Below are 57,487 nucleotides of genomic sequence, written 5' to 3' on the forward strand. Positions count from 1 at the left end.
TGTGGACAACAATGTGCTCATTAGTGAAACAAACACACTTTGGTCATTTGTCACGCGTTCAATTGGGTGGCCAGAGGGCACTTTAAAGCCTCGCAAGTTACTTTATGCCCAATCGTGTATCTAATTGAGACCGATTTGGAGAAAAATACACCGTCGTCAGCATGTGGCCTGCTATTCGCAATAACTCTGTAACAACTGTTTCTTAAGTGTCTATTTCTTGACATCACTATCCATACGTTAGGTTTGTTAGGATTTTTTTTTTTTGTAAAGGGGACACAGCAGATGGCATCTTTCACCGATGTGCGGTGAAACCGAAATGCTGACAAGCACTTGCGACGGAACTGCAGTGAGTAACACGAAAATATGACTTGAGCAAGCGCAGGTAAAGAAAGAAGGCTGGCCTGCCGAAGCCGGGAACGCTCCGTCGATGATAAATTGCGGCCAGAGCCGTGGCTACAAGAGCAAAGGGAGCGGCTACGGACACATGAAATGAAAGCCAAAGAGCTGAAGCTGCTAGCCATGGTCATGGTAGATGTGAAATAATAATAACGGTAGTAAAAATGTATTGTTCATACCATAAACTTTGCGGCAATTAAAGTCAGAGCACACTAGAAATGAAGTCCTCAGGTTACAAACCGGTTCCGTTCCTACGCTGGCGACGTGGCCCCAATTTCCGCGCGAGTCGGATTTCATTGTTAAAGTGGAAACTTCTGTCAAAATATTTTACAATACCTTCTAAATAATGGTAAAAAAATAAGATGCTGTACGTACCATGACTGCTGAAGTAGATGAAGAATGGTCTGAGTATTGATTGTTTCACACTCAAATAATGTACAAATATACAACATTTCAGTAGCAGTACTTTTGACAACTGTATATTTTACACACACGTGCACAAATGTGTACAGAGGCACGAATGTAAATGGTGATTAAAGATACAATATCACACAGTAGAAGCTAGTCTGTAAATACAGCTCTCGTACGAGGCAGTTCTCACCTACAATTCCAGGTCCCAGGTGATAAATGACCAATGACAGAGGGCATTACACGCACAAACGGACCGCTGCTGCTGCAAGTTAGGAGCAATTCATTAGCTAGGTGACACTCATTTATCACTGTAGCAATAAGATGAAAAGACAAGAGTTTATTAAAGCTCTACTTCCTTTTCATGTGCTATGAAACGTGAACAAATGTGTAGGAAATATCATTTGGAATCAAATGTACAACAATAAAATACTATGGTCAGCATAGATTCAATCCAATTGTATAAAATTTGAATCGTCGTGTTCAGTTACGACAAATGCATGTAGATTAGATGTGGATCGACGTAGCCATTTATGGAAAATGATGATGCGTTTAGACGGCTTAACGACATTCAGATAAACTTCATTTGCAAAGACCAACAGTAAACTTCATTCGCACCGACGGTCCCAGAAGCATGGAGAGGAGTGTGTATTTTCAACAAAGTGACATTTAAGGGCACAACGGACGGGACACTTGTCAAGTGTCCTGACAGAGAAAATTCCTGACAAAGGACCACGAGGGATGCGGAGACCGAGCTTCGGCTTTCATGTCAAGACGTGCCAGTCAACTGTCAACAATTGAATAAGACTAAATCAACGGTCGACCGACCCCTGAATGTGACTCGTGAGATTTTTTCATTCCTTTGAATGCAATTACTATTCACTCTCCTATCTGTGTATGCGTGTACAGCAAAACCTTTGGCGATGCGCAAGAAGTCAATTCACCGCACGGTAAATGAAAATAAGGTCGCTCGTTTTACCGGCTTACACTCGACACACGTGCGTGTTAAACATTCACCCGTTGATTGCAAACGAGACTCCGGTTCCTTTTACAGATGTTTATTGGTCATCAACACACCGTAGAACTAAAACTTAAGACATACAACATAAGAAAACACATCTATATTACACGGCGGCGTTACAAATGGGAACAAGGTGCAGGTGCGATGGGCAGTAATGGGCCTTATCCACCGAGGGGAGGTCGAGGTGCCTGTCGTTTGTGACCCGCGGCCCCTCCGGACGACCGTTCGTGGTTGCTGTTGATTGTTCGTACTCGTGGGCTTGTATACTGTATTAGAGTTAAGTGCATCATCTTACCTTTCTGTTTGACCCTCCCCTCGCCCTTTTACACTCGCAAACCCTGGCCCGCCCGGCCGTAGCCCCCTAGCAGTCTTCTCCAAAACGCAAGCTTTCGGTGACACTTTGACACATTAAAACTCGCTGGTTTACATCATTTGTGAACAATGCCAAAAAAATGTACAACTGACACCACATGCGTAAGGACTTTTTTTTTTTTTTTTTTTTTTTTAAATATAACCACATGTACACTTTTTTCTTTTACCAAGTGTACGGTTAGCGGCTTAAGGCGCGCACTTTGGCTGAACATTACCAAATAAAAGCAACATCAATGCAGATATCTGCATTGTGTGTAAGTCTCACATATTTCAGATTCCGATAGTTTTCAGATGACAGCCAAAATCTGATGAAATAGTTGACTTCAAATAATTTGCAGGCCAAGATTTTGGATGAAATCAATGCTTTTGATGGGCTTTTGGTAGAGAAGAATTTCTCACCCATTTCACATTCTACATACACGAAGCTACCTTTCAAATGAGACGTTATAAATTGAGATTTTTAAAAAATAAACCCATTTATGATTATTATTGCAATATAGGTTGTTTCATTTAGGAATAAAAATGTATTACATTTGAGCGGGTGGTTTATTAGGATATGTTGTCATTACTTTAGTGGTCAAATTGGTTCCATTTTTCGACAGTAATATCACATATTAGCAATAATTTATGAGACAATATATCGCCCATTAACATTTGTCATTGCAAGAAGCCTATGTATAACGATGTATCTAGCACGGCATCTGTAATGCATCATTATGCCACATCAGAAAAGAGTGCTTTACGACACAGTGCATGGCAAACATCTGACCAGTGGAAAAAAAAAAAAAAAAAAAAAAGATGACATTTTTAGAATTGAATTCTACTTGAATCATAATGCAACACATATTGACAGTTACTGTATGATATGCCCCTTTTATGGTATCTACAATTTATCTATTGAAGTAGCTTTCCAAGTACGCCACTCCGATACCATATGGTTGAAACGAACCACCGCTTCCTGCTGGCTCAAGTCGAGCGTCTTTATTGTTGAGTCACAGCAAGAAATGCTGAAAATAAACTATCTAGTTGTTGTATTGTATTCCTTACTGTTGTTTTACTGACAAGGCAAAGGAGATTTTGGAAGCATTGCTCACCAAGCTGCCATCCCAACAAAAAGGGACTTGACTGGCATTTGAAACAAAACAAGAAGCCTCCTTCCTGAGCATGCAGTTCATCCCAAAACTGCCATTCAATACAGCTCCTAGCACATTTTCCATCCAAGAGCCGTGTACCTGTTGCCACTAGTAACACAGTCAAATTCCCTCATCCACTGAAGGAGAGTGTGTTCGCGCATGACTAGGCACATTCAGGTAAACAGCATTGTTGGTGCCAGGATTGGCATTCAGTAGAATGTCTTGTCTCATTAACAACATTCACAGATGATTTGTCCTCATACTGGTTGCTTGCGCATTCCCCTTGCCCTATCCGATCCATCTTCCCTCCTCTTTGGTTGCTAGCCTCTCCTCACGTGGAAAATACAGTGCAATATCACCGCAATAAGTGTATTTTATGATGTGTTTTCCTTTTTGATTTGCCTGTCCCGTCCACAGCTTTCTCCAAATAAACAAAGCAACCACGAGGGCAGTACACCAGACTTCCAAATGGCACATTAAAACTTTTCAGCCTACAAAGACACTCAGACTCCCATTGTCTGTGTCTAAGCAGCTGAAAAGGACAGGTTTAAAAAAAAAAAAAAGGAACGTCTCCTTTTCTGACATATTTTGTTCTGCTCCATCTACGCTGTCACTTACTCTTGTTTTGCCACGGAGTCTCACGACCACAAAAACAAAGAGTTGCTGAATGTAATTATCGCAAGACGGAAAAACAGGACAGATGAGCGGTTTAATGTCAGGATGCCATTCTCAGAGCAATTCTGTAGACAGCTGTTCATCAAAGGACATCGTCTTGCTCTTGGAGCAACAATTTTTCCTTTGTTCGTCGGTCCCACGTTTTATTGCCGGTTGAGGTGGCTCTCACAACCTGTGCAATGCAAAGATATGGTCAGGGCAGCTAGTCACCTAAAACCCTGATGGAATAACCCTCAAAAGTTGTATCCTAACTAAAATAATAAAAACCACAACAAATACATCCCTTACATGTACAGTGGTACAAATAGAATAGTGACCAAGGTGGAGTACACATTCTTGTCGATAAATGTACTTGTACTGTAGTACAAGTGGACGTTGTGTAGTACATACATATTTATCCATGTCTTATTTTTGCAAACTTCTTACAGTATCTTACAAAGCCTTTATGCTTGCCTGATTGGCAAGACATCCGTTGTAAACACAGAAACGAAAACTAAAAAGGGCAGAGTATCCACTTTTAAAATCTGGCCGTAACCGACTGAGAACCTCGTTGGAAGTATTTCCCACAAACAAGTTTTCTTGAACGTCGCTTGAAATATTAGGCCAATTTCCTGAATTGCACCACTTACATATTGCTCCTTTAAAGAAACTGTGCAAATGAAGGGAAGTCTTCTATTTCTGTTGAGTCCTAATGAAGATTGTTTCACTCACCTGACCTGAAGATTTTCACCGTCACTGGTTGCACACTCATTCCTCACGTCGTCCGCTTTGTTTTTTTTTAGCACAGCCGACTGCCGTTGTCTGCGCTCCCTTGGCAGCAAATCCTATGGTAACGCAGATAAGAATAAAGTGCTGCCTATTATTTATTGGAATACCGTATTAAAAATAAAGGCCTATTCAAATTTAGTGAAAGCAATGGAATAGGCTGTGCTGTAAAGAAAAAACAAGGTGTGGATTTTCGTACATCGGACATTGCGATCAGCATTTAAAGTAGTAGGACCGAATTTGATCCTTTTTCTTCCTCAATATTTGCTTGTATAGGCCAGCAATTTCAGTTGAAATAAAATAGCAGAAAAATGCATATCATTGTCATCTCTCATTTTTTGGGGGTATTCACATTTACTTGTCTTAAATGATGTTATTAAATCATTACTTTAGAAGCGATGTAAGAACAACAAAACCTACAAAGCAGGGTGGCAGAGGGCAGGAACACTGGTTGGTTGATTGATTCTCTGGCCAGCGTTGAAGAAGACAACTTGTCGTTTTGAATTGAAAAATACATCTTTTGTAATATCAGTCCTGAACCTTATTGTAATACGTACTCCTTACTGTAAGGCAGGCTAAATTTAGGTGTTAATTTAGGTCTTAATGAGCAAAGTCAACCAAGACAACAAACAGCTCAGGCATTCTTTGAAATGAACGACAAACCTCGATCTTCTCCTCCGTGTCTTCGCAGATAGGGATATTCTTTCTTTTCTGTCCTCTGGTTCTCTGTGGGAATAGAAATAAATATATGTTCATGTTCTGGTAGCAAAGAAAAAAAAAAGTTCAGTAATTTCATTCAAAATGTGAAACTTGTGTATTATATGCACTCTGACGTGATGAACAAAGACGGGAGCTTCGCCCTTGGCGTTTGGATTATGTGGAGGAAAGGCTTTTCTTTATTCAAACATAGACTTCATAATATACTGACGGGACACGGGGCCGATTAATAGGGGGCCTATCTCCGTCAAAGCTGACCGAGTGGAAACGCAGCCTTTTCCGTTGAAAATTGTTGTGAATAAATGCTTAAATCCCTGAATTCTTTATAAATATGGACGTAAAAAGTCTCGATTCTTGGTTAAAAGCAAAAAAACCCGAGCAGTTAGCATTTATTTTACGTAAACATTGCGAATTATGACGCCAATGTCGTAGCAGTTCATTTCTTCCGCAACGTTTCAAAATGCACGCACGGTACGAACAAATCACTCCTAAGACAAGCCTTCCTGTTTGTACGCGGTACAGCTTTTGTACTTTTTCAACCTAAATCCGGCGTTGGATCGCCGCATGTGTTTGAGAATAACTGCCACCGAGTGAAGCGGCCTCCTACTTGAAGGCGTGGCGCAGTGTCTGGGAACGTGTCCCGTCAATATCATGATTTAAACTTTGAACAATAGCATACAGACATAATGAGAATGAGCTTTAAAAAAAAATCGGATCTTTTCCCTTTGTGTTTGGCCAGGCGATGTGTCAATACGCACCGTGCCTCTAACTTGAGATCTTTTGGGCTCGGGCGACATCTCTTGCGGGATGAATTTGACCGGCCCTTTGATCTGCCTCCTGGACCTCTTTGTACCGTCGGGTAGCGTCTCCATAGCAATGTCAGTTTCATCGCTGCTTGCCTGGTCACACTCTGAGCATTGCCTGAGAACAGGATTTCAGAGAAAACAAAACGACTTTTTAAAAAATCCGTTTTAGGGAGACAAGTTTTTTAAGTGCTTTCACATACCAAACTTTTTTATCACACTGCAGCATTGTCGTTTTGGTCAACGATGACCGTCACCAAAATAATCCGTCGAGCAACAATTTTTTTTCGTGATGACGACGAGCTAAAAAGGTGTCCCGGGAGACCGAAACGTAACGCGACGACTGCCGGTTTTCGTCTGACGAGATGTGAAATGCGCGATAGTTTCCGTCATATGTTCGCGATGTGGAACATTTTCTTATTGTACGCCTGCATCATAACAGTGTGACTCACGTGATGTGCTGCGCCCCTCGCTCACCTGTGTCCTCTTCAGGCTCCATTGTTTTGAAACAGATGGTAAGATTTGTTTTCTTATCTTAGCAAGAGTAAACATGCGATGTTGTTTAGCCTTTGAAGGTGTGTGCGGAGTGATCTTCCCACTATTAGCGTTAGCATAGCATTCACGATGGCATGATTAGCATTTAGTGTGGCGAGCGTCGTCTTAAATTCTCAGACAATTTAACATAGTTCGCAGCAATCAGGTTGGTATAATTCATTGAAAATAACGTACTGTTTTGCTGCTGAGTGTGTATTATCATCACCAAGTTGAAGTTGTCCTTGTCGACACTACAATATGTGCCTGTTTTGTCAATGTTCATTCGAAACTGGATCGAATTCTGGACGAAAACCTGAGAACTTTACAGATGAAAACATTTTTTTAGTCATCGTCGACTAAAACTAGACCAAATTAGTCCTGAGTTTTTGTCGACGAAAACTAGACAAAGACAAATTCATTTTGAAATGACCAAAATATGTATTTTCGTCCAGAGGACTAAGATTAAAACGAAACGGGCTGCTACAAACACGCTGCATGCTTCCTGAGCAATAGCTCTTACAGCTAGGATCCAATAGTCTATAGTTGACCCTTATTACTTGCTTTAGTGTCTTACCAGTAGCTGTTTTTGGTCTTCTTGGGCATCCGTGTCAGCGGTGGTTCCAGACAGCCCAAATGATAGTACAGTTTGCAGGTGTCACACAGCACTAGCAGATGTTGATCTTGGTTCTTTTTACAGATGCCGCAGCTGCCAAAAGAGAATGGTAATGGAGACTACATACCATCCACATGTAGAGGGAAAATGATAGAAAAACAACATTTTTCTTCTTCCACATGGCATATGTTTGGTCCCGTGTCGAAGTCCCCCGATATTGAGGTCTTGACAACGATACCGATCGGATACCTCGGCAATTCATTTATTACAAAACATACATTTTCTTGTTTCTTTCGACAATATCCTTGTCCGTTTTGATTATTTTGGTGCTATGTAGCCACAAACAGGGTGGTGAAAAAGCTCATCGGAAAACAGCTCAACCACCAAAAGTCAAACCAAACCTGTTAAATAAATGTATAAAATACACTTCACATACCGTAATATAAGTCACATTTGCATGCAAACTTGCTAGCTAGTGATTGATATTTATAAAGAATATTAAGATGTTGATGTGAGCAATTTCCCACCTGTAGAGAATTGCCGGCAGGCTAGATGGCTTCCCTGGTGATCCCCCCTCTTTTTTGCAAGACTTCCTTTCTTTGGGGGCTTTCAGAACAGCTGGAGTGTTTAGTTTCTGCGGGAACAAAGAATGCGCTTGAAATATTAGAGATGAGATAGTGGCGAAACTGCCATTTTCCCACCCACGAATAATTCCTGCAATTAAAGGGACTATACACACTTTTTTACTCGCGACCACCACCTTCGGCCTAAAGCGTCACTGTGGGCCGCGCACCCTTGTATGAGCACGGAGATAAAGGAAGGGGCCTTCGGCGTATCAATTCAGCACCAGAAACGAATGAAACGCAGGGGTGAAAGTGGGCCAGAATGATCAGGAACGCAGTTCCGGTATAAGATTCAGGGCCAGAACGCAGTTCAGGTACAAGATTGAGGGCCGGAATGCTGGTCTGGTATAAGATTGAGGGCTGGAATGCTGTTCCGGTAGACAGTGCTTTGATTCCGAAAATATGACAGCAAATGTCAAAACGCTATGTAAAAATTTTTATTAAATATATTTATTATTTATTTTATTCCACGGACGGTTTCCGCAGCTGCTGCAGTTATCCGAGTCTAATGATGATGAGTCACATCAATATGCGAATGCACGCAGCAAAGCAAAGCAAAACGCCTGGACTCATTTATCCGTTCAATTGGCTGACATACCGCCATGTGATCAGCAGAGATAGTTAGCTCTGATTGGTTCAAATGTGCATGTTTTCTGGAACAGCCAGAAAAAAAAAAAAAAAAAGGTTGTTAAATTGATGTGACAAAAAAGGGCAATGCAACATAAAATGGATCAAATCTTTAAGAGCAACGAAAGAGTTAAGGAGGCTTATTTATCATATTTAGTTTTATTTGCTCTGACAGGGAGGTTCAACACATCTTAGCTGTCAAGGTGCACTTCGGACTTATATTTTTTCATTTCTATTAGGCTACTTATTCATTTCCTTATGAGCTAAAAAAGTCAATGTTTGCACCGTCTTCAAAATATATTCCATTTCACTCTGCATTTGTACTTATTTTTCTTAATGTATGTTACTTATATCTTTGTTATATATAAAAAAGTAAATGTTTACATTGTTCAATTTTAATATACATCCTATGTTCTTAAGTAGCTAAAATTGAGATTTGGCATTTAGTATGTGAGGAAATGAGGGGGAAATTAAAATTAGGAGATGGAGGTTGGGGTTATTGCTGTTTTTGTTCACTTTTATTTTGCAAATCATTGAAAAAATACAATTTTGAATGAAAATCAGTTTTTGTGCTATAGAAATAACTGCGCTAAAAGAGTTTTCTTTGCATTTCAGTAGTTTAAGAGGTTTGACCCCCCCCGCCCCCAATGAAAGGGAATAAATAAATAAAATTTCTTGCTCTGTGGCAACGTTCGCGTTGGGGAGTTCCAGCAAGAAATTCTAGCCCCTTTCACCCCTGATAAACAGAAGCAAGTCTGAAGTGGGTGAGAAAAGTGTTTTTGCCAAGTGGAGGCCAGGTAAAACAGAGCCGAGTACTCGACCTGAATACTCTATTGAAGGTAAGAAAAAGGGATTTTGGGGGCAGTTCAAACGTCAGGGCTCTTTGTACGCATCAGGGCATTGGTAGCGCATTCAAGCATGCAGAGTTGAAAAGTATTTAAAATTTGAAATGAACTTGGAAAAATCCCGTGTAGTCCCTTTAATGTCTGTGTAGTGTTTATCAAATGTATCAGTCCCTGAATGTTCGTATTTATTTATTTTTAAAGAGAGTCTTCTATATATTATTTGGAGAAATAATTACTAATCAATCCACAGCCATGGAGCTGTGAAAGGAGGAAGACATGCTACGAGTGGTGGTACCTGGCCTAGGATGTCCCCGAGCAGAGTCCATATTTCCTGGCCTTCGCTTCGCAGATCTCCGTTGACGTTAAGCAGCTCCTCTAGAGTTTCACACAGCTTCACGCATTCCAAAGGATAAAACATGAGATCCACGTCATTTATTATTGTCACGAGTTTCATTGTTATTTCTCAACGGGAGAGCGAGAATGTCACGGATTTTTGCTGAACTCGCTCCACCACTTGTTCTTATACTTACATATCCAGATAAAAAAGTAGTGGAAAATATTTGCCGGGAGAAAGGTGACAGTGAAAGAGCATTTTGTAGCTGGGCCGCTAACCTTGTTGTAGTCCACGTGCAGTTTGTCTTGTTCATTTTCAAGCTTGTCTTTTAAGCCTTTCTGCTCAGAGATGTTGTCCTGGATCTGGATCATTCGCATGTTACGCTCTGAACATGAACGGGACAAAAAAAAAATAAAAGCAAAATGTCAAGAAAATCCCATACCGATATAACAATGGCTGATATGAGTTCTACGGTACCGCTAGCTGCAGATTGTGCAATTACCGCCACTAATCGAAGGGGGTTAAAGCTTAATGTGGGGGAAGAATTTGGTCATCGAACCAAAACAAGCTATAATTAAGTAAGCTCACAAAAAAAAAACGAATGGCGCTGGGGACATATAAATGGCGGACGTGGCACGGGCCTCGTAGGTCGAGCGCATCGTAACCAGAGGACTCCCCGCAACTTTACAAGTGGCGATGCATTGGCAAAGGTCAAGGAGCAACAAAGGACAAAATAAATGATCACTTGTTCTTACCTAAGTAATAATTGACAAAGTCGGCAGTGAGGGCAGGCTGCTTGTGTTTCCGACGTCCGTCCATGCAAGCGTTGGTGTCGGACGTGTCTACCGGGAAAATGTCCGTGCTGATCCCCATCAGCTCCGCCTTTCTCATTAATTTCCGGATGGCCGAGGCGCTGGAGGTCAAAGGTCGCGGCAGCTTCTCCCTCGGCACCCACGCTTGAGGTCGAGTGTTCCTGGACAACTCTGCTTTTGCTCGGTATTGTTGCAAGCGTGTTGTGATTCGTGCCTAGTTGTGCGGACGCAAGAAGGTGAATTTAGCAGGAAATTTATTTCCAACCACAGTAAGCTGTACATCTTACCTGAGCTTCAGGAGTGAGCTGTTTCTCCCTTTCCAGCAGAGACACTTTACAGTAAGACTGCAAAGCCAAGTAGTTTTTTCTTTTCCACTTCCTATCAAAGCGATCTGCGTGCTGCTTACAATAGGCAAAAAATGGATCTGCAATATCCTAAAGGATGGAGGAAGCCGAGGCCAAGAAAGGAAGACTAATTAGGTTCCTAATTTCACCATTAAGCCTTTTTTAGGATAGACCTGTGTCTAAAATGTGGTCTGATCTAATTGATCACCAAATGCTGGCTCTACTGCGTACTGCCTGGTCGGGCGCTCGCAGTTTGTTCAAACCAATTTTTTTCTAATAAAAACACTTCTTTCATTGGTAGTACTATTCCGCTCCAAATATGACCAGGAATGGAGAGTTGATGAAGGTTTTATGATTTGACCCTGAAATTCTGAATTCCTTTCTTTTAAATCATTTCTATTTTTAGTGTGCTTATTTCCTTCCACCGTACATTTGGTCTTTTTGTTTTTCACATTACGAAATGTTTACTTTTTTCCCCCACCTCTTCAGCAGCGGCTTCTGATAGGAGTCCTTCTCTCTGCGCACAAGTGACATGGAAGTAAGATCGACACATTCCCGCATCGCAGCTGATGCACACGCCGGTTCTTGCAAAGCGATTATCTTCGCAGAAACTGCATTCCTAAAAGCAAAACACATGTGCATGAACCTAACCATTCGAAATTAGATTTTTTTTTTTTCTTTTTCCCCAAATTCAAAACAGATATATCTAATGGGGTAAATAGAACGATAGTGGAAATATTGCGATATTAAAACGTTTCACCAGATGACTTAAATAGCTCTGTCTGTCGTTGACTCACCATGACCATATATATCCAATACATTTGAATCCAGGCTAAGGGGGTTCATCTGTGAATGATGAAGATTGCTGTATATAAAGGGATCCAGGAGGCCATGTTTCTGGCGACATGCTGCTTTTACGAAGCAAAATTAAAGTTGATTGGGGGGGACAATCACGCCTCCTGCGACAGTACTATGCGATATAATGTGCAGGCCCGGTAAATATTATTTTTGCAAATGAAAAAGCCCTCTCGCAAAACAAAAACACAAATGGGGCAAATACTACTTCACAAATGGAACAACTTACCTTGGCCCCATATTTGGAGTAATTCATCTCAGTGAGGGTGACCGGTCGTAGTTTATCTATATCTCCGAACGCAACACCGGGAACATAGAGCGCACATACCACATGCACCCATCTGAAAAAGAATGAAGAACAATATCAAAATGGCTGAAAATTCTCTGGCCATGAAATCTATCACGACTGGACTTTTCTGGTTGTCGATCGGCTGATTCTCACGAAGCTAATCTACCCCATGTCTTTTCGGGATATACAGTAGTCATGAAAACCTTAAGTAGTTGAAAGATGGTTATGTCTATTACGTATGCGGCCCGGTCGACCATTTCTTACCAAAATAGTATTTTGTACGTTTTATAACTGATTTGAAGAGTCATGACTGTACTGTAATGCGTCCATGAAAAGCTTCACCTCAATGAAGCATCATAAATATTCAATCCATTTCATCGAAAAATATATCCATTATTATCCATCATTTTGAAGATTACAATAAGCTATAATACCTAGTATAAAACAAATATTGAAAGAAAATCTCGTTTCGAAGCATGCCGCTTTCTGCACGGTCATAATCACCGTGTTTTTTGAGATGAAGTTATTCTGACCCGTAATGCACCGCAAGAAGGCAAGAGAAAAGATTGTTTGGCCTATTTTTGATTTTGTTAAGAGTTTATATGGCTACTTCCCTACCGTGGATGATCTTGACCATAACGTGTAATATTACATGACATGAATTAATCACTAATTCTATTAGGGATCTCAAAGTGCCCGTGACAGCATTAAAAAAATCTTACATAGCATTATTATGTGAATTAGAATCATATTTTCAGACGATTCGACTGTATACAATAATTTGGTAAAGCGCAGATGACGAGAAATGACTCTTTTAATCTGCCGTTTACCCCCGCCTGCCGTTATAGCGCTCTAGCGTCCCCAAACGGGGGATGACGTCGGCAGGGTCACGGTTTCATCTCATTTAGAATTCGGCCCATTGAGGGGGAATTATTCAGAACGAGGAAAATGCGACAAAGAGAGCCGCAAAATGTTTCAATCTCTCGACGCCAATATTTTTACAGGATATTCTTTTAATGCAAGTATTTTTCCCCAATTGCTAAATAAATGGTATGGTCATGACAAATAACAGTCTTGTGCTAAATGGCGTATGAAATATTAGAAATGCATTTGTTCAGTACAACAGGGCAAGATTACTGCATAATGATCAAAACTGCCGACTTCTTCCTCTACCGAACGGTATTTCATGCCACCGGAGTTAGTCCGGCTTTGATCATTTCCCTGCCCCGCCTTCGTAGGAAAGAGCGTCAACAAAACAGGAGGCGTGACAGCTAGCTGACACGCTAACCCAAACCGAGCAGCTTTTCCAAGTCTTATTTTTTACTTTCGAAAACGAAAAATCACACGAAACTATCCCATCTCATGTCACACACGGCGGCGGGGCCGATCGTCTTCACTGATCTGCCGGCCCTCGGCCGTGAGCGAGTTACAGCTCGTCGTTCTGCCGCGGTTCCGGCGGGCAGGCAGAGAAAGGAGAAAGGGGAACGAACGCCAGAAATAGCACATTTTCTTCAAACAAAACAGCTGATGTCGGAGCGGGGGGGCTGCCCGAGCCCAAGCCGAGGATAGTGGTCTATTGGCGGCCACACAAAGAAGACAGAGGGGGTGGAAGTGACCGTAGCGTGTGACAAGCTGCCGGTCGTCGGCCGAGTGGCCTTCTAGTTGGACAGGCAGCATGGTCACCCAAAAAATGCAAGCTACCTCCTTATTAAAACGTGCGCCGTGATCCTAATATTTGACATAATATAAAACACATATCTTACTCACTTCCTCGTCGGTTCAATGGTCCCACAGTTGTCAGACTTGTTTTGGCCATTATCCGTGGTGAACGGGAACTTTTTGAAACCCAAAAAGGTTTACGCGCCTCTCCCTGGTGCAGCAACAAAAGTCTGCAGCACATTGGCCTGGCTTGATTCAAGAAATAAATGAAATAATCCGCAAAATCAGCTGAATCCGCAGTCGTTCTGCATACTGTATTATTGGCTGTATACTAAAGATGATTAGCCCGCTTACGTCACATTTGCATTCTTTGTGAATCCAGGAAGTCACTCATTTTCATGGCGCGGGATTCAAAAAATTGAATATATAAATCGATCGCTTCCACACACATCCAAGCGGTCCATTTCATTCAGGAGCATAAAATACTAGAGCTGGGAATCTTTGGGCACCTAACGATTTGATTACGATTACGATTCAGAGGCTCCGATTCGATTATAAAACGATTATTGATGCACGCCCTTCCTTTTTTTTTTTTTTTTTTTTTTAAGGTTTTGTACATTAGTTCCAAAATTGTTCAAAAATACTCTCAGGCTAAACCAAACTACTATTTCAGTATCAAGTTAACATATAGCAGTAAACAAATATACAAAAATAACAGTAAATAAAAAAACTCCAGTCCCCATTCTGTATCAGCAGCTTTAAACTACATTCAATTAATTTAATGTTGTGAATCAACCGTTAAAGTTGTTAAAATTGCTCCCGTTATTCCATAATTTCCCTTTTGTCTACTTTTGGGGCGGCGTGGCTCAGTGGTAGAGTAGTTGTCCCCCCAACCCAGAGGTTGTGGGTTCGATTCTTCGCCCTGATGAACTCGCCTAAGTATCCTTGAGCAAGATACCGAACCCCACGTTGCTCCTGGTGCTGTGTCACCAGTAGGTGAATGGCGAGATAGTGTAAAGCGCTTTGAGCGCCTTGAAAGGTGGAAAAGCGCTATATAAGTATAACACCATTTACCATTTTGACATGTGAAAGTTTTAAAACTATTTTAAAGATAGATTCAAGTCAATATTTTACCGATTTAGGAGTATTTTAGATAAAAAGTTAATTAGGTTTGCTTGGAAGGTTCGCTACAACAGCATTGCAGGGAAGTTTACTGCTTTAAGATGGCGGCCGTTTACTAACGCCCGTATCTAGCTTTTTGCAGATGTGCTGCTACCGCTACCGAGTCTATAATCCATCTAGTCCTCTATAAATGATATCTACCGTAACATTATGTAGTTTAGCTGTACTTGTAGCAGCTTTTCGGCAGCAGTTCAGGTATGTTGTTGTGTTTTTTTATCTCGTGGCATGAGTTGAGCTAGAGCCGTGAGTTGAGCGTTGTCATTACCCGAGGGGCCGGTTAATGAGAAGCATGATGTTTAGCTACTCCCGCTCCGTTCCGTCCCGAAGACCGCGCGGCGCGCTGAGTGTGTTGTACTTCCGCTTTACTTGGCATATTTCAATAATCGGAATTTGGATGTTTGTGAATCTTTCTCGAATCTTCCACGGCCGAATCGCGAATAATCTAAGAATTGGAAATTTTGCACACCTCTATAAAATACCGCGTGAAATATTAAATAAATATGTTTTTTGCTGTCATAGGCCCTTTAAAATGTTGATGACAAAGTCATTATAGCATTCTGCCATTTTAAGATAGCTTTGGTTAATATGCTTCATAGCTTTCATGGGAATGACATTTTTACATTGGGCCAGATAGCCACACCTTGGTAAATTGGTAAACTGTTGTGTGGGATTAACATTGGTTTGATGAACCTTCGGTGTGTAATATGCAAAAGAACAGAAATCAAGATGAACGTCGCCGACCAGCGAGCGACCAAGTGCGCGGCGGCGGCTCGTCACCCCCCTCGACAGACAGACATTACCTCAGTGTGACACAATTTGAAATGCAGATTGAAGGGAAGAGAATCCAAAGTCCAATATAGAGATATCCATCTCTAGCAAGCAAGCTTTGCGCTCCGCAGTTTAATTTGCTGTGTTTTTCATGCTCTAGTGAAGTAGTAAATTTGGGTGCAGCCTGGCTAAGGAGCACTATCAGCGATAACGTGGCTGAAGTCTCCACGCTTCACATAACACACTCTTTTCTCTTATTCCCTTTATTTCACTATCTATCCACTACCGGCCGGCCCACTCCCCAAGTGAAAATCCTCTGCCGCAACCGAGCAGAAGTACAATTCCGATAACCCCGGGCGAACGCAGCTCTTAATGGCCGTCGTGCCGTACCTTCCCGCGTCTGTCTCTTTGAAGATACCATCCTGGTTGGGGCAAAGCTCGCAGCTCGGCATCACTCCATTCTTACAGGCGTCACAAAACCAAGGTTCTGTCGAGTTCTCCGATGCCGAGCTCATGATAGAGTCGCTCTCACCGTCCACGCCGTAGCATCCTGGAAAAACGGACAACGCGTACGTTCATTCTGTCGCGTTGAGGTCCAACCTACTTCGGTCAATCGTAAATATGGCGCTTGGCATTTCGTCGTCTCGTGGCCACTTACTAGGCAATTACTAGGCAATTCCCGATCAACGCTTTCATTGAATTCTGAACAGACCGAGTCATTTACAGAACTAAAATGGATCTTACCTTCATGCACAGTAACGCCACAGTTGTCACACTGAATGATTTCATCTGCATCCTCACTGTTGTCTCCTAGGCAAACAGAGCATATGAGGATGTGCTGAGCGCTCCAAGTCTGGGAGCGATCTAGCGAGGCATCCTGTGAAAATAAATAAACAATTAGGACACGTGTCCCGATTCTGCAGAGAGCAATCCTCCATTCCGCCGGCATTTCAGAAAACCGCCGCTTTCGGGCCCACTAACGCAATAGAGATACCATGCCAAACACTCTGCTTATCAATGAATAAACGCCAATATTGTATTTGTCACTCTTGCTTACTTATAAAGTGCAAAACCTATGGGTTTGGCAGAGCAGTGATAATGAAGGAAGGCACCCTAACCCTATGCTCACAAGGCACTGAATGACATTTACAGCGAACCAAACCTAGGCTGTCTGGGCTGGACTCGTTGCATTCTTCATTCCGCCTGAAACAAAAGACCGACCGCTCGACGCGGCTGCCGACGGCCCCGGGCGGAGTTGAACGTCAGCGCCCGAGGCCCGTGACATCGCTGAAGTCTTCCCCCGCTATCAAAGTGAAGGAATCCCCAGGGCGTGTGCCGTCAAACGCTCCCTCCGAGGACCCTTAAAAGGGTGGAGCTGTCAGTCAGGGCGGCCCAACAAGGGAGCTTTTTGCTGTCTGTCAGGCACCATGCTGCCAACATTTAGTGTTTATTTTTTGACTTTGCAGAAAAATAGTAGTTTGAGGAGCACATCCCTCCATGACACATCTTCTCAAATAAACTGGACCATTGTCAGAATGTCAAAATTTGCCTCAAAACCTAAGAGTGTGATACCCACTCATATTAGCACGCAAGAAATAATGAAGTTAAGCGTGTATGTACTTTGGAGGACGCCGTTTTCCTTTTCCGTGGATTGACACTTACCTCATTTCCTTTTCCTTGGGACATGCTGTCATTTGTTAATTCTTCATCAAAAGCGTTAGTATTCTTAGGCTTCTTCTTGGGTTTCTTCACCTCCTTGTCACTCTCACTGCTACTGTTTTCTTCATCTTCCTCATCATCCTCATCACCAATGCCATCATCGTCGTCGTCGTCGTCGTCATCGTCGTCGTCCTTGTCGTCGTCATCCTTGTCGTCGTCGTCCCCGTCGTTATCATCCGCGCTGGCATCGTCTTCTTCCTCTTTCTGGGCGGCCGCCTTGCCTTTCTTCTTCCCGGCTGAGGGTCTCCAGTCATTGTCATCTTCACTATCGTAGTCGTCCATCTCATTTAGATCCTCGATGGTCGTAAAGTGAAGCAGCGGACGGTTCCTGCGAAAGTTCCACTTTTTCGGCTCGGCCTCGGCCGCGTCTACGTTCTCGCCGCCGGCCCCGGACGGCGAGGCGGAAACGTTGTCGGCTTCTGCGCTGGACTCGGGCTCTGAAAGCTTCTTGCTCTTTCGCCTGCCTTTGGCTTGACTTACGGCAGCGCTATCTTTGGTAGCAGTGTCCAAGAAGACCTGCCGTTTGGACTTTTCTTCATCTTCTCCCGGGGAATCCTCAGCAATAGGATCTGTTGGCTCTTCTTCTATTCCATCATCTATTGAGCAGACTGAATCCGAGTCGCTTTCAGAGCCAGTAGCACTTGGTTTAGAGCCTTCCTCATCACTTCCTTTGCCCGTCCCATCCGATCCTATCAGAATATACGCCGAAAGAGGGGGAAAAAAAAACACAAAACATTAGTCATGTCGATTCAAGAAGTAGACGGCTCAAGTTCTTTGTTAATTCTCTTAAGCAGCACTAATATTTTAATAAAGACACACGTTTTTTGGAAATACTGCCAACACGGTTCAGCCGAAAATGTCATACTTTGCCCGTTTTGGTTGTTATTGTTTTGATTCTGTGTTTACAAGGGATGTCCCGCCTTCCCTCCACCATTCAGCCAATTACCAGATAAGAGCTCTGTAGGTTTCGTAAACTAAGGTTACAGAAATAAGACCATGTTATGCACTTATACTACAAGAACATGGACTTTACTGAACTCATACAAGGTTACTGATACCACAAGTGTGTGTATCTGTATCACAAACATGTCCACCTGTACTATAAGTACATGTACTATTACTTAAAGCACGTGTAATCGCGTGTACTTCTGCTACAAGTATGCGTGATGGGGACATCCCTAGTTTTCTTGTCCGCTTTGGGGAGCAAACTTACCGTCAGAAGTCCAGAAAAAAATGACAGTAACTAACCCTTTATTATTGTAAAGCAATGTGCAAGATAGCATTCAATCCAAATCATCATGAAGGCTAATGCATACCTGAGGCATCTCCCACTTCAAAGTCACTGTCATCTGAGCTGTTATAATCCAGGGCATCGAGAAGAGAAGCAGCAAGCGGTTTGACCTGACGGCGCTTTAATCCACGGTCCACTAACACAGGGGAGTCACAGAAAACACCATTCACTTATCTGCTTTTTCAGACTGTGGCTATACAGTAAATATATTGATTGGAGGGAAAAACTGCCTCAGACAACATTTTGTGCTCTCTTTGCAATCCATAAACAATTAGCATCAAACACTTTGTTTAAAATCAAGAAACCACTTTTTGGTTAACATGCAACAGCGACCACCGATACGGTTACAAATTGCAACGGTCGAGAGGTAAAGACCTATTGATAATGTTTGACCTCTTTGAAGATGCATTGACTTTATTACAGACCATTGTAATTTAGATCCATGGCCAAGCCAACCCATTATGACAATTGGAATAATCCATCCCAAACGAAACGCTTTCATTTTTTGTAATCACTCTCTCTCATTAATCCTAATAAACCAACCATGCAAATGCAATGAAATGTTTATTCTTAAATAAAACACGCAAACTACACGAAAAATAATATATATATTTTTAAAACTCGCAATGCCTGATGTGTCATTTGGAAGTTAGCCTAGTCTAAAACAGTGGTTCTTTTGGGCATTTCCCCCCCGTTTTGGTTACAGTATCAAAATATAGATTGAGTTGTAGAAATGAAACATCATATCTTAAACGGGGGTTGTAATTTAGGCTGGTTTTTATTGAACTGGGCTGCCGCGTGACTGGACCGCCTTTTCCCGTCTGGCAAGCCTGGTCGCAACGCGACTGAGTTTACAAGTGCTCATTGTGAGTGCAGTGGATTTTGGAGGGGCTTTTACGGACTCTGGTCAGAGTGTATGGAGGCATTGGCAGAAAGACCTTTGGAGAGGAAAGGACAGTAGCTTCAAAATAGGTTCCTACATCATTCTTCAAAAACGTAGGATTTATTTGCTGTCTGTTGCACTTACAAGTAAGTGAAGAACATTCACCACAAAGTTTGTGTAAGAACACATTTAATGCACTTACAAGCTGATTCTGTTTTCTGAGCGGAGGTGAACAATTCGCACATACTGTATGGACAAGCAATCTTATTGATTAAAAAAAAAAAAAAAAAAAAAAAAAAAGATTTTCATGTTTGGACCTTGTTCCAACTTAAGTTAGGGAGCCCTGTTCAAGAATAAAGAAGATGCCGGTAACAATAATTGATGGGATGCAAAGTGCTCATCTGATAAAATTCTTCTACTTTATTTGTTAATATGATGTTCTAAACAAAAACTACTTAGAGGAGCAGTCTCGTTTTATTCTGACAATTAAAAAATAAGTAAATGACGCCTATAAACATTTGCCCCCTCGGGTCACCGTTTATATCTAGGAAGCATATGATATGATACATGTAAAATAACTTATTGGCCATGCAGTAACCAAACGCACGAAAGTGCATCACGTTTGCGTCCATTGAATAGCTTTACATAGAGCTCAGCTAACGCTACACGTTTGTTAGCCTCCTGACAAAGTTTCGGACATTCATTGTGTAATATTTGCATTGCCGTACGCGGCAAAGCACTCAGGACGATCCATGACTCTTCGAAATATTACAACGATGAAGGCACTTTTGCTGTCAATCACATTGAGTGGCTCTACCTACCTATCTTACGTAGGCTAACGACAACATAGTTAGCATTACAAACTGTCGTCTGGCAAGTTAGGACAGTAGTAATAAATACAATACAGCTCAGTTCACATACGATTAACTCTAAATGACGCATCGTAGGGCAATGCTGCCGAAGGGACCCGTGAACAGGGTTAGCTAGCGTGGAGTCCCCAGTCTGAGATGGAATGCCTTAGCCGGCTAACTGCTAATTGAGACGGAAGCAATCTTGGGAAGGCTGATCATTTCGTTCAAACCGAACCACAAGCAAGAATAGCTGCAGATACATATTTATATGACGGAGGAATGAATCACTTACTTTTCGCTGTTCTTTCGGGTGTCGGTCCAGTTCGAGGAGCCAGCTGCGTGCCGTGCCGTGGACAATGGAAACCACGTAAGTGACGTCTTTGTCGTGGCCGGATGGTGTTGCCATGGGGACTGTCGGGATGACGACACGGTGACTCAGTAAGGAGAGACCAAAAATCATATCGGATTATGCAGATAATACAGTATTGTTATGGTCCGCAGGGGTCTCCATGTTTACAGTCTTGTGTTTGTTCCTGTCCTTTTTTTTCTTGTTCTCGTTTATGGGTGTTTCTGATGAAAGTTATGCATTACGGTTAAGAAGGTCATTTCAAAAAGTTCTAAAATCTAAAAATGGCAGAATACTATGATGACTCAGTCATTTTTTTCCATCAACAGTTTGAGCTTTATATCGACACAAGGCCAAACAATATTATATTGTGGCCATATTTTCTCTTGCCTTCTTTGTGGTGCATTATAGGTCAGAAAAGAATAACTAAATTATACTAAAACAAAAACAACAAAACACTGTGATTAAGACAGGACCATATACACAGTGCAATAGTAATGAAAGCCGCATGCTAAAACACGAAACTACTTTTTTTTTTTAACATACAAAGTAAAAAACCATCATAATCTTAAAAATAATATTTTAAACAAATTGATGTATTTTTTGATGAAATTAATTCAATAATTATGCTGTATTGAGGTGAAAACATCAAAGCTTCTCATGGACACAATACAGTCATCAATTTACAACTAAAATTGGTTAAAAAACAAACACGCAAATGATTATTTTGTTAAGAAATGGTGGACCGGGCAAATAATAGACATAATCCACTTTTGACTCACAATGAACTTTTTCAGGACTATACAGTGTCCCTAAAATGACATCATTAGGTTAGCTTCATGAGCACCACCCACGAGCAGTGATACTGTACACAGAATGTCCATTGTAAGTGTAGCGTCAACCTTTTTTTTCTATGGCAAGCTGTGTTGTCTAATTAGAAGTGATTTATTGGTGCTCTTGGCGTTCCTTTATTGATTCAGTGAAGCCGGCGGAAAATATCCACACGTGTTCCCTCTCTCACAAGCGACACATCATTAGGTATTATGATTGCACGTTCATGCAAACATATTGATTGACTTTTGTCACGGTCCGTTCCTCAGCAAGCACAAATGGCAGGTGCATTTCTATGACATCTTCAGACACAAATGTAATTGTCAAATGGCGTCCCAGCTACACTCATTTCCCCCTGATTATGTCTTTCTCATGTCCATGATTTCTCACAGACAATTCACTGGCCCAGTCATTTCAGAACAATATCATGATAAACAATTTACACGCCATTAGTTTTTGATGTTCATTGATTGTTGTTTGAAATATCTTTTTCAAGGTTTTCATTTAGAAGTCCCGGCAATACTAAACACGGTGCGTCTGGTCGAATTGTTATTGCTTGATAAAGTAAACTACATCTGCTACGGGTGGGCTTCGCCACCCCTGGCCGCATTGCGGTAACGGCGCATTGACTGACCGTGGAGAGGTAACGCTACGGAAGATTCCGCATCTGAACGGATCAGGTCCCGAGAAGCGTATCGTGACGTTTCGCGATATATCGTCAAACGGTGTTTTTGTCCCAAATCTGGCCCCTTTAAAATGGATGAATTGTTGTCAAATCTGCTCGTGAATACTGTCATGAAACTGGACAGTTGTGAAGAAAAATGTGTTTAGCTATTTTTATAAGAATTCCTGTTTTGCTAGTGTATTTTGAAACAGGGCGTGGGTGCGATTAAGTAGATGGGGCCCGCCTTTCATCAGGACTTTAACCGTCAAGCCCGGCAGCCTCGTTGTTCGTCGCCTGCTTAGTGGCGTCAAGTTGGATCATTTCTGCTTTTCATTCATTTTTCCGGTTCTTGTTCTATTTCCTGTTTCAATTGTTTGTAATTGTCTTGATAATTTGACGTCTCCCAGTGTTTTTGCCGACTTTCGTGCGCTTTGAATTGAACCGAGCTATAACAAATTGTCTTCCGATCAGGGGAAAAGATGTCCTCACTCTCAAAAGGAAGGTACCGGATGGTGTCGCAGAGTGAGTCTTGCAGAGAAGAGAGAGTTATCATGAAATTGCCATATCTACAAAGCACTCCCCGCACGCTACAGATTTCCTCTCTTTAATCCTACACATCCAGCCTCATGCCTGCTAAAACCCTGTGATGTTGTGAAGCTCAGCATCCCAGGCTGAAAGAAGACTGCAGCCAAGAGTTAGAAGGGAAGACGGGTGATAGTGAAAGAAAAGATAAAACATGACAGAGTGACAATAGACTAAAAGAGCATTTCATTTGTTCTTTCCAGCAAGCGCAGCCTGGCTTTATGAAGAGAGTTACATGGCGGAGGTTAATTGAAAAATTAGATAAACACGGCCTTTGAAAAGACAGATTGTGGCTAGCGATGCAAAGTCCACACATGAAATTCCTTTACAATAACACGAACAACATAAAAAGAAAACAAACGCACGGTTAAATGTCTTGCAATGTAGTCACGGGTCAATTTGAGGGAAAATTCAAGTGGGGCCGGGTCTTTCTTCAGTTTTCTGTGCTGACAGTCAGTCCAAAGTAAAATCATCGTCTTAAACTTTTGGACAACCTTTTTTTTTTAACATAGAGTTTGTGGCGTTCATGTGGGTTCAATTAATTGAAAATAGCAGACTTTTGTAGCTGAGGTTGTATGATCATCACAGAGTTGGCCTTGTCTTTGTGCACGCTACAATATGTGCTCATCTGTCAATGTTCATTCCAATTTGTTGGAAACCTTTATTTAATTTTTGACTAAAACTTGGGAATTTTAGATAAAAACATTTTGAGTCATTGTCGACTAAATCTAGACAAACGCATTTTGAAACTACCGAAATATGACTTAGACTAGCAAGTATTTTTGTCTAAAAGGCCAAGACGAAAATGAAAAGGGCCGACACACCACAAAAACTGTTTACTATGGAAGAAGGAGGCCAGCACCAGATGCAACAGTGCCTATTGGTGATACAAACGCAAGGGACATTTTGTGAGTTGCGAAACACTTTGTCAATATATTTTGTCATCTAAAAAAAGAAAAAGACAGACGTGGTGTCATTATTCAGGAACAAAAAGTCATCTTCTTAGTTTATCGCCTTTCAAGAAAAGCCATTCTACGGTTGAGTTACACAGCATATTTATTGTCGTGATGCGATGTCATGTAACTGATACAAGAAGTTCTTTCGATTACTTCTAGACAGCACACAAACCTGGGCTTTTAACCAAGTGGTAATCGTGCTCCCCTGCCGAGCGGGTCAAAGTCCGGACCCGGTTGTGTCGGACCGGTCCCATCGGTGCCGAAACCCACCAAGGTGGTTTCCATGGCCTGCGCCCCTTACAATAGACCAAATGGAAAATTCCACTCTGTGAATAAATAGAAAGACGGAAGCTTTCCTGTAGTAAAACTAGATTTTTGAGGATTTTGAAATAAAAGATGAATTTTTTTGTTGATTTTGCGATACACTTGAAAAAGTGAAACTTTAGGATGAAAAGAGAGAGTTTCGTGGCTTTACTTCTTAACCACATTGCTGTGTTTTCCCAAAATTGAGAGACCGTAACGGAATGTTTTTGTTACCCGGGATTCCGATCTTTTGGGACCCGTAACATATTCTGTATTTCGGATAAGCTTTATCATGGGGAAGAATCTTTTTTTTGGGATACATTGACAATAGCAGGGAACTATCTTCATTTGTGGGTGACTGGAGATCTTACTTTATAGACACTGAGATGTGATTAGCATACATTTCCAGCTTAGAGAATGAATCCGAGCTGAAGTACGGGAAGTCCCATTAGTGGGATGACAGAGGAGCTGATTTATGTATTCTCTTGGCGGCAACTGGCAGGGACATTAGTGTTACAGATGGGGACAGGTGATGTTGTCAGAACCATCAGTCTAGAGCTGATGCAGTGCCAAAATGATGTGAGAGGAGCATAAGAATCAGAGGACTGAAAAATAGCATTTATTGCTGCTCTTCATCTGCATTGTCGTTTTCGTCAACGATAACAGAAATATTTTGTCGACCGACAATTTTTTCGTGACGATGACGAGACGATAACGAGCTAAAAACGTGTCTCGGGAGACAAACAATGAGACGACAACGAGACGAAACCGCGCCATCGTTTGCGTCATGTTCACAACGTGGGACATTTTCTTATTGTACGTGTAGTTAGCCTGCATCTTAGCAGTGTTTGGTTGTGTCACTCATGTGATGTGCTGCAAGCAACACGTCACTTTTGCACATTAATATTCATGACGTTAGCAATTGTGGCAGGCCGGGTCAACCTCCCGTTTGTCCCCAATAGTAAATAAATAGAAATAAATGTTGACTGAGCTTAACTTACCAAGTCTGTCCGAAAATGATGTCCCTGGTGCCAAATTAACTGCTAAAGATGTGGAAGAACTGGCAGTGTATCAAATACTTGTTCTCCCCACTGTACAAATGTTTAGTTAAAAGAGATGGCTTGAGTGCAGACTTAGCTTTTTTATCGATACCTTTTTCTTGTGTGCATTGCATTACGCCATAGACAATGACATTCTCCTGTTTCAACAATCTATCCTTTACCACCATATGCCCTGTCTTTCTTATATATTATACCCTCTGGTTGTCTTACGTCTCTGACCGTTCTTGGGGGCAATTTACATTGCTATTTTTGTGTAGCGATCACAAATGCTACTCAGTGACCGTCAACGAAGACTTTCAATTTTTTTCATTAATAATTCTGTAATTTATTTACACTTTCCCCTTACTAAAGTTGTTTTTTTTACAACAGCAAAGGTAACAGTGGCAGTCGGATATCATTTTTTTTTTTCATTCATAGTCAGAAGTTTTTGGTTGGTTTCTGGAAATGTATGAAGAAAACATCCTTTATATGTCGTAATGTCTAGAGTCGTTTCTACAAGTTCCATAGCAGCAGTGTTTGATCGCCATGTTGTTTTTTGAAAGATTAACAAGCAGAAATATCATGGGTTGTATGCGAGGGCGTGTCTATAATGTCTCACTTCCGCGTTATGATGGTGACGTCACGGTCTAAAAATAGCATTCGTGCCGTACGCTATTTAGGATGTCCTTCAAGCTAGGCTGCTCTCCAGGCTTGCTTGTTTTGAAACTCATGGTAAGATTTGTTTTCTTATCTTGGCAAGAGAGAGTATTCAATGTTGCTTTAGCCTTCAAAGGTACTGTACGTGCTGAGTGATCATCACACACTAAATGTAATTTGTAGCATTAGCATGACATTAGCCTAGCCAGCGTTTCTTAAACTGGTGTTGTTTTTCATTATGCTGGCATCGGCTTCCGCCTTACAATTGTAGTACTCCGTAAAAAAAAAAAAAAAACATTGGAAAGCCTTTACAGAGTTGGCGTTTTCCTTGTAGATGCTATCATTTGTGCTTGTCAATGTTCATTCGAAATATTTGGAAACCTTTTTTTTATTTTTTTTATTTTTATTTTTTTTAATCTTTGGACCAACACCTTTGAATTTTTGCAGACAAAAAGGTTTTGCGTATTCGTTGACAAAAACCAGAGTGATACTTCTTGAGCATTCGAAGACACATTTTGAAAGGACTAAAACAGGGATGCCCGAGTCCGGTCCTCGAGATCCCCTATCTATCTTGTTTTCCATGTTTTCCTCATCCAACACACCTGAATCAAATCATCAGACATGGATAGGGGCTCTCGAGGACCGGACTTGGGCACCCCCTGGACTAAAATATGGCTCATTTCGTCCGAGACTTAAGACGAAAATGAAAAGTGCTGCTTTAAGAGCAGCCACCCTGCGGTGTGTTACCTTAACACTTGTGCAACTGCACAATTCAATAAGCCTGAGAGAAGCTCAAAACGATGTAGAGTATATGCTAGCTAAATTGACAAGATCATTTGTAGCGGAAAAGAGAGTGAAATTTTGAAAATGGATGTTCTTATTTAACAGTTGACTAACTCGACTGCCGATCGAAACAAGCAAACAAAAGATTGCGATAGATTGAACGCCAAGGAAGAAAAACAAAGAGGATGAGAGGAGTTGGGGGAAGGGTTGTACGCAGACAATGTGTGTAATGGAAGGGTGGGTGGGAGAGAGAGACAGAGGGAAGGGAAAGGGAGAATCAAACAGCTCAATTGGGCCCAAATATCCAAGGTTAATTTTGTGAGAAAGCTGCAGTGGCCAGATAAGACCATCCCTGCAAATGAGTTCTGCCTGCCTGGATTACTGCTAAATTTATGCAGCTTTCCTTATCCTTTAACAAGCTCCTCTGAAGTGGCATAATTAACTTGCACACATAAAATGTGCATATTTTCTGCTTGGTGGTAACATTTTTTTATTTTGCTGCTTTGATTTTTTTGGTGCTATTCATTAAGATACTTTTTACTTCAGAGATTTGCAGTTGTAATGACACATGACGACTCTTCTGCTACGTAGTAATTCTAATTACATCACGCCTAAATCAATGAAGCGCTGATTTTTTTTCTGTTAGATAGGGAAAATAAACAAAGCTTTCCAATTATTCTCATTTGTGTGAATGAAAACGGTGAGAGGGTGATTGTCTACAACAGCTTTAAAAATGGACTGGTCCACCAAAATATTCATCACGCTAGTGCGCAGTCCATACAAATAGGGGCAGTTAAATCTTCAGCCTTAAAAAAATGTCCACACCCGGACAAATCATTCAATCTTCAAAGCATATAAGAGAAGATGCAAATATGTTAAGCTAACCTTGGGGACAGTAGGTCTAGGCTCTGCTATTAAAATTTTCCCCCTCCTAGCCACTCTGTTTATCTGCCCAAACACCGGAACCATCTCAAAAGTTTGGAATCAGATTTGTGTTCCAAAAAACAAAAAAAAATTCAACCAAAACCTTTGGCATCAAAAAAAAAAAACTTTCCTAATTTGCAAGCAAAAATAAGACTTTAAGCCAGCGATTCTCAACCTGGGTTCACAGAGGAGGTCTAAAGGGTTCGTTCAAGGTGAAGACACGTAGGGCAGGGCAGAGCCCTATTTTCTTACGCTGACTAAATCTCGGCAAAGTGGCGTTCAAACTTTAGTCCACAAGCTGAAAGGAGGAGAAACTGCTTTGCTCGGTGGAAGGTTGACTCGCGCCGGGTATGTGGAAGTACCACCTGCGTGGACTGCAAGGGTGTAGGTTTGGTCTCAACATTGGTAGGGACGACATAGCAGCATAACCTGCATGCATACCTGTCAACCCGAGGCCGTTGACGTCTTACAAATATTGTGAGTACACAGTGGGGCAAATAAGTATTTAGTCAACCACCAATTGTGCAAGTTTTCCTACTTGAAAAGATTAAAGAGGCCTGTAATTGTCAACATGGGTAAACCTCAACCATGAGAGACAAAATGTGGGGAAAAAAAAACAGAAAATCACATTATTTGATCTTCAAAGAATTTATGTGGAAGTGGAAAATAAGTATTTGGTCACATACAAACAAGCAAAATTTCTGGCTGTCAAAGAGGTCTAACGAGACTCCACTCGTTACCTGTATTAATGGCACCTGTTTTAACTCTATTGGTATAAAAGACACCTGTCCACAATCTCAGTCAGTCACACTCCAAACTCCACTATGGCCAAGACCAAAGAGCTGTCGAAGGACACCAGAGACAAAATTGTAGACCTGCACCAGGCTGGGAAGACTGAATCTGTAATAAGTAAAACGCAAAAATTCCAGAACCGCATGGGGGGACCTAGTGAATGACCTACATAGAGCTGGGACCACAGTAACAAAGGCTACTATCAGTAACACAATACGCCGCCAGGGACTCAAATCCTGCACTGCTAGATGTGTCCCCCTGCTGAAGAAAGTACACGTCCAGGCCCGTCTGCGGTTCGCGAGAGAGCATTTGGATGATCCAGAAGAGGACTGGGAGAATGTGTTATGGTCAGATGAAACCAAAATAGAACTCTTTGGTAGAAACACAGGTTCTTGTGTTTGGAGGAAAAAGAATACTGAATTGCATCCGAAGAACACCATACCCACTGTGAAGCATGGGGGTGAAAACATCATGCTTTGGGGCTGTTTTTCTGCAAAGGGACCAGGACGACTGATCTGTGTAAAGGAAAGAATGAACGGGGCCATGTATCAGCAAAGGCACTGAAGATGAGATGTGGCTGGGTCTTTCAGCATGACAATGATCCCAAACATACAGCCAGGGCAACAAAGGAGTGGCTTCGTAAGAAGCATTTCAAGGTCCTGGAGTGGCCTAGCCAGTCTCCAGAGCTCAACCCCATAGAAAATCTGTGGAGGGAGTTGAAAGTCCGTGTTGCCCAACGACAACCCCAAAACATCACTGCTCTAGAGGAGATCTGCATGGAGGAATGGGCCAAAATACCACCAACAGTGTGTGAAAAGCTTGTGAAGAGTTACAGAAAATGTTTGGCCTCCGTTATTGCCAAAAAAGGGTACATAACAAAGTATTGAGATGAACTTTTGGTATTGACCAAATACTTATTTTCCACCATGATTTGCAAATAAATTCTTTAAAAATCAAACAATATGATTTTCAGTTTTTTTTCTTCCACATTCGGTCTCTCATGGTTGAGGTTTACACATGTTGACAATTACAGGCCTCTCTAATATTTTCATGTGGGAGAACTTGCACAATTAGTGGTTGACTAAGTACTTATTTGCCCCACTGTATATATATATATATATACATTTTTTTTTTTTATGTACATGGTTGATTATGATTATGTGCATGTTGTGTTGTGTGAGCAACATATGAGGTTATACAGCACCCGTCTCTCTCTAAGCAGCTTCTTGCTCACGTTTTTCTGGTTCTATAGTTTCCAGCAGAGTTCACTACATTTTTCACATTTTAATTAACGTTAACAGTAGAAAACACAAACAGGACACTTCTCTCTAAGCAGCTTCCTACTCGAACTTTGCAGGTTAGCAAATTCACATTTTAATGTTATGCTATTTCTGATGCAGGTCGGACTTTCAGTGGCAAAATTTGTGGCGTGTTCCCCACCTCCACTACATTGATGTCTTTTACAGTGGCTGCCGCCGCTGGCCAAGAAAAAAGCTTCTAATATCCCTCCTCTTCAAGGGGGGCGGAGGAGGCGGCATGTTGTCGACATGTATTTCTCTCACAGCTGTGTGAGTGTGAGCGTGCTTGTGTGTGTCGGGGGTGGGTCAAGTCATCAGCGAATCAAACGTGCATTTAAGGGAGGGAAAAAATGGACCGGGGCATTCAGCAAGTGATAAGGGGTGAATGTAAGTTCGAACATAATTTGAAAATTATTCACTTAATAATGGTACGATCAATTCTATCCTTACAACATATGGGAAGACCATCTAAATTATATGTATAGCTGAACTCATTATACAATGCATATAAGGTTGCTTAAAGGTTGGTGGGGACAATTTGAGCATCCTGAAAAGTTGCGAGTGTTATGTCTCTACCGTCCCTATGCAAACCTACGCCCTTGATGGACTGCCATGGCATTTAAAAACATTTGTGTCACATGTTACACTTTAGTGTGTGATGCAGGCTTAATGTTGAACAATATAAGATTTTTTTCCTCCAAATATTGCATTCTTTAAGCCTTTATTGAGAGGAATTGTCACTCAACATCTGCTTTGTTGGATGTTTTTGAGAGGCTTGCGACTTGTAGCAACGGAATTAGGATGGAAAACAGAAAGCCGTTTGCTTCAGCGGGGAGGAAAAACAGCTAGTTTGTCAAAGGCTTTACACAGCAGATATTCTTATCAGCCCAGTGCACCGATGCTTATGTCTCGGAAGAAAAAAAAAATACGGTGGCTGAGGGAACAATGAGGAATATGTGCAAAAACGAGAGCACGGACAAAAGCGTGAATACAAATTGCCATTCAAAAAAAACCAAAAAAAAAGAAACACCTTCCGACCGTAAAAACCGGATGGCAGATCGCTGTTCTTCTTTGCACAGAGGCGATAATGTAGAAACTTACCACGAGCAAGGAGGGTGGCGCCATCTACAAGTAGAAGCCGGCATAGCGCGAAAAGCCATGCAGCCAATATACGAGCAAGGGCGTACCGCACGCAACACATCACTTTTGCTCATTTATATTCATGACGTCAGCAACTGTTGCTCGGCCGGTCAAGCTCGCGTTTTTCCCTAATGCTAAATGCATGTAAATAGTGTACGGACGAGATGTTTACTGAGCTAAACCTACCAATTCTGTCCGAAAATGATGTCCCCGGTGCTAAATTCACTGGTAAAGATGTGGATTAAAGAGATGGCTTGAGTGTCGAGGCTGAAAAAGAGCCGACCTGATCCAGAGGTAGCTTTTTTAGCGACACTTTTTTCTTGTGTGCATTGCCTTACGCCACTGACAATGACATTCTCCTGTTTCAACAATCTATCCGTTACCACCATATGCCCTGTCTTTCTTATATATTATATTCTCTGGTCGTCTTATGTCTTTGACCGTTCTTGGGGGCATTGCTAATTTTTGTGTAGCGATTGCAAATGCTACTCAGCGACAGCTAAAAAACACTTGATTTTTTCATTAATAAGAAATCTTAATTCTATAATTTATTTACACTTCCGCCTTACAAAAGTAGTTTGGTGTTTTTTTTTTTTTTACAACAGAAAAGGTAACAACAGTGGCAGTCAAATACCATTTAAATTTTTTTCAGGTCATTCATTGTCAGACAGAAACAATACGGCAAAACGCAACACTAAAAAATAAAATATAAAAATGGCTTACCTCTTGGTCCTCTGTAGGACCACGGCCCCCAACAAAATGTTTACTACATATGAAGGTGAATGGCTTCACCTTGGTGGCGTTACACCGCTCTTTTGGACGTCAGCGCAAGTTGATCCATTTTTCACATTTTTTTTCCGCTTTTTTGGCTTCGGGAAACGTATGAAGGAAACATCCTTCATATGTCGTAATGTCTAGAGTCCTTTCTACCAGTTCCATAGCAGCAGTGTTTACTTGGCATGTACTTTTTTGAAAGATTACCGGCAGAAAACAAGCAGTACTAACATGGGCTGTATGCGAGGGCGCTTCTATGTCGACCCATTTCCGGTTTACGATGGTGACGTCACGGTCTAAAAATGGCCTTCGTGCGGTACGCTGTGAGAACAAATGACTTTAGATGATATATTTATCGGTCAGATGATCGGACTTCTGTTCAATCTCGGCCATACGTCTTTTTATGTTTAGACCTCATCCATCATCTGATGTGTTGGAGTGCACACATTTGTGTCTCCTGTTTTAAGAAGATATGTTGATTGAATAAACAATTAAAGCTCTGAGATAAAGCTCACCTTTTTAGCCACCCTCTTCACATAAGTGCATCATACTCAATTTCCAGCTTCAGTGAGAATGAGAAAGATAGGGGTAGAAAATTGGAATTTAGGTTTAAAATGCAGACAGTCCATGCAGGCTTTCTGCTTGACAGCCTGTGACATCTCTCCGAACCACATTTTGCATGGCAGAATAGGAGCTTCTCTCACCAAGAAGGTTAATGACATTCTTTCCCTCCCCTTCCTGCAAAATAAATACGCAAGAAAAACAACACCACGTTACCTCGAAGGAAACCATATTTTTATTGCCATCTTTGTTTAAGATTTAATCTATATGTAAGTATCCAGAGTTGGGAAAGCAGTGTCTCGTAGGGAAAAGTAGAGGGGGGAAAGCTGTCCGTCACTTACAATTTAACGTAACGGCGGTCTTGTTCGCAGAGTTTGGTTTTTGTCATATACAGTACATCTTGTACATGAATATAGAACAGCCTGAATTACATCTCGTTGAAGTTAACTAGCACAGATCCAAGACGACATGGGGAGACCCATTTTTGTAGATATGAGGTCCCTCAGATCACTGTCATCTTTTTTCCCTCACCCTCAAAAATCATAGCCTGGATTTGTGGCGCTTCCTAAGCTGTATGAGGAGGACTGATACCAGTGACAATGGCTGTAATGGCGAATGCTTTCTTCACCTTGCTGATATTTGCTGTGGAACAGGACCTTGACATCAGCTTCTTTCCGTTGGCTCACTTTGTGGAGCGCACAGATGTTCCTGTTGCTGTTGTGGCCCAATTTCTGTTGCAGGACACTTACTCTTGCCTTTTCATCAGATAAGACCTCATGCTTTTGCAGCCATCCACAACACTTGCCTGCATACATGTACACTGAGTGTCTGTCAACATTCAAATGTTGATCTTCTCTACATTAAGGAGGAACAACTTTGTCCTGCGACGGCATCGTCATCCCAGTGGTCCGTATCGGCCGGAACATACTAATGTGTGTGCTCGCGAACCTTTGCGATGAGGAGTTTGTCTGCGACAGGATTTGATGAATCCTCTCCTCTCTTCTCCGCCTCCGCCAATTGCAGCTCGTTCGCCGGTCGAACATTTCAGCGGGTCCGCGCTGCGGAAATCTGACCCGTTCGCATGACGTCATTTTTCCGCGTGAAGCCACGCCGACCACGCGGGTGCCTTAACTAAGGCTTTAGCGATCAGTTAGCACTAATAACAACCGTAAGCTTGTAAATTGCTCCGTAACATCAGCAGAGCCGTACGAACACAAAATAACATAGCTCATCAGGGAATGTTGCATTCCTTTGTGTTATTTCATCTTGGAAATGTTGTAAAGAGAATGCTCCATATGGACCTTTCTATCTTCAGCTACAAGGTCTCTCTCTCTGACCGACCACAAAATATGGCAACAGCTTGTAGGTAATTGATCAGCCAAGTGAACTGTAAAATATTCATTTTCTACTTCAACAGCCAGATAAAACTCCAGGGAGGGTTTGAGTGGAAATATTGCTTATGCACCACGAGGTATAGCTGCAGCGGCACGATGGCGAGGAGCAGATAAGACCAGAAGTGTGGCTGTGTTTGGGTATAGCCGGCTGGCAGTGATGGCCAGCCATGCAATTCCCTGCTTGGCTTTAGACCAAGAAGGCAAATCCCGCTCTACAGCCCAGGATTTATTTGGGGGGAGGCGCGGGCGCTGCGGGGACTTGGTCAACAACTTCCCATGACTGGCAGGCTAGGAAAAAAAAAAAAAAAAAATCTTGTCCCAGTCTGCCCATATTGTTTTCGTGTATTGTGGCATAACACAAGCAGACACCACTTTAACATACAGAAAAAATGAAAGCGGCTATTTCCCTGATCATATTCCTTTGTTATCAAATGTTGCCAGTGATTTGTTCCAAAATGTTATTTGTTTTGGTTCTGATTTTTTTTTTCACGCACTTGGAATGTTTCCTTTTTATGTGCTCCAACATTCAATCCAACTCCTTGGTTAAAACCAAGGGATATTACTGGCGGTGGCGATTGGAAAATTGTAACGCTTCCTGTCGTTTACGCCCAATCGATGGATTCAAGCCAACAACATGTTGTCGCTAGTAATGTCGGTGCCTGCGTTGTTTTTTCCATATCCTTAAAAGCAACAAGGGGCATTAGGTTCCATTAAACCTCAACTACTGATGAACTGCAATTGTTCAAACCTCGACATCTTTGCTGCTGAGGACGGGGACATTAAGCTCTTCGTATCACCATATTCCTGAACATTCATGTCTTACAGATCAACATTTGTGACCTTGGTCATGCCCCACGCCGACCCCGATGTTTGGAATTCCTCACTCCAAATTGTTTCCCTGGCAACGTGCGAGTCCTATTGCAGCCAGCGGGAGGGAACCGAGAGGAATAGGGTTCGGGGGACCCCTCGGTTCAATGTTCTGTCCCCGTTCCCTTCAACATTGGAATGTCCAGTCTCCCAGCTTTTCTATCGGCTGTATTTTATTCCAGGGGCTTGTGTGAATCAATCACCCCATCGTTAATAATAATAATAAAGTCCATTTTAAATGTTCCTTACGGTTTGAAAAAGAAAAAACAAAAACCCAGATCTTCCTTTGAAGGTGAATTAGTCGTGTATTTCTCATCCACACCAATTGGCCTTCAATCAATGGCTTGATTGCGGCATAGACTAAAGACTGGCTTTGGATAATGAAGCGCTATTCATCAAGGGGACATTCAAACCTGGCAATCTCTCAATGCTGCAATCACATGATAATCACAATTACAACAATGAAAAATTCTTCAACTCTGACTATTTTTATGTGCAAACAATCAAATTTGGGGATGTTTTATTATCCTTATTTATTTATTTATTTTACTAATGAGACGAATGGTCCAAATCAAGAATATGAATGCAACAGTAAAATTCCTACGGGTTAAACAAGAACACTATGACTCACGCTCTCTTGTCTCAACGCAAGAACCAACGCCACGTTTTTAGGATTTTAGGAATTCAGACCTTACACAAGTGTATGAGCACAGTACAACGACAAGTGTAACCGATTTCGTCGATGAAGACGAACACAGTTTGAAATGACTAAAAAGTTTTTTTTTTTTTTTTTAAAGACTAAGACAAAAAAAAATAAAAGGGCTGCCAAAAACAACACAAGAAGCGACAAAAACAGTCACGCGGCTCCACAAACTAGTCCGTACGACGGTGATGAGATCATTTCCACAGTTTAAAGACTTCAAACTTTATTTTGAAAGGGCATAACAGTTAAACTGGGTTGGGCGGGGGGGGGGGCGATTGCTGGATTAAACTGAAAATATGAACATTGTGACATTCTTAATGGCACAGCGCTTTTCTATCTGACAAATATTATCCGATCAGATAGGGGAAAAGTAAAGGAGGCTCAATTTTTCCATGCTCAGAGCTTAAGCAAAGATTCCATAATACTCACTCCTCGTTCAACACGGATTGAACAAAAACAATTTAGGTGGGAACGATTTGATGAAAACCTTGTCTGGAGATTACCAGCGTCAGCTTTCTGCTAATGATTCAGCCACACTTTCCATGTAGAATGGAAGGCATTCTGATGAAGAATCTCCTGTTACCGGCACTTCTTTTTTTTTTTTTTCCCTCTTTAACCCAATCCAACTAAATTCAGTACATCTGACGCCCATGTTGGAAACTATCCCGCTGACTCGTTCGCCAATTCATTGCTGCCATCGTGACGGCAGACGAACGCAGCGCCACACCATCAGTGACTTTCTTGACTGAATGGCTGTTACTATAAGAAACTAAGCTCACACGCGACTACATTAGTTACTTTCGGCCTCAAACCATGTCTTCTCAGAAATCAAGACTAGTTTTGATTTGTTTATTTTTCACCCATTTAAGAATAAAGCTTGGTGATAAGCTCAAAAATCAGATGGTTTTCGATATGCGACTACAATTTGGACTTTTGAAGAAAATATCTTTAAATACACTTTTATACAGATACGGAATATGTGTGTTTGTGTGGAGGCGTACACATGCGAGATGGTGTGCGTGTGTCAGTGTTCTTGTGGGAGGAGTAGATCATTATTCATGTGAAGCACTTTGAATAAAGCTTGATTGAGTGATTGATGACCGACTGTCACACCAGCTATTATAATTGAAACGAATGGACGTACGTGGAAACAATTTACTTACCGGTCCTTGGCCTACAAATCGCTTGCAAAATTAGGCTCCTACAAGCTCACGTTTTAAAGATGGATTTTTCTTCAATGAGACGGGAAAGAGCGGCACGGTGGCGGAGCGGTTAGCACGGCCACCTCGGAGCTCTGAGATCAAGTTTGCACGTTCTATCCATGCCTGCGTGGATTTTCTCCGGGTACTCCGATAGGCTGATCGAACACTCTAAATTGTCCCTAGGTATGAGTGTGTGCGCAAATGGCCGTTTGTCTCCTTGTGCCCCGCGATCGGTTAGCAACCGATTCAGGATGTACCCGGCCTACTACCCATTGTTAGCTGGGACTGGATCCAGCACCCCCGTGACCCTCGTGGGGATAAATCGCTCGGAAAATGAATGAGACAGAATAGAAATGCTGCAGTATTAAATACATAAGACAAACAGAAGCTCACGTGCAAGTTAAGAGTCCGTCAACATTCTTTGTTCTGCTCATCCGTGGTCAGAACTCCATACTCGGCTTTCCCCGCCATTTCCGGCCCAGCTAGGACACGCAGTGTGTTTATTCTACATCTCGTTTTGGTTTTCCGTTCGTCTTGTCGTCACCCGAGACGTTTTAGCTCCTCGACGTTACGTCATCGCCACGAAACATATGCTCGTCAACGATATGTTTGTGCTCCCGTCACCTTTGAAGAAAAAACAATGATCCGTCAAGCAATTTGAGAATTTGTAGAAAGGAGTTATTCGTACAGTGCCAAACACCTTTATTGTAAGTGAAGAAAACTTTGGAATACTGTCTACCGTGGTGACACATCATCATGTGCATCAGAGGATTTCCATTTATTCATCTGATTATTCATCCATTTATTTGGAGTTTTGATATGTCAGGAAACAAACACAATTTAGCACACGCCGTCTCTTCGTTTTTTAATTATATGGAAATAGTGCAGAAGGGCTCTGAACAGTATAAGGATCCAACCCACAGATGGATTTATCTACCTTAATCCAATTTTCATGTTCACTGACTTCAGTGAGCGGCGTCATTTCAGGATCAGCCTTTGATAAACAAACCCAAAGAAGAAAATGGGCCGGATTCAGTATAAATAATGTACTATATTTGAGAATTGATGTACAGTCGGGGTCTTCAAGGATTTTTTTTTTTTTTTTAAAGAGTAGCCCATCAAGGGACAGACAACACTTTAATCTCGTGCATCCCAGAGGAAAAAGTTTAGAAAAATATACAATTCTTTTTCTCAACGTCAATAACATAAATAAAAGCTCATATTTCTGGGAAGCGCCTGCCCTGAATGCGTTCAGACATTTTATCGACGCCAGTACAATTTTTGCCCATCAAATGCGATTGCCCGCCCTTCCTAGTGACGTTAGTAATACCCATTGTCCAATGCACGTATGTAAGCGTTTATAACTGATGTCACAAAATGGCCGCATTCGTAAACCAGCGTCAGTTTTTGCGTTGAATGTTTTTTTTTTCTTCTCCTTTGCCAGAGGTCTTACGCTGGCCATGTTGTTCTCGTCGTGTTGTAGAAAGTCAACGTGACTGTGCGCAAGAGCGAGAGGCGGTGTGGCGACCGGCGACGGACGTCAGGCCCGTGATGTCACGCGGTGAATTATCACGCCGCACTTCGGCAGCCATATTTCATCTCGCTGTTCATGCCTTGCAAGATATATTCTTTTATTTCATATACATGAGCATTGTGGTGTATAATATTTCATCTGTCTACATTTATAGTCAAAAGTAGTTGTAGTAGTGTGTTAGCAAATCCATTACCCAGGATGGGCCCAAAGGAAATTATATACAAGAAAGTGTACTCTACACTGCGCGACTGGTAGAGTGAAAACTCAAGTGTTCATTAGACGTTTGAGCATGATTTTCACGCCTCGTCTTTTTATGAGACAAATAAGATCGGTAGTGACATTCTTGAATTGCTTTACATTACAGTACGCATCATCTTTCCTAATATGTAGCGGAAAAAGCTCGGGAAAACTTAAACTTCGTAAAATGACGTTTTTGTGTACCGAAGCTTTCCCATATCGTACTGCGAGATGGGATGAGGACGGAGTCAAGAGAGCCATGAGAGGAGGTTGGTCGCCATAGTGAGGTAAGACATTCGTGCATCCCCCAAATCAGATGAGCTTAAAGGAAAAGTCATGATGATGGATTTAACAAATCCAGTATGACAAGAGATATAGTTTTTCTGAAATGACAAAGTACTTCTTTTAAATGCAGTGTTCACCTTCTCAGCGAGCCTTATTTTGCAATCCTGGTCAACTTTCAAGGACAGAAGAAAACAGCATGGCTGAAAGTCACACCTGTTTGAACTGTGAAGGGCTCAATCTTAGGATTCAGCAAACTGGAACTGGCTGTAATGCAAGGCCATTACAGTAAAAACAGTTTAGAGCAACTGTGGCACAATGCAAGGCTGGAGTACTTTTACCTTACTGAACTAAATGATTTCTGCAAAAGAGTTATTGACCTTCTGACTAAAATGGAAACAAATGGCATTTTGAAAATCATTATTTTTCATTCTAATGACCCGTTTAAACCGTTGAGAATCTGTGACGTTGCAGTGTATTACAAGAAACACTCTGTTTTTGTGTATACAAGTTGAATGGGGTTAGGGTTCTTACTAGGGCTGTCAAAATTATCGCGTTAACGGGCGGTAATGATTTTTAAAAAATTAATCACGTTAAAATATTTGACGCACATATCCCGCTCAGACAGTATTCTGCCTTTTGGTAAGTTTTACAGCAAGGCTTTTTGTGCTGTCTAACAGCGAACTCTTGTGGTCGCTTTGCGACATGGTTTATTGTTTTTTTGCCAGTTCAATATGGCTGCACGACGTCTCGGGGTTGACGCCTACGTTGTAATGTTGTGCTCATATGATCCTTGGACAAGATTTGTCCGTAAGTATGGTTGTTGTAAAGAATGTACATATTATGTTAGTAAGCGAAATGTTCTATTTTTTGTATGAGACGCTTTTTGTTTATGTTTAGAGAACCTGTATAGCGTGCTAAGCTAACGTTGTTGCTAATGCAATTTTTGTAGTTTTACGACGGTCTAAAGAGGACAATGGTTTGAGGCCATTTTATTAATAAATCAGATGAAAAAGGAAGAAGTCTGATTATTAAGGCGTCGTTTACTAGCTGTCTGGCTTTGGAAAAAGTAGACGCTTCGGAGTGTGGACAGCATAGACAGATTTAAAATGACAGTAGAGTGAAATGCACACTACAGTCCTTATGTACCGTATGTTGAATGTATATATCCATCTTGTGTCTTATCTTTCCATTCCAACAATTTATTTTACAGAATATATATATATATATAATTTACAGAAAAATATGGCATATTTTATAGATGGTTTGAATTGCGATTATCCATCCATCCATTATCTTCCTCTTGTTCCGGGGTCGGGTGGCGGGGGCAGCAGCTTTAACAGGGAAGCCCAGACTTCCCTCTCCCCAGCCACTTCAACCAGCTCCTCCGGCGGGATCCCAAGGCGTTCCCAGGCCAGCCGAGAGACATAGTCTCTCCAGCGTGTGCGTGTAATCGCAGTAATTAACTCGATTAAAATTTTTAATCGTTTGACAGCCCTAGGTCTTACCTTTGCCCTCTACATGCAAATGAATAGCAAATTTGGCTTTTATTGTCATAGAAATAAATGTCTAGTGCGGACAGCTGGAACCTGCAAACAAGTGTGTGACACTCAAGCATCGAGAGCGCTTGGAGAAAAATGTATTGTGTCAATAAAGCAGGGCTGAATCAGGCTCTAGATGCATGCTGTTCCTGTGATTAGCAGTCCAGCTGGCAGACAAGCCAGCATCAGTGGCCAGACCACTGCGCTGGCTTCATTCGCACCCATTGCTGTCTTATGTTACACTGGCAGCCTCTGACCATCAACGTAACACTTGTTATACCATAGGCTCCCTGACAAAAAAATAGGGATACGTCATCGAATTAGTCCTTTGTGTGTGTGTGTGAGAGAGAGAGACTTTTATTTTACACAGAATGTAGCAGCGCAGCGTGTTTTGAACTCGTCCTCCAATTTAGAGAATCCTGCTCGACTCCTAAACATGACCCAACGTGTGGAGTTTCTACATTCTAGGCAAATAGAGTTTGAATAAGTTTTTTTAAAAAAATTCAATGCCAATTCTGTTCAAGTCAAATACTGTACTTGTCGTTAGGGAGACTAAATAAGGCTAGGCTCATATGGCACGTCTTAACGCTCAATTCCGATTTTTTGTCATATCTGGGATTTGTTGTTCAAGTATGACGCATGCACACTAATTCAATTCGCAGTCCGACACGCGCTGAGCAAACTGAAGCGCATGCGCAGAAGCATCAAAACAAATAACTACGCACTGTTAGTGCATGACGCACACATACTGTAAGCGCTATGTGTGTGCGTCAGTTTGCCCCGATTCGGCCATGTAAGCAATACTGAAATATTGCTCATTTGGCACACAGTAAGAAACTGAGCATTATCAGGCTTATCCTTTTCTTCATTGTTTTTTTTTTTTTATTTTTATTGACTGCGGTCAAGCCGGCCTACTGCGTAATAAAAGCTAGGCGCTAACGCTAACGAACAGCTACATCGCCGCCGTCTTGCGTGCCGCTCTCGCTCTTTCCTGACGTCATTGCTGCATGAATTCCGATTTGGGACACTTGACAGTTCAGACCGTTGCCTCCTTCTTGAAAAATGTGGCCCAGGTGGGATTTGAAATGGTCCACTTCTATGCGACTTGTCCCGTTGAGACCGTCAAGTTAATGCCTGAGTCGAGTCGGAAAAACACGAAAAAATCCGACTGGTGCATTAAGACCTCCGATTCGAACCTAGCCTAAGTCTGTTGGATTTTTTTTCTACCACCCAAAATATTTCATTGTTTCCATTACAGCTTGCTTTTGGCTAGACATTATTCACAGCTGTTATCATCCCATTACGTATGTTTGAAATTCATAAAAGGGAGGTAGAAAAAACAATATTCCATTTAGCGCACTGTGTATGTGTGGCATTAAGTTACAACGTTTTTAATGTCACAGCGTGCTCTAACGACAATGTAGTTTCAAATGGTGTTCCGTTCTATTGGTGCTAGAAGCAAAATGCTGTACACTGCTGGTGAGCTGTTCGTAATTGATCTGGCAGCAGTACTAACCATCTGGGCCTGAGTCTCTGCAAAAAAGAAAAGCTTGTGGCCAAAATGCATCTGGAAAGCCAGTGAACAAGGCCTTTTTCACACCCACTATTTCAAAAATGCAATAACTTGTGTGCGAACAAGGATAATCCCAAATGGAAATGCGCTGCTTAGGAAATACCAATTATTGTTTCAAATGAAATCTTATGAATTGACTGCTTAGAGCCGCGGCGCTAGTCGGGCTCCCCTCCTGTTCTGCTTTTTGAAACCTGATTGATAGATTTATTTGCAGAATGAATGTGCCTGAAAATAACATCATCTCAGCTTTATTCAAAATTAGATGCAGATTTACGAGATTTACTGTGGAGCCTAATGATACAAGCACCTCACCTCATCCTGTCAGGTGGCACGCAAACTCTGGCTTTGGCTTTGTCTGCCCAAGTGTCCCGGCGTCCCGCTAGGGTGCACGCGAGCACCTCGCTTTGCCAGAATCCCGCATTTGCCGCTCATCTTCATTACATCCGAATCATTTGCGCTTACAAGTGAACATTAACCATATCCCCCGGGGAAAATGGCCAATAGTAAGTAAAATAATGCTTAGAATTCAAACAAAGCAAAATTTAAGAAAAAGATATGAGAAGAGTGTGCGTGTTCGCTATCTTTGTAAAGAGTGTAAGTGTTCTACAGTGCTTGTATATAAATAGCATAACAATACATTTATTTCTTATGGAGGAAATGCGTCGATGATACGAGCACATTGACATTACGTGGTTAAATGTGGAACCGATTGTGCTCGTGTCATGAGGGTCCGCCGCTTTTCTAAACTAGCACTGGCTACTGGCATTTGTATCAATATATTCATTTCTATTTCTGTGTGCATGTTGATTCTTCATTATGGACCTCCATGTGTCTGAAATAAGTTACGTTTGTCATCATCGTTATGCTAGTGTGACTGCTCGCTATCCTTTTTTCACACTTGTACAAGGTTTGAAGCAGATTTTTAAAATTAGGGAGGGCAATGAGGACCGGTAAAGGCATGAATCTTTAATTTGACCCCCCCGCCTTACACTACACTGGAACTCCCAAGTGAAACACCAGTGAGGCTGTGTAAAGTTGGATGAAACCTTCAAGTTCAAAGTAGTATCATGCATGCATGACGTTCAGTGAGCATGAAAAAAAAGAATTTTCTTTGGTTGGTTTGAAACTTATATTTATATAAAAAAAATGTTAGAAGAGGAAGAACTTTGAAAGGAAAAATGAATGAATAAAAACATGAGGCATATGTTCCGTGTCAACAAAATGCACTGAGGAACATTCACTCATTCATTAGATGTACCGCTTGTCCTCACAAATATCAGGAGACCGTTGGAAGCTATCCCGGCTGTCAATGGGCAGTCTCCGGTCTCATCTGCAAATGCTTGCCATTCAATCCAAGAGACAAACAACTATTCACATCTGGAGTGTTCGATCAACCTACCGTGCGTGTTTTTGGGATACAACGATAAAAGAGTGTCACAATGTATGTATTGATCCTCATCTCCACCATATTCAAAGGGCTTATAAATGTCTGCTTTAACAATCACTGGTTTCATATATGTATGAAAGTATGGAAATGGTGGACTACAAGCAAGAAGTTAACACGGTCAACAACAATTCTTTTTCCTATTCTGCAAAACACAGGCAGGCATTTCATGTTCAATCTCATTGCAAATGATTCATCCTGGGCTTTCCCACAGATTGTATCTCAAGACAACCGACCGAGTTACAGACTCGACACGAAAAGGGCGACCCGCCTACTCTCCTCACTGCCCATCCACATCAATGGATTTTATACTCAATATATTTTGAATGCGATGTCTGCAATGCAAAAGATATTTGATGTTTTAAAGAACATCCAGTGTTATGCCTCAAACCTCATCCTCCACATATGAATCCTTTACAGTAGGGGTGCCAAAGTCCGGTCCCGGAGAGCCCCTATCCAGCTTGTTTTCAATGTCTCCCCCCTTGTCTCCACCTATATCAAATGATCAGCTCAACAGCAGGACCCTGATCACGATCCTGATTATTTGATTCAGGCGTGTTGGAGGAGGGAGACATGGAAAACAAGCTGAATAGGGCGTCTCCAGGACCGGTCTAGGGTACCCCTGGTTTAGGGTGATCAAGGGACTTGATCGTAAGCCCCTGTTTGTTTATTTTGCCTGGAATCAAATGGAATGTGGCTCTACAACAACCCATTTCTCACTGAAGATATTGAAGGTATTGAAGTTACCAAATGGCTTTTCATCAACGTCCTGCTTTTATCTTACACAGCAGACAGTACTTGCAAGAATGGCAAGAATCAATTCAATGAGAACAATACGCTATTGCTGATTAACTTTGCACATCGCATTTTTGACAGTGAACCAAAACATAATGTAGATCATCAAAGTGCCTATGACATGATAGGAAAAAAATCTGAAATAACATTATGATGTGAATTAGAATCATATTGTGAGATGATTCAACTATATACAACAATATGGCAAAGCGCAGATGACGAAAAAGGAGTCTTTTAATCTGCCGTTTAGCCCCTGCCCGTCATTATAGCGCTCTAGCGTCCCCAGCTGGAGGATGACGTCGGCAGGGTCACAATTTCAGCTGATTTACAATTCAGCCCATTGAGGGGGGAAGATTGAGAACGAGGAAAATGCGACGCAAAACATCATGATTGTTTCAATCTCTCTACCCCAATATTTTTACAGGATATTTGTTTTTATCAAAGTATTTTTCCCCAATTGCTAAATAAATGGTAAGGTCATGACAAATAACGGTCTTGTGCTAAATGGAATATGAAATATGAAATGAATCAAGCCCGAACCCATGAAATAAACATTTTTTTAATGTCAAAGGCACTTTAAAAGAGTTGCAACAAACTCAATGTTTTGTATCGCATCAAAAAAGAGACAAAGAAGAAAGCACGACACCAGCCTTGTCGAAATTCTAATGAAAAGCATTCGTTGACAAAAATGCTTGTATCATTTCTTTGAAGTAGATATCGGAAGACAGAGATGCTGCTCAAAGGGGCAGCCCTTTTGAGATAGCGATCGTCAATGTGCATTGGACAAGATAGGTATGACAAAGTGCTTTCACCAATTCCCATAACCTACAGTACAGTGTTGTCGACTATCATCGCAGAGCATCTGAAATATGTGCGCTGAGTCTTATCTGGCACAAAAAGGGTGCAATTGCCAATTCATTCTTGTCATCTAATACTGATGTTTTCTTGCTTAAATAGCACATATTGTCATACATCTTAGGTGATCGGGGGCATCTTTTTTCTTTTTAATTAGAAGGGGGTGACGAACGACAATAAATGTAACTAATGAACATCAAATCATGGACTTCTATCACTGGGGTCATCCAGGGTTACGAGAATGTTCCGTGTGTCACAGTCATTTCCCGTCACCGTGTCAATTTGGATCATGTAAAAGTGTTGACTGTCTTGATCTGAAAACTGAACTGCCCTAAATATCATTTTTAACATTCTGCATGGAAGACGTAGAGCGCTGCCGGTTTTCAAGCTCTCTCGCTGTCTTTATTTGGCACAGATAGACTACAGATGATCGTTTTCATTTTATGGTTGGAAATACTGTATGTTTTCTCCACTAGAGGGCACTCATGCTCTTTGGACGTGTGATGTTTCATTTCTGTAGATTCCTCTAGTTGGAATTCTATGATCTTTTTGGCCTAATACTGTCTTGTAATAGGTTATAGTACAGTACGTAAGTTAATATAAATGATATTGTGCAGAGAAAAAAATACCATATGCCATTGTTTAACAAAAACAGATATTTGAAGCAGTTACTCATGACTTGAGTATTCTTTTCACCGAATTTTTACTTGAGTCAACATTGGGGATGAATAACTTTTATTTCTACTTGAGTAATATTATTTTGAAGTGAAACTACCTTTATGCGAGTCCAATTTCACTGAGAGGAGCAGCCCTTTTACTTTTCCTTTCCCCTTGCACACTCATGAAGGAGCAGTTGAGTCATTTTTGCCAGCTGCACACCACATGAGAATATTTGTTTTCTTTGCCAAACAACATTCCATTGTATTTTAATAGACAATGTAGATATTAATACAGCTAAGAAAACGATTACATTCACACTGTGTTCATTTCTTGCTTTCTTGAGGCAGTTCAAGCAATCAACTTAACACATGCATATTAAATCTCTGCTGGAGGGACGCAAACAGTTATTCTTTCACTACTGATTAAACATGCTATCATCAAAATTGTTATAGAGCAGAATAGCTCCTAAGGAATCGGCTATTTACCGTACGGCGACTTCCTCGTCATTCACAAGACAAGTACGGGCGCCAGTTCAGTCCGCTGTCATGCATTTGCAGCGCTATCGAACGCTGATTAAGATTGTTATGAACATGTCTTGTAGAAAAGAGACATTGAATATTCTTGTAGTTTTTTTTTTTTACCTTGCGAAACATTGAACAGTCTTCTTCATCAAAACAGTCTCATAACATGTTTTCTGACCAGATAAGTGGGAAGATAGACCAGAGCACTCATAGGTTGTATCTTTGGAAGTTAAAAAATAAGGACCAATCAGAGGCCGATTTTTGAAAGAAACAAGTTCATCCAAGAATAATTGAAAGAATTCTCTGCCAAACTGTTATGGATGTAGAATTAATCAAATGGAAAAAGGTTCAAACCAATACTCATAATATGAGGTTTTTCCGTGTGGATATACAAAATACAGCAGTGTTCAAAATCATTCAACCTCCGATGGACTTCCGTATTGTGTTTTGACATGAATTTTGTTTTCATTCCGATAAAGTGTAAAAACAAATTGGTATTTGTAGAAGTTTCTATTTTTTGTGTGCGGCAATAAACAGCCAGGCCGACATCTTCTACTTGCAAATTCTTTTATTCTCTCGATTGGACAGAAGAAGGTAAACATTTAATAACAAGATGACAAAACATAACAAAACAGAACATAGAACAGTAAGACATATTGAAACAACAATGAAACAAAACAATTAGACAATACAGACCGGTTTGGGCCCCCTGTCTCTGTTCACCTTTCGGTCATTCTTGGGTTCAAGGGAGGGCCCAGCTTTCAGGGCACATCAGCTTTTAAGTCTATATGCAAATGAACAAGTGAGCCCACTCCCAGTGGGCGTAACTAAGGCATTCATATAATGTATTGACACACCAAACAACACGTTTCATTGCAAACAGAAGATAAAAACTTTCTGTTAACTGGTAACAAATGGTGAGATGTCATCAAGGCAAAACATTCCTTTGGCCTATTTGCCCCCTCTTACAGTAATAAAATGGAAAGACAGGAATGCACTTGCATTGATTACAAAGTTCTAAGAGGGTCTTAAACCCCTCAAGTCTTCTGGTCACAAACCAAATAATACAGTAAGTAAATGACCTAGATTGAAATACATATTGTTTTAAAGTAATGAAAGAATATATGTGAAATATCAGAAATATTTCTCTACATATTGAATCATTTTGAATACAAATGTATATTAGAACATTTAAGAAATGAGGGATTTTTTGGGGCTATATTAAGCCATCATTTCTAATATTCCATTTTTGAACAATGAGCAGTGTTATTTCTTTATAGTTCAACTTCCAATCAATAAAAGAGATGTTTTGGGAATCTCAAGGTCCCCTGTCTACGTGCGCAGTTGTCAAAGCAATGTGAAGACTGCGGAATTCAAAACGACCAAAGACAACATTAGGATTCATGCATAGTGAGGACAAATTTACGGCAGAAGGCGCACAAGTTGGAAAGAATGACATTTGCGTATGCAGCCGCCTCATCAACTTTTGGCAATGAAAGCGAAAGGGCACTTCCGCAGTTCCTTGGGTTGAAAAAGTGCCTTCCTTTCCGAAAACAAACAATTACATTCATGGATGCCTTTATTTACTGCCACGATGGAGCAGTGCGGGCAGAAAGGAGTACGCAAATTCATTAGCCAGTGTCTAGAAACCATGGCTTTTCAGAGTATTGTCACTTTGATGGATTAAAGTCTTTGACATTGTTATAAGATCCAAACAGACAAAATCCCACCTTAATGGATGGAAAACTAAATGAGGGGAAATCTCAATTTGTGCAACATGAGCTTCTTGTTTTTGTGGACTAGTCATGGTCATGATAAAGTAGAAGAAGAAAGGTAAATAAATGGGTTAGAGTCTGAAAGTACACGGCATCATTCCAAACATTGGACGGATTGTGTGTCTTTTGATTCTCATTAGGGTTTTACACAAGCCAGACTCTGGAAATAATTCAAATGATAGGATAGGTAAACGTGGGCTGCCAAAGACAGGACCGACAAACAATCATTATTCTGATTAGCGCGGTATTGTCTGGCTGTGAATGTGCCCGTTGACAGCATCTCCGGTCTTTATCAGGATTCCGGCGCTGGTCGCTCGTTTCCAGCCTGCCTCTGTTGATGGAGCATTCCGTTTCCAATGCTAGGTGGACTCGCCAAGGTTCATTCAAGGGCGTAGGTTTGTATGGGGACGCTAGGGACATGACACTACCAAATTTTCAGGATGCTCAAATTGTTCCCACCAACTTTTAAGCAACCTTATTTGCATTATATAATGACTTCAGTTATATACGAAATTCATGTTGTACAGATAGAATAGACCCTACCATGATTCAGTGAATTATTTTCATTAGGTTCAGACTTCCATTTATCCCTTTTTACTTGCTGAATGTGTCGGTCCACCCCCCAACACACGTTTGATTGGCTGATGACTTGACCTCCCGCCAGCCACACAGACACACACGCACACTCAAACAGCCCCGACAGATTCATATCAACAACATGCCGCCCCCTTCGAAGAGGAGGGACATTAGAAGGTTTTTTGGGGGCCGGCAGCAGCCATTGTAACTATTGTAAAAAGACGTCAATGTTGTGGAGGTCAGGGAAACACCACTAGTTTCGCTACTGAAAGTCCGACCTGCATCAGTTAGCATAACATTAAACTGTGTGAACTTGCTAACCGGCAAAACTACTGCGGTCAGGCCAGCTTTCAAAATCTGTGAACTGAAATCACACATCAGAATTTCATGAAAGGACTTTGGTTTGAGGCTTGGCGTAGTCTAGTATGCCTCAGATGTTGATCGGTCCTTGGATATCTCAGATTTTTTTTTTCCCAAATCACTTTTATATTACAATACTTTAGCTCGAGTCGAGGGGTGCCCCAGTGTCCGCCAGAAGTGGACCCATTCTTCGATAGCTACCCGTTTTTTTTTTTTTATAAAGGGACTTCTAAATGTTCTTTAGTAGTTTTTGAATCGAACTTGTAACACCTGAACCAATACACATGAAAGTTAGTATAGGTCAGTACAGATTTATTTTGCATAGATCATTTGGCCTATCAATTAAGTGGTTCATATTTGTGAGAAATGTAGCGCTGACCGCCGTTTAATAATCTGTTTGCTCGTAGTAATGTCCTGTCCTCAGCAAAAAGTGTACATGCAGGTTATGCTGTTATACCATCCCTACCAATGTTGGGACCAAACCTACGCCCTTGGGTTCATTCACACAAAAAGCCCAGAAGAGGCTCCGTTTAGTATCAGTGAGTTTTAAAACTAAGAGATTTTAAAGAGTCTCACTGGTGGACCTGATTTCCTTAAAGGTGCTCAAAGGAAATACTTTTCCCAGAATGCATTTAGGAATCGGCTGTAGAAAACAATCATTCAAAGTTGCACTTTGACAATGAATTCTATGGTCAAACATGTATTTCTGACATTTAATCATGAATAAATAAATGGTTCAATAGTTGTTGTTGTTTTTTTTGAAACAAAAATACAATAGTTTTGATCTTTTCTTAGAAGAACTACATCTCCCGTATATGAAAATATACATAGGATTGTAAGAGGGAAACCTCTTATCTTGTCATTTAGGCAGCATTTTATTGAACCGGGCGCCTTTTACGCTGTTATCGGGCCGGCCGCCCTGTTCGGGCATTTGTCCTCGTTTTACGCCTAGAAATAAAGGCAACATGAAACCCTTCACCCGGCTAGTGTGATGACCATTCACTTTACTACGGAGCGAGTTGAACGGTGGTCCATTCCGAACTGGCTTTACAGTCCTCGCTGAATACTTGGCTCACTTCGCCCCCGAGCAATTATCTCACCATTAAATGATAACATTCAACATGAGAAGCAAAAGTAGCACAATGACATTGACCGAACTAGTGTCAGTAAGACACAGCGCTTAACAGGCCGGTGAGAACCCGTGTTGAAAATCAGATGGGAAATTTGCAAACGCCTCGCACGGTGTCCTCTCCAAAGCCGGTGTTAGCATTGGTCGACGAAGTGGAATTGCTCACAGTGGAGCAGATAGGGAGCAGCTGCGGGTAATTGTTTTGCTCAGTTGCGGAGGCTCATCCTGGCCCTTTATAGATAAGCTGGAGTAAATCTCCCTTGATGTCCTGAGAGAGGAGGGGAGAAGATGGAGAAAGAGGAGTGCAAACACCCAGCCTCGGCCGGTCGTCGTTTGAAATGATTCAAGACCCAAAGCGGCAAATGACTTTTGGAATCAAGAGAAGAAAAACACGACAATGTCAAAGCACCTCTGACGAGGTTGAGTCGCGTCCAAATAAGGGAAATGTCGTGCAGAAATGCATTTACTGCCAAATAATGTCTTCAACCGATCACTTACCGTATACGCAAAGTGAACACCAAAACGAGCCGCCACGTTGTTCCCAAATGAATGACCTAGGCGGTAAGGGGGTTCCAAATGATGTAACATTTTGAATGGTACCGACAACGCCAAGTTCACTACAGGTGGGTAGAGTAGCCCAAAATTGGACTCGAGTAAGAGCAGCGTTACTTATAATATTACTCAAGTAAAAGTACCGTAATTTCTGCACTGTAAAGCGCACCTAAAAGCCTTACATTTTCTCAAAAGCCAACAGTGCGCCTAATAGAAAATGCAGTAGTCATTCATTCAGTTTCCGAGCCGGAAAGCCTGCAGCCAATGCCAGCTAACTATGGGCAGTAGGCGGGACACACCTGAATCGGTTGCCAGCCAATCGCAGGGCACAAGGAGACGAACACGCACACGCACTCATACCTAGGGTCAATTTAAAGTGTTCGATCAGTCTACCGTGCATGTTTTTGGGAGGGTACCCGGAAAATACCCACGCAGACACCATGCAAACTCCACACAGGAAGCCCGTAGCCCGGGATTGAACCCTTGATCTTAGAACTGTGCGGCGGACGTGCTAACCACTCTGCCGTTGCGCCTCCAGAAAAAAAAATGCGCTAGTCATCCCCCCAAAAATTGCTCAACTACAATTTAAACAGTATTCAGTGAAAAATACTCAAGTCTTGAGCCGACAATGTCCGATTTTGGCTACTCTAGGTGAAGGTCTCCTATATATGAATAAGCACATTACAACAGAAATTTGACCACTAAAGCCATCGAAAAATAGCCGATCGACAATGTAAAGAACATGTTTTATCCGCTATCAGAAAAGCTAATCAGTTAACCTGATTGCAATGAGCGGCCTTTTGTAACATCTCAAGTTGAGTGAATGCATTTTTTTTAGAAGTGGATAATTGAAATTCTGTTCAGGATGGCTGCAATTCTCAGCATAATCAGCCATCAGTTGGCCTCTGATGGGGACTGAGCCAAAGGTGCCATGTGATCAACCCCTGATTGGTTCATCAATGAATGTCCTATATTGACAATTGCAACCCTTTATTTAGTCCTCACCTTTTTCCTTCGCCGGTCCTAATTAAGCAATCAGCCAGATCGTGATGGCATTGTCATTCTACCGGCTTGTCTATGCTCTGAAAGTGCAGACGGAGCTAGAATTTAGGTCTGTCCCCTTGTATGATTCCCCCCCCCCCCCCCCCCTTTTCAATAGAAACTAGAGAATGGAGAAATGGCATCGGTAGCTTTGCTGTTGTGGTTTGTCGCTTTCTGTTGATTTTGAGGCATTTTGGGGTCACTTGTTGATTTTGAACCTCCTGTTTCAAGGTTCATTTCAAGAATCTCCATGTATTTTATGGTTCAGCGTCACGTGGAAGACCAGCAACATTTCTTCTCCATGTGACACACAAAGTGAATTTGGAAATAAATTTGGGCTATTTCTCACTTCTAAAAGTTTTAAAGAGGCCGTACTACTTCTGTGAAATCGGTCTTGGTGTCAGAAAAGAGAGCTTGAGGTGTTAATTTCATGGGTTAGGTCTTAAATTGAGTCCTGCAAAAAAAATTCAACAGAGAAGATTAGAGGAAGGTTTCACTGTCCTCAGGTAAGGCAGGACCTCTTCTCCATCAGACTCACAATTCATCCATCCTCTGCCTGACCTAGGTCACTACAACCCAATTTTCGGCACCCGCGTGACTCCGCACAACCCGCCCACGCTGTCATTTGGGGCGCACGTGGTTAAATTGTGTTTTTTTTTTTTTGCACATAGCTCTTGGTACTAGCTGGTGGTACTAATGCCAAATGGACATGGTGGAAGCCTGAGTCAGTAACTGAAAAGTGAGGTAAGCAAAGGCAAAGGCAGGCATTCACAGGTGAATGGCTTGTGAGTACACCTGGCAATCGTGACTTTACATAGTTGGTGACTTGCGTGCGTGCGATCTGTACAAAGGAGGCTAAACTCCTTTGTTAAGTGAAATATGGACCACTGAATATATACTGTATGTATACATGGCAGCTGACGCATTTCAAATGAGCGCGTGTGCGCTCGCGACTCCCAGCGTTGTCTTTTCCATTGAAACTGGGTCATCATGGCTTTTTGAGCGTGAGCGGTATGGCGTAAGATCCACATAGAGGTCGCCAATCCCTGGGCTAAACAAAAGGAGACAAATACTGATTGGTTTTGCTGTGAGATCCTCGTTTGGAAATTGCATCTTGTCAGGGAAGTTTGAACTCCGAGACAAGTATCAATCAATAGCTCAAATAAGAGAAAGAATCAAACACCAGCCAAGGATTGCCTGCTTCAAAGACTTTATAAACAAGATACACTAGTATATATCAAGGCTACAACAATGTGGTCCAGACAAGCCTGTGGCCACTCAGAAGTACAAAGGAGTACAACAGAGGCTGGACATTTATACTGTTAAAAGGGCGTTACTTATTATGAAACAAGTGAAACTTATTACAGCCCAAGCTGGGGATTTTCCATGAAAAACATCTTGGGTAGACCTTGAAAACTAGCTCTGGCTGGTACAAGAGGGAGTAAAATCAGATAAGACAGTCGACAGAAACCCTTCGTATTTTCATCAAAGAAATACATGTGGATACAGTCTCACAAATGAATATAGTATCACAACAGTTATGTATTTTATAAGCATGAGTACAATATTCTTTCACATCTGAATCCACGTTTTACGTTATTTGGATTTCCTTTTTGTCTTTATAGCTCCAATTTCATCTTGTGTGCATTTTCCCAATTTGCATTTCATGAAACGACCACACTTGATACCCACCAATGGGATTAACGCCGACCTGTATTAGCCACCGGCCGTTTCTTACTATTTATCGTAGAATATTCCTACTTTGCTGCATAGAACAGCGTCCTTCTTTTTGGGGTTGAGCTTTTTCTTTTGGAGGTTGTTTTATGTATACCGTAATTAAGGATTGGGTTGACTTATTTCTTTAAAAAAACAAAACATTTTCCTCTGTTTAAATGCAACTGGCATTGTAAATGTCCATAGGGGGTTCGATTGATATCATTTATTGTGGCTGCCATTTATTTGATTACTTTGCAGCTTAATCAGTTACACAGAGGAAATAAAGCCCCCTACACTCCAAGCAAGAGTCCAATTAAAGGAAAAAGTTGTAGTCATCAGGCTTTTGCATCTAATGACAGAAATCTCACCCCATGTAGATGAAACACATCAGCATCTTGACAACATTTTTGTTCTGCACCATTAATCTGCAGCTTTCTTGCTCCGAAAAACAAAATGGAATTAATTAGGAGCATGCAGGAATCCAACTTGAGGAATTAATAAAATAGCGACGCTCGTTTAATGGACACAAAACAAATTATGCCATTATTCTTTAAAAGGCGGCTGGAATTGGTGTGCTTTCTGACTCAATTACAATGTAGGGAGAATGCAGTTCCCCGCCTTTCTGGAACGAGCTTTCAACGGCTACGTATAATTACAAATGATAACATCGCCAAACAAAGCGTTTTTCCTCACTTTTCTTTCAATTCCACACGTGTAGATACAATGAATCATATATTGGCGTGAAGGTAGGTGACGGTTTATGATGACAAATACATATTCTTCCAATTCTGAGACGGTTCATCTCGATCGCAGCGACTCCAACTTGGAGCGACGTCTCGCTGACAAAAAGTGTCTATGTTTGTACAAAGACCTTTGGTGCGGGGTCTGCTTTGAGTGCGAGGGTGATTTATCAAGTCTGCAGCAGCTGCGCCTCGCCACAAGTCAACGCTCTCCGCCACGTTGATTAATTATGCGCTTGAATGACAATATAGGACGCAAACATGCATGTAATGAGTGAAAAGGGTCGGTGGCCGGCATTAATAACACATCCCGGGACACAATATTTTGCTGTAAGCGAGTCAATACGATGAACGTTAAACTGGTGTAACTTCAAATTTATATTATAGCGCAATTGTATTGTCATGTACATTTTTGGGCTCCGTTTTTGTAGACATGCACTTTAGCGTGCAACACAAATGCATTTTTGGCCAACTGCTGCAGGAAATGAGTGCGCATTCGGACGCCACCTTTGATATTTGCATTATAGTGAATTGTTTCAAGTGACTGACGTGTTTATTATTTTAGCTTTTGATTGATTGATCTAATGCAAAGCCTTGGCATCAAGTTGCTGAATATACTGTACAATAATGTATTGACACCTTCATTCACAGAATGCCACTTCACGAGACGCGTCACGGTGCGGCTCATTTAGCAGATACGTGTCAAGAAATAATAACATAAGATATAATAGCATTTTGAGACCGTCGACTGAGACATAAACAGGCCGCCGTGATCGTGGGACGTGCGTCCGATTGGTATGGTGGAGTCACGTGATGATTGTTACGACATCTCGTTGGTGAAACTGGTAGCCGGCAAAAAATAAATCTAACAAGTGGAAAAATGGAACGACCCTTGTTCAGCCCAAAGTAGCGGAATTTTCACAAATCTACACTACTCTTAGAAGTGCATTTTTCTCAAAATGTAACTTACAGTAAGTAACTGTGACGCTCCGCAGAAGCATCAAATGCAGGAGGAACCGACGGTTGCCACCGCATCGTGCACGGCGGTTGGCGTGCGGCCTCCCCAGCAGTGAAGCGCCTGCAGAGGGTCACCGGAATGCCCTCCTCGCGATTTTCAATTTCCGACGTCATCGCAAGCCAAACGGTGAGATTAGGAGAATCGAGAGCCGTTTTAAATGATAGTCAATAGAAGATCATCTGCGACTAGATAAATCGGGTGCCCGAACAAGAATTGAATCCGTGTTTCGGTAAAACCCGCTTCAATAAATGCATAGTGGGAGTGTAAACGGACATGATTTTTAGCAAAGAAATGTGCATCTCTCACGCAGCAGCACCCGGGAGGATGGGAAATTGGGCCTAACTAATTACAATTTAAACCAAACCATAATTGGACATTTTGCGCTTGTCATACGATGAGAGACAGATGGGTATGTAATTACATTACAAGTCTGACATCACTGCAGAGCAACTCCCCGTGCCCTTCATGGAGTGCCACTGAAAAGTGGCCCAAATTCAAAAACAATTTAGTGATGATTTCTGTAATCAGTCACAGTTAACACGGAGATACTTCATCGTACAAATCCGGATAAATCACCACACTTATCAACATCCTGTTAACTGCCATTCGCGCTAATGTAGCAAAGGAAAAAAAGATGTGCATTCATTTGACTACTCAGGAAATATCATTTAAGTATAGTTAGCACTTTGTGTGTGGGTGGGTATATGTCTGCTTATATACATATACATACTGTTACTCTACACTGCTGGCCAAAAGTATTGGTACCCCTGCGATTCTGTCAGATAATGCTCAATTTCTCCCAGAAAATGATTGCAATTACAAATGATTTGGTAGTAATATCTTCATTTATTTTGTTTGCAATGAAAAAACAAAAGAGAATGCAAAAAAACAAAATCATTTTACACAAAACTCCTGTAATGGGCCGGACAAAAGTATTGGCACCCTCAGCCTAATACTTGGTAGCTCAACCTTTAGACATAACAACTGCGAACAACCACTTTCGGTATCCATCAATGTGTTTCTTATAGTGCTCTGCTGGAGTTGTAGACCATTCTTCTTTGGCCAGCTGCTGCAGGTCTCAGATTTCATGAGTGCCATTTTCAGATCTCTCCACGTGTGTTCTATGGGATTCAGGTCTCCAGTGCTTTCTCTCAAACCATTTAGTGCTTTTGGAAGTGTGTTTTGGGTCATTGTCCTGCTGGAAGACCCATGACCCAAAACATCAGAGAACCGCCGCCATGTTTGTGTGTTGGGACCGTGTTCTTTTCTTTGAAGGCCTCATTTTTCCCCCCCTGTAAACTCTATGTTGATGCCTTTTCCCAAAAAGCTCTACCTTTGTCTCATCTGACCAGAGAACATTCTTCTAAAGCGTTTTTGGCAAACTCCAGCCTGGCTTTTTTTATGTCAGAAGTGGGGTCTTCCTGGGTATACAGTGCCTTTTCATTCGGACGCCGACGGATACTACAGGTTGATGCTGTCGTACCCTCGGACTGCGGGACAGCTTGAACTTGTTTGGATGTTAGTCGATGTTCTTTATCCACCATCCGCAAAATCTTTCATTAAAATCTCTAAATGTCAATGTTTCTTTTGCTTTTCAAGTCCTCACACAGTTCTTTGGTCTTCTTTCTTTTCTCCATGCTCAATGCGGTACACAGGACAGAGGTTGAGTTAACTTTAATCCGTTTTAACTGGCTGCAAGGGTGATTTAGTGATTGCCACCACCAGTTATGTGCCACAGGCAAGTAACAGGGAGGGGCTATTTTTCAGCTGCAGCCTCCTGACTGTCCGGACCCCTGGCTGGATAGACGTCCTCGCTGCTACCCCCGTCTCATCTGACTAGAGGGACCTCTTCTTGCTCCTTTACTCCGCTGTATTTTTACGGACTATAACTTCGCTTGCTAATTCCCATTAGCAGTTCTGGGGTTCCTGTCTATCTGTCCTGGGAGTGGATCTCTCCTGACTGTGGTACTCCCCAAGGTTTCTCATTTTTCTCCCAATTGACTCTGGAGTTTTTCCTTGCCGGCATGGAGGGTCTTAAGGATAGGGGATACCCAGGACTTGAACTGTATCTATTCATCTTTGTTGCTTCATTTCTAATTGTGTATCATATTGCCTCTGTAAAGCCCTTTGAGACTTCTGTTGTGATTGAGGGCTATACAAATAAAATTGAATTGAATTGAATTGAATTAACAGGTGCTGTTAATGACACAAATTAGAGAAGCATCACATAATTTTTCAAAGGGTGCCAATACTTTTGTCCGGCCCATTTTTGAAGTTTTGTGTAAAATGATAATGATTTCATTTTGTGTTTTTTCATCGCAAGCAAAATAAATGAGGATATTGCTACCAAAACATTTGTAATTGCAATCATTTTCTGGGAGAAATTGAGCATTATCTGACAGAATTGCAGGGGTGCCAATACCTCTGGCCAGCAGTGTATATGTATTGCATAGTGAAACGGAAGTCATTCAGTATGAAGTATATGGTGTATCGTATTCAATTGTCCTGACGTTACAACAATAGTCACGTGACTCCATGATACCAATCACAAGAAACAACAGGGTTAGCTTTAGCGTTCGGACAGAAGATCGCACCAGCCTGTTCAATGCATAAACTATTTGACTTAGAGCGCAGGACTCAAAAGCACTGATCTCAAGCTCTCTCCTAGTTTTATTTGGCACTGATAGACCACGAAAAATGGATCGGATCATTTTAATTTTATGCGAGGAAATATGTTTTCTCCACTAGAGGGCGCTCATGTCCGTTCTGCCCTTCCAAGACGCACTGCGACATCGTGACACA

The 57,487-nt window shown here is 41.6% G+C and overlaps 1 protein-coding gene across 1 annotated transcript; it reads right to left on the reverse strand.

Annotated features, from left to right (window-relative positions):
• Positions 1-1,191: 1,191 nt before the first annotated feature.
• On the reverse strand, positions 1,192-36,800 carry phf14 (PHD finger protein 14). Its single transcript, XM_057828572.1, has 18 exons — positions 36,730-36,800; positions 20,812-20,930; positions 18,811-18,921; positions 17,438-18,183; positions 16,520-16,652; positions 16,166-16,325; positions 12,107-12,218; positions 11,504-11,641; positions 10,966-11,112; positions 10,622-10,892; positions 10,145-10,251; positions 9,828-9,923; positions 7,965-8,071; positions 7,399-7,530; positions 6,246-6,408; positions 5,434-5,496; positions 4,717-4,829; positions 1,192-4,177 (listed from the first exon to the last, which is right to left on the reverse strand). Exons 1-18 carry the CDS (start codon positions 36,768-36,770, stop codon positions 4,171-4,173), a joined length of 2,766 nt encoding a protein of 921 aa, XP_057684555.1. The 5' UTR covers positions 36,771-36,800; the 3' UTR covers positions 1,192-4,170.
• Positions 36,801-57,487: the final 20,687 nt, after the last annotated feature.

Source organism: Corythoichthys intestinalis, chromosome 22, assembly GCF_030265065.1.
Source record: "Corythoichthys intestinalis isolate RoL2023-P3 chromosome 22, ASM3026506v1, whole genome shotgun sequence".
Classification (NCBI taxonomy): Eukaryota; Metazoa; Chordata; class Actinopteri; order Syngnathiformes; family Syngnathidae; genus Corythoichthys; species Corythoichthys intestinalis.

What these genes read in the sequence shown, in the direction of transcription:
- phf14 (XM_057828572.1), bottom strand. Translation starts at nt 36,770, where the DNA reads ATGAGCAGAACAAAGAATGTTGACGGACTCTTAACTTGCAC. An exon ending in ACCCGAAAGAACAGCGAAAA is followed by an intron (nt 18,922 to 20,811) that starts GTAAGTGATTCA and finishes CCCCTGTGTTAG; the next exon opens with TGGACCGTGGATTAAAGCGC. An exon ending in TGCACGTGGACTACAACAAG is followed by an intron (nt 9,924 to 10,144) that starts GTTAGCGGCCCA and finishes GAATGCGTGAAG; the next exon opens with CTGTGTGAAACTCTAGAGGA.